This window comes from Capricornis sumatraensis, unplaced genomic scaffold (assembly GCF_032405125.1).
Source record: "Capricornis sumatraensis isolate serow.1 unplaced genomic scaffold, serow.2 scaffold7, whole genome shotgun sequence".
NCBI classification, from domain to species: domain Eukaryota; kingdom Metazoa; phylum Chordata; class Mammalia; order Artiodactyla; family Bovidae; genus Capricornis; species Capricornis sumatraensis.
The window spans coordinates 2,689,901-2,759,390 of record NW_027184618.1 but is presented as its reverse complement, the minus strand read 5'-3'; positions in this window follow the sequence as shown (position 1 = coordinate 2,759,390).

Below are 69,490 nucleotides of genomic sequence, written 5' to 3'. Positions count from 1 at the left end.
ACCTCAGGGACCCGCCCTGGTGGCCTCAGGAAAGGCCAGTCCCTAGGCGAGTTGCTAGGGGGCCTCTCGGGATTCCACTCCCGTTGATACCGGGGCCAAAAACTTTGTGTGGAGTCAGGGCCGGAACCGAGGATTCCTCTCAGGGGCTGACATGGATCTTTGGGTACTTCTGGAGTCTCCCCAGGGGAGTCAGGCCTCGTCTCGAGTGGGGGCATGTACGTGCGCTTTCCTTCCAGGCTGTAGCAGCAATGTCACGCTTCCCGTCGCGTGGATCAAAGGATCTGTGGTTTTCCCTCGAGGCTTTCCCTCGAGGCTTTCCCACAGGGCTGTCCCACGTGCCACCGTGGTGTGAGTCGATCCTCGGCGTGAAAGATGAGCCAGTGCAGGGCAAAGAGGTTCCTCTGGAATGGACTGAGACATCTGGGGGACTCTTGGAATGGTGGTACGACCATGGAGTTCCTCTCGCCTTTCCTGTTGAGAGTGCCTCCTCTTGAGATGCGAAGGGAATGCCGGGAATTCTTTCCCGTTGAAAGCAGGGAAAGGATCCCTCATCTCGAGCTACGAGGGGGAAACGGGGCTCCTCTGGATGTGGGCGGGACCATCGTGCTTCCTCTCTAGTGGAGACGGGTATGGTGGTGAACTTCTTGAGTTGCAGCAAGGCTGTGAAAGACCCTTTCGAAGTTCCAGAGGTTAGGTGTCATTAGTCTCCAGACGCCTCATCGGAAATAGGCCTCATCTCGCCTGAAAGGGAGAACTTCCTGGATTTTCTCGAGTTGCGGCAGGTGTTCTCGAGTTACGACGGGGACCTCAGGGACCCGCCCTGGTGGCCTCAGGAGAAGCCAGTCCCTATGCGAGTTGCTAGGGGGCCTCTCGGGATTCCTCTCCCGTCGATACCGGAGCTAAAAACCTTGTGTGGAGTCAGGGCCGGAACCGAGGATTCCTCTCAGGGGCTGACATGGATCTTTGGGTACTTCTGGAGTCTCCCCAGGGGAGTCAGGCCTCGTCTCGAGTGGGGGCATGCACGTGCACTTTCCTTCCAGGCTGTAGCAGCAATGTCACGCTTCCCGTCGCGTGGATCAAAGGATCTGTGGTTTTCCCTCGAGGCTTTCCCTCGAGGCTTTCCCACAGGGCTGTCCCACGTGCCACCGTGGTGTGAGTCGATCCTCGGCGTGAAAGATGAGCCAGTGCAGGGCAAAGAGGTTCCTCTGGAATGGACTGAGACATCTGGGGGACTCTTGGAATGGTGGTACGACCATGGAGTTCCTCTCGCCTTTCCTGTTGAGAGTGCCTCCTCTTGAGATGCGACGGGAACGCCGGGAATTCTTTCCCGTTGAAACCAGGGAAAGGATCCCTCATCTCGAGCTACGAGGGGGAAACGGGGCTCCTTTGGATGTTGTCGGGACCATCGTGCTTACTCTCGAGTGGAGACGGGTATGGTGGTGAACTTCTTGAGTTGCAGCAAGGGTGTGAAAGACCCTTTCGAAGTTCCAGAGGTTAGGTGTCATTAGTCTCCAGACGCCTCATCGGAAATAGGCCTCATCTCGCCTGGAAGGGAGAACTTCCTGGATTTTCTCGAGTTGCGGCAGGTGTTCTCGAGTTACGACGGGGACCTCAGGGACCGGCCCTGGTGGCCTCAGGAGAGGCCAGTCCCCATGCGAGTTGCTAGGGGGCCTCTCGGGATTCCTCTCCCGTCGATACCGGGGCCAAAAACCTTGTGTGGAGTCAGGGCCGGAACCGAGGATTCCTCTCAGGGGCTGATATGGATCTTTGGATACTTCTGGAGTCTCGCCAGGGGAGACAGGCCTCGTTTCGTGAGGGGGCATGCACGTGCACTTTCCTTCCAGGCTGTAGCAGCAATGTCACGCTTCCCGTCGCGTGGATCAAATGATGTGTGGTTTTCCCTAGAGGCTTTCCCACAGGGCTGTCCCACGTGCCACCGTGGTGTGAGTCGATCCTCGGCGTGAAAGATGAGCCAGTGCAGGGCAAAGAGGTTCCTCTGGAATGGACTGAGACATCTGGGGGACTCTTGGAATGGTGGTACGACCATGGAGTTCCTCTCGCCTTTCCTGTTGAGAGTGCCTCCTCTTGAGATGCGACGGGAACGCCGGGAATTTTTTCCCGTTGAAAGCAGGGAAAGGATCCCTCATCTCGAGCTACGAGGGGGAAACGGGGCTCCTCTGGATGTGGGCGGGACCATCGTGCTTTCTCTCGAGTGGAGACGGGTATGGCGGTGAACTTCTTGAGTTGCAACAAGGGTGTGAAAGACCCTTTCGAAGTTCCAGAGGTTAGGTGTCATTAGTCTCCAGACGCCTCATCGGAAATAGGCCTCATCTCGCCTGGAAGGGAGAACTTCCTGGATTTTCTCGAGTTGCGGCAGGTGTTCTCGAATTACGACGGGGACCTCAGGGACCCGCCCTGGTGGCCTCCGGAGAGGCCAGTCCCCATGCGAGTTGCTAGGGGGCCTCTCGGGATTCCTCTCCCGTCGATACCGGGGCCAAAAACCTTGTGTGGAGTCAGGGCCGGAACCGAGGATTCCTCTCAGGGGCTGACATGGATCTTTGGGTACTTCTGGAGTCTCCCCAGTGGAGTCAGGCCTCGTCTCGAGTGGGGGCATGCACGTGCGCTTTCCTTTCAGGCTGTAGCAGCAATGTCACGCTTCCCGTGGCGTGGATCAAAGGATCTGTGGTTTTCCCTCGAGGCTTTCCCACAGGGCTGTCCCACGTGCCACCGTGGTGTGAGTCGATCCTCGGCGTGAAAGATGAGCCAGTGCAGGGCAAAGAGGTTCCTCTGGAATGGACTGAGACATCTGGGGGACTCTTGGAATGGTGGTACGACCATGGAGTTCCTCTCGCCTTTCCTGTTGAGAGTGCCTCCTCTTGAGATGCGACGGGAACGCCGGGAATTCTTTCCCGTTGAAAGCAGGGAAAGGATCCCTCATCTCGAGCTACGAGGGGGAAACGGGGCTCCTCTGGATGTGGGCGGGACCATCGTGCTTCCTCTCTAGTGGAGACGGGTATGGCGGTGAACTTCTTGAGTTGCAGCAAGGGTGTGAAAAACCCTTTCGAAGTTCCAGAGGTTAGGTGTCATTAGTCTCCAGAGGCCTCATCGGAAATACGCCTCATCTCGCCTGGAAGGGAGAACTTCCTGGATTTTCTCGAGTTGCGGCAGGTGTTCTCGAGTTACGACGGGGACCTCAGGGACCCGCCCTGGTGGCCTCAGGAAAGGCCAGTCCCTAGGCGAGTTGCTAGGGGGCCTCTCGGGATTCCACTCCCGTTGATACCGGGGCCAAAAACTTTGTGTGGAGTCAGGGCCGGAACCGAGGATTCCTCTCAGGGGCTGACATGGATCTTTGGGTACTTCTGGAGTCTCCCCAGGGGAGTCAGGCCTCGTCTCGAGTGGGGGCATGTACGTGCGCTTTCCTTCCAGGCTGTAGCAGCAATGTCACGCTTCCCGTCGCGTGGATCAAAGGATCTGTGGTTTTCCCTCGAGGCTTTCCCTCGAGGCTTTCCCACAGGGCTGTCCCACGTGCCACCGTGGTGTGAGTCGATCCTCGGCGTGAAAGATGAGCCAGTGCAGGGCAAAGAGGTTCCTCTGGAATGGACTGAGACATCTGGGGGACTCTTGGAATGGTGGTACGACCATGGAGTTCCTCTCGCCTTTCCTGTTGAGAGTGCCTCCTCTTGAGATGCGAAGGGAATGCCGGGAATTCTTTCCCGTTGAAAGCAGGGAAAGGATCCCTCATCTCGAGCTACGAGGGGGAAACGGGGCTCCTCTGGATGTGGGCGGGACCATCGTGCTTCCTCTCTAGTGGAGACGGGTATGGTGGTGAACTTCTTGAGTTGCAGCAAGGCTGTGAAAGACCCTTTCGAAGTTCCAGAGGTTAGGTGTCATTAGTCTCCAGACGCCTCATCGGAAATAGGCCTCATCTCGCCTGAAAGGGAGAACTTCCTGGATTTTCTCGAGTTGCGGCAGGTGTTCTCGAGTTACGACGGGGACCTCAGGGACCCGCCCTGGTGGCCTCAGGAGAAGCCAGTCCCTATGCGAGTTGCTAGGGGGCCTCTCGGGATTCCTCTCCCGTCGATACCGGAGCTAAAAACCTTGTGTGGAGTCAGGGCCGGAACCGAGGATTCCTCTCAGGGGCTGACATGGATCTTTGGGTACTTCTGGAGTCTCCCCAGGGGAGTCAGGCCTCGTCTCGAGTGGGGGCATGCACGTGCACTTTCCTTCCAGGCTGTAGCAGCAATGTCACGCTTCCCGTCGCGTGGATCAAAGGATCTGTGGTTTTCCCTCGAGGCTTTCCCTCGAGGCTTTCCCACAGGGCTGTCCCACGTGCCACCGTGGTGTGAGTCGATCCTCGGCGTGAAAGATGAGCCAGTGCAGGGCAAAGAGGTTCCTCTGGAATGGACTGAGACATCTGGGGGACTCTTGGAATGGTGGTACGACCATGGAGTTCCTCTCGCCTTTCCTGTTGAGAGTGCCTCCTCTTGAGATGCGACGGGAACGCCGGGAATTCTTTCCCGTTGAAACCAGGGAAAGGATCCCTCATCTCGAGCTACGAGGGGGAAACGGGGCTCCTTTGGATGTTGTCGGGACCATCGTGCTTACTCTCGAGTGGAGACGGGTATGGTGGTGAACTTCTTGAGTTGCAGCAAGGGTGTGAAAGACCCTTTCGAAGTTCCAGAGGTTAGGTGTCATTAGTCTCCAGACGCCTCATCGGAAATAGGCCTCATCTCGCCTGGAAGGGAGAACTTCCTGGATTTTCTCGAGTTGCGGCAGGTGTTCTCGAGTTACGACGGGGACCTCAGGGACCGGCCCTGGTGGCCTCAGGAGAGGCCAGTCCCCATGCGAGTTGCTAGGGGGCCTCTCGGGATTCCTCTCCCGTCGATACCGGGGCCAAAAACCTTGTGTGGAGTCAGGGCCGGAACCGAGGATTCCTCTCAGGGGCTGATATGGATCTTTGGATACTTCTGGAGTCTCGCCAGGGGAGACAGGCCTCGTTTCGTGAGGGGGCATGCACGTGCACTTTCCTTCCAGGCTGTAGCAGCAATGTCACGCTTCCCGTCGCGTGGATCAAATGATGTGTGGTTTTCCCTAGAGGCTTTCCCACAGGGCTGTCCCACGTGCCACCGTGGTGTGAGTCGATCCTCGGCGTGAAAGATGAGCCAGTGCAGGGCAAAGAGGTTCCTCTGGAATGGACTGAGACATCTGGGGGACTCTTGGAATGGTGGTACGACCATGGAGTTCCTCTCGCCTTTCCTGTTGAGAGTGCCTCCTCTTGAGATGCGACGGGAACGCCGGGAATTTTTTCCCGTTGAAAGCAGGGAAAGGATCCCTCATCTCGAGCTACGAGGGGGAAACGGGGCTCCTCTGGATGTGGGCGGGACCATCGTGCTTTCTCTCGAGTGGAGACGGGTATGGCGGTGAACTTCTTGAGTTGCAACAAGGGTGTGAAAGACCCTTTCGAAGTTCCAGAGGTTAGGTGTCATTAGTCTCCAGACGCCTCATCGGAAATAGGCCTCATCTCGCCTGGAAGGGAGAACTTCCTGGATTTTCTCGAGTTGCGGCAGGTGTTCTCGAATTACGACGGGGACCTCAGGGACCCGCCCTGGTGGCCTCCGGAGAGGCCAGTCCCCATGCGAGTTGCTAGGGGGCCTCTCGGGATTCCTCTCCCGTCGATACCGGGGCCAAAAACCTTGTGTGGAGTCAGGGCCGGAACCGAGGATTCCTCTCAGGGGCTGACATGGATCTTTGGGTACTTCTGGAGTCTCCCCAGTGGAGTCAGGCCTCGTCTCGAGTGGGGGCATGCACGTGCGCTTTCCTTTCAGGCTGTAGCAGCAATGTCACGCTTCCCGTGGCGTGGATCAAAGGATCTGTGGTTTTCCCTCGAGGCTTTCCCACAGGGCTGTCCCACGTGCCACCGTGGTGTGAGTCGATCCTCGGCGTGAAAGATGAGCCAGTGCAGGGCAAAGAGGTTCCTCTGGAATGGACTGAGACATCTGGGGGACTCTTGGAATGGTGGTACGACCATGGAGTTCCTCTCGCCTTTCCTGTTGAGAGTGCCTCCTCTTGAGATGCGACGGGAACGCCGGGAATTCTTTCCCGTTGAAACCAGGGAAAGGATCCCTCATCTCGAGCTACGAGGGGGAAACGGGGCTCCTCTGGATGTGGGCGGGACCATCGTGCTTCCTCTCTAGTGGAGACGGGTATGGCGGTGAACTTCTTGAGTTGCAGCAAGGGTGTGAAAGACCATTTCGAAGTTCCAGAGGTTAGGTGTCATTAGTCTCCAGACGCCTCATCGGAAATAGGCCTCATCTCGCCTGGAAGGGAGAACTTCCTGGATTTTCTCGAGTTGCGGCAGGTGTTCTCGAGTTACGACGGGGACCTCAGGGACCCGCCCTGGTGGCCTCAGGATAGGCCAGTCCCTAGGCGTGTTGCTAGGGGGCCTCTCGGGATTCCTCTCCCGTTGATACTGGGGCGAAAAACCTTGTGTGGAGTCAGGGCCGGAACCGAGGATTCCTCTCAGGGGCTGACATGGATCTTTGGGTACTTCTGGAGTCTCCCCAGGGGAGTCAGGCCTCGTCTCGATTGGGGGCATGCACGTGCACTTTCCTTCCAGGCTGTAGCAGCAATGTCACGCTTCCCGTCGCGTGGATCAAATGATGTGTGGTTTTCCCTAGAGGCTTTCCCACAGGGCTGTCCCACGTGCCACCGTGGTGTGAGTCGATCCTCGGCGTGAAAGATGAGCCAGTGCAGGGCAAAGAGGTTCCTCTGGAATGGACTGAGACATCTGGGGGACTCTTGGAATGGTGGTACGACCATGGAGTTCCTCTCGCCTTTCCTGTTGAGAGTGCCTCCTCTTGAGATGCGACGGGAACGCCGGGAATTTTTTCCCGTTGAAAGCAGGGAAAGGATCCCTCATCTCGAGCTACGAGGGGGAAACGGGGCTCCTCTGGATGTGGGCGGGACCATCGTGCTTTCTCTCGAGTGGAGACGGGTATGGCGGTGAACTTCTTGAGTTGCAACAAGGGTGTGAAAGACCCTTTCGAAGTTCCAGAGGTTAGGTGTCATTAGTCTCCAGACGCCTCATCGGAAATAGGCCTCATCTCGCCTGGAAGGGAGAACTTCCTGGATTTTCTCGAGTTGCAGCAGGTGTTCTCGAGTTACGACGGGGACCTCAGGGACGCGCCTTGTTGGCCTCAGGAGAGGCCAGTCCCTATGCGTGTTGCTAGGGGGCCCCTCGGGATTCCTCTCCCGTCGATACCGGGGCCAAAAACCTTGTGTGGAGTCCGGGCCGGAACCGAGGATTCCTCTCAGGGACTGATATGGATCTTTGGGTACTTCTGGAGTCTCGCCAGGGGAGACAGGCCTCGTCTCGTGTGGGGGCATGCACGTGCACTTTCCTTCGAGGCTGTAGCAGCAATGTCACGCTTCCCGTAGCGTGGATCAAAGGATCTGTGGTTTTCCCTCGAGGCTTTCCCTCGAGGCTTTCCCACAGGGCTGTCCCACGTGACACCGTGGTGTGAGTCGATTCTCGGCGTGAAAAATGAGCCAGTGCAGGGCAAAGAGGTTCCTCTGGAATGGACTGAGACATCTGGGGGACTCTTGGAATGGTGGTACGACCATGGAGTTCCTCTCGCCTTTCCTGTTGAGAGTGCCTCCTCTTGAGATGCGACGGGAACGCCGGGAATTCTTTCCCGTTGAAAGCAGGGAAAGGATCCCTCATCTCGAGCTACGAGGGGGAAACGGGGCTCCTCTGGATGTGGGCGGAACCATCGTGCTTCCTCTCGAGTGGAGACGGGTATGGCGGTGAACTTCTTGAGTTGCAGCAAGGGTGTGAAAGACCCTTTCGAAGTTCCAGAGGTTAGGTGTCATTAGTCTCCAGACGCCTCATCGGAAATAGGCCTCATCTCGCCTGGAAGGGAGAACTTCCTGGATTTTCTCGAGTTGCGGCAGGTGTTGTCGAGTTACGACGGGGACCTCAGGGACCCGCCCTGGTGGCCTCAGGAGAGGCCAGTCCCCATGCGAGTTGCTAAGGTGCCTCTCGGGATTCCTCTCCCGTCGATACCGGGGCCAAAAACCTTGTGTGCAGTCAGGGCCGGAACCGAGGATTCCTCTCAGGGGCAGACATGGATCTTTGGGTACTTCTGGAGTCTCCCCAGGGGAGTCAGGCCTCGTCTCGAGTGGGGGCATGCACGTGCGCTTTCCTTCCAGGCTGTAGCAGCAATGTCACGCTTCCCGTCGCGTGGATCAAAGGATCTGTGGTTTTCCCTCGAGGCTTTCCCACAGGGCTGTCCCACGTGCCACCGTGGTGTGAGTCGATCCTCGGCGTGAAAGATGAGCCAGTGCAGGGCAAAGAGGTTCCTCTGGAATGGACTGAGACATCTGGGGGACTCTTGGAATGGTGGTACGACCATGGAGTTCCTCTCGCCTTTCCTGTTGAGAGTGCCTCCTCTTGAGATGCGACGGGAACGCCGGGAATTCTTTCCCGTTGAAACCAGGGAAAGGATCCCTCATCTCGAGCTACGAGGGGGAAACGGGGCTCCTCTGGATGTGGGCGGGACCATCGTGCTTCCTCCCGAGTGGAGACGGGTATGGCGGTGAACTGCTTGAGTTGCAGCAAGGGTGTGAAAGACCCTTTCGAAGTTCCAGAGGTTTGGTGTCATTAGTCTCCAGAGGCCTCATCGGAAATAGGCCTCATCTCGCCTGGAAGGGAGAACTTCCTGGATTTTCTCGAGTTGCGGCAGGTGTTCTCGAGTTACGACGGGGACCTCAGGGACCCGCCCTGGTGGCCTCCGCAGAGGCCAGTCCCATGCGAGTTGCTAGGGGGCCTCTCGGGATTCCTCTCCCGTCGATACCGGGGCCAAAAACCTTGTGTGGATTCAGGGCCGGAACCGAGGATTCCTCTCAGGGGCTGACATGGATCTTTGGGTACTTCTGGAGTGTCCCCAGTGGAGTCAGGCCTCGTCTCGAGTGGGGGCATGCACGTGCGCTTTCCTTCCAGGCTGTATCAGCAATGTCACGCTTCCCGTCGCGTGGATCAAAGGATCTGTGGTTTTCCCTCGAGGCTTTCCCACAGGGCTGTCCCACGTGCCACCCTGGTGTGAGTCGATCCTCGGCGTGAAAGATGAGCCAGTGCAGGGCAAAGAGGTTCCTCTGGAATGGACTGAGACATCTGGGGGACTCTTGGAATGGTGGTACGACCATGGAGTTCCTCTCGCCTTTCCTGTTGAGAGTGCCTCCTCTTGAGATGCGACGGGAACGCAGGGAATTCTTTCCCGTTGAAAGCATGGAAAGGATCCCTCATCTCGAGCTACGAGGGGGAAACGGGGCTCCTTTGGATGTGGTCGGGACCATCGTGCTTCCTCTCGAGTGGAGACGGGTATGGTGGTGAACTTCTTGAGTTGCAGCAAGGGTGTGAAAGACCCTTTCGAAGTTCCAGAGGTTAGGTGTCATTAGTCTCCAGACGCCTCATCGGAAATAGGCCTCATCTCGCCTGGAAGGGAGAACTTCCTGGATTTTCTCGAGTTGCGGCAGGTGTTCTCGAGTTACGACGGGGACCTCAGGGACCGGCCCTGGTGGCCTCAGGAGAGGCCAGTCCCCATGCGAGTTGCTAGGGGGCCTCTCGGTATTCCTCTTCCGTCGATACCGGGGCCAAAAAGCTTGTGTGGAGTCAGGGCCGGAACCGAGGATTCCTCTCAGGGGCTGACATGGATCTTTGGGTACTTCTGGAGTCTCCCCAGGGGAGTCAGGCCTCGTCTTGAGTGGGGGCATGCACGTGCGCTTTCCTTCCAGGCTGTAGCAGCAATGTCACGCTTCCCGTCGCGTGCATCAAAGGATCTGTGGTTTTCCCTCGAGGCTTTCCCTCGAGGCTTTCCCTCGAGGCTTTCCCACAGGGCTGTCCCACGTGCCACCGTGGTGTGAGTCGATCCTCGGCGTGAAAGATGAGCCAGTGCAGGGCAAAGAGGTTCCTCTGGAATGGACTGAGACATCTGGGGGACTCTTGGAATGGTGGTACGACCATGGAGTTCCTCTCGCCTTTCCTGTTGAGAGTGCCTCCTCTTGAGATGCGACGGGAACGCCGGGAATTCTTTCCCGTTGAAAGCAGGGAAAGGATCCCTCATCTCGAGCTCCGAGGGGGAAACGGGGCTCCTTTGGATGTGGTCGGGACCATCGTGCTTCCTCTCCAGTGGAGACGGGTATGGTGGTGAACTTCTTGAGTTGCAGCAAGGGTGTGAAAGACCCTTTCGAAATTCCAGAGGTTAGGTGTCATTAGTCTCCAGACGCCTCATCGGAAATAGGCCTCATCTCGCCTGGAAGGGAGAACTTCCTGGATTTTCTCGAGTTGCGGCAGGTGTTCTCGAGTTACGACGGGGACCTCAGGGACCGGCCCTGGTGGCCTCAGGAGAGGCGAGTCCCCATGCGAGTTGCTAGGGGGCCTCTCGGGATTCCTCTCCCGTCGATACCGGGGCCAAAAACCTTCTGTGGAGTCAGGGCCGGAACCGAGGATTCCTCTCAGGGGCTGATATGGATCTTTGGATACTTCTGGAGTCTCGCCAGGGGAGACAGGCCTCGTTTCGTGAGGGGGCATGCACGTGCACTTTCTTTCCAGGCTTTAGCAGCAATGTCACGCTTCCCGCGGCGTGGATCAAAGGATCTGTGGTTTTCCCTCGAGGCTTTCCCTCGAGGCTTTCCCACAGGGCTGTCCCACGTGCCACCGTGGTGTGAGTCGATCCTCGGCGTGAAAGATGAGCCAGTGCAGGGCAAAGAGTTTCCTCTGGAATGGACTGAGACATCTGGGGGACTCTTGGAATGGTGGTACGACCATGGAGTTCCTCTCGCCTTTCCTGTTGAGACTGCCTCCTCTTGAGATGCGACGGGAACGCCGGGAATTCTTTCCCGTTGAAAGCAGGGAAAGGATCCCTCATCTCGAGCTACGAGGGGGAAACGGGGCTCCTCTGGATGTGGGCGGGACCATCGTGCTTCCTCTCGAGTGGAGACGGGTATGGCGGTGAACTTCTTGAGTTGCAGCAAGGGTGTGAAAGACCCTTTCGAAGTTCCAGAGGTTTGGTGTCATTAGTCTCCAGACGCCTCATCGGAAATAGGCCTCATCTCGCCTGGAAGGGAGAACTTCCTGGATTTTCTCGAGTTGCGGCAGGTGTTCTCGAGTTACGACGGGGACCTCAGGGACCCGCCCTGTTGGCCTCAGGAGAGGCCAGTCCCCATGCGAGTTGCTAGGGGGCCTCTCGGGATTCCTCTCCCGTCGATACCGGGGCCAAAAACCTTGTGTGGAGTCAGGGCCGGAACCGAGGATTCCTCTCAGGGGCTGACATGGATCTTTGGGTACTTCTGGAGTCTCCCCAGTGGAGTCAGGCCTCGTCTCGAGTGGGGGCATGCACGTGCGCTTTCCTTTCAGGCTGTAGCAGCAATGTCACGCTTCCGGTCACGTGGATCAAATGATCTGTGGTTTTCCCTCGAGGCTTTCCCTCGAGGCTTTCCCACAGGGCTGTCCCACGTGCCACCGTGGTGTGAGTCGATCCTCGGCGTGAAAGATGAGCCAATGCAGGGCAAAGAGGTTCCTCTGGAATGGACTGAGACATCTGGGGGACTCTTGGAATGGTGGTACGACCATGGAGTTCCTCTCGCCTTTCCTGTTGAGAGTGCCTCCTCTTGAGATGCGACGGGAACGCCGGGAATTCTTTCCCGTTGAAAGCAGGGAAAGGATCCCTCATCTCGAGCTACGAGGGGGAAACGGGGCTCTTCTGGATGTGGGCGGGACCATCGTGCTTCCTCTCGAGTGGAGACGGGTATGGCGGTGAACTTCTTGAGTCGCAGCAAGGGTGTGAAAGACCCTTTCGAAGTTCCAAAGGTTAGGTGTCATTAGTCTCCAGACGCCTCATCGGAAATAAGCCTCATCTCGCCTGGAAGGGAGAACTTCCTGGATTTTCTCGAGTTGCGGCAGGTGTTCTCGAGTTACGACGGGGACATCAGGGACCCGCCCTGGTGGCCTCAGGAGAGGCCAGTCCCCATGCGAGTTGCTAGGGGCCCTCTCGGGATTCCTCTCCCGTCGATACCGGGGCCAAAAACCTTGTGTGGAGTCAGGGCCGGAACCGAGGATTCCTCTCAGGGGCTGACATGGATCTTTGGGTACTTCTGGAGTCTCCCCAGTGGAGTCAGGCCTCGTCTCGAGTGGGGGCATGCAAGTGCGCTTTCCTTCCAGGCTGTAGCAGCAATGTCACGCTTCCCGTCGCGTGGATCAAAGGATCTGTGGTTTTCCCTCGAGGCTTTCCCTCGAGGCTTTCCCACAGGGCTATCCCACGTGCCACCGTGGTGTGAGTCGATCCTCGGCATGAAAGATGAGCCAGTGCAGGGCAAAGAGGTTCCTCTGGAATGGACTGAGACATCTGGGGGACTCTTGGAATGGTGGTACGACCATGGAGTTCCTCTCGCCTTTCCTGTTGAGAGTGCCTCCTCTTGAGATGCGACGGGAACGCCGGGAATTCTTTCCCGTTGAAAGCAGGGAAAGGATCCCTCATCTCGAGCTACGAGGGGGAAACGGGGCTCCTCTGGATGTGGGCGGGACCATCGTGCTTCCTCTCGAGTGGAGACGGGTATGGCGGTGAACTTCTTGAGTTGCAGCAAGGGTGTGAAAGACCCTTTCGAAGTTCCAGAGGTTTGGTGTCATTAGTCTCCAGAGGCCTCATCGGAAATAGGCCTCATCTCGCCTGGAAGGGAGAACTTCCTGGATTTTCTCGAGTTGCGGCAGGTGTTCTCGAATTACGACGGGGACCTCAGGGACCCGCCCTGGTGGCCTCCGGAGAGGCCAGTCCCCATGCGAGTTGCTTGGGGGCCTCTCGGGATTCCTCTCCCGTCGATACCGGGGCCAAAAACCTTGTGTGGAGTCAGGGCCGGAACCGAGGATTCCTCTCAGGGGCTGACATGGATCTTTGGGTACTTCTGGAGTCTCCCCAGTGGAGTCAGGCCTCGTCTCGAGTGGGGGCATGCACGTGCGCTTTCCTTTCAGGCTGTAGCAGCAATGTCACGCTTCCCGTCGCGTGGATCAAAGGATCTGTGGTTTTCCCTCGAGGCTTTCCCTCGAGGCTTTCCCACAGGGCTGTCCCACGTGCCACCGTGGTGTGAGTCGATCCTCGGCGTGAAAGATGAGCCAGTGCAGGGCAAAGAGGTTCCTCTGGAATGGACTGAGACATCTGGGGGACTCTTGGAATGGTGGTACGACCATGGAGTTCCTCTCGCCTTTCCTGTTGAGAGTGCCTCCTCTTGAGATGCGACGGGAACGCCGGGAATTCTTTCCCGTTGAAAGCAGGGAAAGGATCCCTCATCTCGAGCTACGAGGGGGAAACGGGGCTCCTCTGGATGTGGGCGGGACCATCGTGCTTCCTCTCGAGTGGAGACGGGTATGGCGGTGAACTTCTTGAGTTGCAGCAAGGGTGTGAAAGACCATTTCGAAGTTCCAGAGGTTAGGTGTCATTAGTCTCCAGACGCCTCATCGGAAATAGGCCTCATCTCGCCTGGAAGGGAGAACTTCCTGGATTTTCTCGAGTTGCGGCAGGTGTTCTCGAGGTACGACGGGGACCTCAGGGACCCGCCCTGGTGGCCTCAGGAGAGGCCAGTCCCTATGCGAGTTGCTAGGGGGCCTCTCGGGATTCCTCTCCCGTCGATACCGGGGCCAAAAACCTTGTGTGGAGTCAGGGCCGAAACCGAGGATTCCTCTCAGGGGCTGACATGGATCTTTGGGTACTTCTGGAGTCTCCCCAGGGGAGTCAGGCCTCGTCTCGATTGGGGGCATGCACGTGCACTTTCCTTCCAGGCTGTAGCAGCAATGTCACGCTTCCCGTCGCGTGGATCAAATGATGTGTGGTTTTCCCTAGAGGCTTTCCCACAGGGCTGTCCCACGTGCCACCGTGGTGTGAGTCGATCCTCGGCGTGAAAGATGAGCCAGTGCAGGGCAAAGAGGTCCCTCTGGAATGGACTGAGACATCTGGGGGACTCTTGGAATGGTGGTACGACCATGGAGTTCCTCTCGCCTTTCCTGTTGAGAGTGCCTCCTCTTGAGATGCGACGGGAACGCCGGGAATTTTTTCCCGTTGAAAGCAGGGAAAGGATCCCTCATCTCGAGCTACGAGGGGGAAACGGGGCTCCTCTGAATGTGGGCGGGACCATCGTGCTTTCTCTCGAGTGGAGACGGGTATGGCGGTGAACTTCTTGAGTTGCAACAAGGGTGTGAAAGACCCTTTCGAAGTTCCAGAGGTTAAGTGTCATTAGTCTCCAGACGCCTCATCGGAAATAGGCCTCATCTCGCCTGGAAGGGAGAACTTCCTTGATTTTCTCGAGTTGCAGCAGGTGTTCTCGAGTTACGACGGGGACCTCAGGGACCCGCCTTGTTGGCCTCAGGAGAGGCCAGTCCCTATGCGTGTTGCTAGGGGGCCCCTCGGGATTCCTCTCCCGTCGATACCGGGGCGAAAAACCTTGTGTGGAGTCAGGGCCGGAACCGAGGATTCCTCTCAGGGACTGATATGGATCTTTGGGTACTTCTGGAGTCTCGCCAGGGGAGACAGGCCTCGTCTCGTGTGGGGGCATGCACGTGCACTTTCCTTCCAGGCTGTAGCAGCAATATCACTCTTCCCGTCGCGTGGATCAAAGGATCTGCGGTTTTCCCTCGAGGCTTTCCCTCGAGGCTTTCCCACAGGGCTGTCCCACGTGACACCGTGGTGTGAGTCGATTCTCGGCGTGAAAAATGAGCCAGTGCAGGGCAAAGAGGTTCCTCTGGAATGGACTGAGACATCTGGGGGACTCTTGGAATGGTGGTACGACCATGGAGTTCCTCTCGCCTTTCCTGTTGAGAGTGCCTCCTCTTGAGATGCGACGGGAACGCCGGGAATTCTTTCCCGTTGAAAGCAGGGAAAGGATCCCTCATCTCGAGCTACGAGGGGGAAACGGGGCTCCTCTGGATGTGGGCGGGACCATCGTGCTTCCTCTCGAGTGGAGTCGGGTATGGCGGTGAACTTCTTGAGTCGCAGCAAGGGTGTGAAAGACCCTTTCGAAGTTCCAGAGGTTAGGTGTCATTAGTCTCCAGAAGCCTCATCGGAAATAGGCCTCATCTCGCCTGGAAGGGAGAATTTCCTGGATTTTCTCGAGTTGCGGCAGGTGTTGTCGAGTTACGACGGGGACCTCAGGGACCCGCCCTGGTGGCCTCAGGAGAGGCCAGTCCCCATGCGAGTTGCTAAGGGGCCTCTCGGGATTCCTCTCCCGTCGATACCGGGGCCAAAAACCTTGTGTGCAGTCAGGGCCGGAACCGAGGATTCCTCTCAGGGGCAGACATGGATCTTTGGGTACTTCTGGAGTCTCTCCAGGGGAGTCAGGCCTCGTCTCGAGTGGGGGCATGCACGTGCGCTTTCCTTCCAGGCTGTAGCAGCAATGTCACGCTTCCCGTGGCGTGGATCAAAGGATCTGTGGTTTTCCCTCTAGGCTTTCCCACAGGGCTGTCCCACGTGCCACCGTGGTGTGAGTCGATCCTCGGCGTGAAAGATGAGCCAGTGCAGGGCAAAGAGGTTCCTCTGGAATGGACTGAGACATCTGGCGGACTCTTGGAATGGTGGTACGACCATGGAGTTCCTCTCGCCTTTCCTGTTGAGAGTGCCTCCTCTTGAGATGCGACGGGAACGCCGGGAATTCTTTCCCGTTGAAACCAGGGAAAGGATCCCTCATCTCGAGCTACGAGGGGGAAACGGGGCTCCTCTGGATGTGGGCGGGACCATCGTGCTTCCTCTCGAGTGGAGACGGGCATGGCGGTGAACTTCTTGAGTCGCAGCAAGGGTGTGAAAGACCCTTTCGAAGTTCCAGAGGTTAGGTGTCATTAGTCTCCAGACGCCTCATCGGAAATAGGCCTCATCTCGCCTGGAAGGGAGAACTTCCTGGATTTTCTCGAGTTGCGGCAGGTGTTCTCGAGTTACGACAGGGACCTCAGGGACCCGCCCTGGTGGCCTCAGGAGAGGCCAGTCCCCATGCGAGTTGCTAGGGGGCCTCTCGGGATTCCTCTCCCGTCGATACCGGGGCCAAAAACCTTGTGTGGAGTCAGGGCCAGAACCGAGGATGCCTCTCAGGGGCTGACATGGATCTTTGGGTACTTCTGGAGTCTCCCCAGGGGAGTCAGGCCTCGTCTCGAGTGGGGGCATGCACGTGCGCTTTCCTTCCAGGCTGTAGCAGCAATGTCACGCTTCCCGTCGCGTGGATCAAAGGATCTGTGGTTTTCCCTCGAGGCTTTCCCTCGAGGCTTTCCCACAGGGCTGTCCCACGTGGCACCGTGGTGTGAGTCGATCCTCGGCGTGAAAGATGAGCCAGTGCAGGGCAAAGAGGTTCCTCTGGAATGGACTGAGACATCTGGGGGACTCTTGGAATGGTGGTACGACCATGGAGTTCCTCTCGCCTTTCCTGTTGAGAGTGCCTCCTCTTGAGATGCGACGGGAACGCCGGGAATTCTTTCCCGTTGAAAGCAGGGAAAGGATCCCTCATCTCGAGCTCCGAGGGGGAAACGGGGCTCCTCTGGATGTGGGCGGGACCATCGTGCTTCCTCTCGAGTGGAGACGGGTATGGCGGTGAACTTCTTGAGTTGCAGCAAGGGTGTGAATGACCCTTTCGAAGTTCCAGAGGTTTGGTGTCATTAGTCTCCAGAGGCCTCATCGGAAATAGGCCTCATCTCGCCTGGAAGGGAGAACTTCCTGGATTTTCTCGAGTTGCGGCAGGTGTTCTCGAGTTACGACGGGGACCTCAGGGACCCGCCCTGGTGGCCTCAGGAGAGGCCAGTCCCCATGCGAGTTGCTAGGGGGTCTCTCGGGATTCCTCTCCCGTCGATACCGGGGCCAAAAAGCTTGTGTGGAGTCAGTGCCTGAACCGAGGATTCCTCTCAGTGGCTGACATGGATCTTTGGGTACTTCTGGAGTCTCCCCAGGGGAGTCAGGCCTCGTCTCGAGTTGGGGCATGCTCGTGCGCTTTCCTTCCAGGCTGTAGCAGCAATGTCACGCTTCCCGTCGCGTGGATCAAAGGATCTGTGGTTTTCCCTCGAGGCTTTCCCTCGAGGCTTTCCCACAGGGCTGTCCCACGTGCCACCGTGGTGTGAGTCGATCCTCGGCGTGAAAGATGAGCCAGTGCAGGGCAAAGAGGTTCCTCTGGAATGGACTGAGACATCTGGGGGACTCTTGGAATGGTGGTACGACCATGGAGTTCCTCTCGCCTTTCCTGTTGAGAGTGCCTCCTCTTGAGATGCGACGGGAACGCAGGGAATTCTTTCCCGTTGAAAGCAGGGAAAGGATCCCTCATCTCGAGCTACGAGGGGGAAACGGGGCTCCTTTGGATGTTGTCGGGACCATCGTGCTTCCTCTCGAGTGGAGACGGGTATGGTGGTGAACTTCTTGAGTTGCAGCAAGGGTGTGAAAGACCCTTTCGAAGTTCCAGAGGTTAGGTGTCATTAGTCTCCAGACGCCTCATCGGAAATAGGCCTCATCTCGCCTGGAAGGGAGAACTTCCTGGATTTTCTCGAGTTGCGGCAGGTGTTCTCGAGTTACGACGGGGACCTCAGGGACCGGCCCTGGTGGCCTCAGGAGAGGCCAGTCCCCATGCGAGTTGCTAGGGTCCCTCTAGGGATTCCTCTCCCGTCGATACCGGGGCCAAAAACCTTGTGTGGAGTCAGGGCCGGAACCGAGGATTCCTCTCAGGGGCTGATATGGATCTTTGGAAACTTCTGGAGTCTCGCCAGGGGAGACAGGCCTCGTTTCGTGAGGGGGCATGCACGTGCACTTTCCTTCCAGGCTGTAGCAGCAATGTCACGCTTCCCGTCGCGTGGATCAAAGGATCTGTGGTTTTCCCTCGAGGCTTTCCCTCGAGGCTTTCCCACAGGGCTGTCCCACGTGCCACCGTGGTGTGATTCGATCCTCGGCGTGAAAGATGAGCCAGTGCAGGGCAAAGAGGTTCCTCTGGAATGGACTGAGACATCTGGGGGACTCTTGGAATGGTGGTACGACCATGGAGTTCCTCTCGCCTTTCCTGTTGAGAGTGCCTCCTCTTGAGATGCGACGGGAACGCCGGGAATTCTTTCCCGTTGAAAGCAGGGAAAGGATCCCTCATCTCGAGCTACGAGGGGGAAACGGGGCTCTTCTGGATGTGGGCGGGACCATCGTGCTTCCTCTCGAGTGGAGACGGGTATGGCGGTGAACTTCTTGAGTCCCAGCAAGGGTGTGAAAGACCCTTTCGAAGTTCCAGAGGTTAGGTCTCATTAGTCTCCAGACGCCTCATCGGAAATAAGCCTCATCTCGCCTGGAAGGGAGAACTTCCTGGATTTTCTCGAGTTGCGGCAGGTGTTCTCGAGTTACGACGGGGACCTCAGGGACCCGCCCTGGTGGCCTCAGGAGAGGCCAGTCCCCATGCGAGTTGCTAGGGGGCCTCTCGGGATTCCTCTCCCGTCGATACCGGGGCCAAAAACCTTGTGTGGAGTCAGGGCCGGAACCGAGGATTCCTCTCAGGGGCTGACATGGATCTTTGGGTACTTCTGGAGTCTCCCCAGTGGAGTCAGGCCTCGTCTCGAGTGGGGGCATGCACGTGCGCTTTCCTTCCAGGCTGTAGCAGCAATGTCACGCTTCCCGTCGCGTGGATCAAAGGATCTGTGGTTTTCCCTCGAGGCTTTCCCTCGAGGCTTTCCCACAGGGCTGTCCCACGTGCCACCGTGGTGTGAGTCGATCCTCGGCGTGAAAGATGAGCCAGTGCAGGGCAAAGAGGTTCCTCTGGAATGGACTGAGACATCTTGGGGACTCTTGGAATGGTGGTACGACCATGGAGTTCCTCTCGCCTTTCCTGTTGAGAGTGCCTCCTCTTGAGATGCGACGGGAACGTCGGGAATTCTTTCCCGTTGAAACCAGGGAAAGGATCCCTCATCTCGAGCTACGAGGGGGAAACGGGGCTCCTCTGGATGTGGGCGGGACCATCGTGCTTCCTCTCTAGTGGAGACGGGTATGGCGGTGAACTTCTTGAGTTGCAGCAAGGGTGTGAAAGACCCTTTCGAAGTTCCAGAGGTTTGGTGTCATTATTCTCCAGAGGCCTCATCGGAAATAGGCCTCATCTCGCCTGGAAGGGAGAACTTCCTGGATTTTCTCGAGTTGCGGCAGGTGTTCTCGAGTTACGACGGGGACCTCAGGGACCCGCCCTGGTGGCCTCCGGAGAGGCCAGTCCCCATGCGAGTTGCTAGGGGGCCTCTCGGGATTCCTCTCCCGTCGATACCGGGGCCAAAAACGTTGTGTGGAGTCAGGGCCGGAACCGAGGATTCCTCTCAGGGGCTGACATGGATCTATGGGTACTTCTGGAGTCTCCCCAGTGGAGTCAGGCCTCGTCTCGAGTGGGGGCATGCACGTGCGCTTTCCTTCCAGGCTGTAGCAGCAATGTCACGCTTCCCGTCGCGTGGATCAAAGGATCTGTGGTTTTCCCTCGAGGCTTTCCCTCGAGGCTTTCCCACAGGGCTGTCCCACGTGCCACCGTGGTGTGAGTCGATCCTCGGCGTGAAAGATGAGCCAGTGCAGGGCAAAGAGGTTCCTCTGGAATGGACTGAGACATCTGGGGGACTCTTGGAATGGTGGTACGACCATGGAGTTCCTCTCGCCTTTCCTGTTGAGACTGCCTCCTCTTGAGATGCGACGGGAACGCCGGGAATTCTTTCCCGTTTAAAGCAGGGAAAGGATCCCTCATCTCGAGCTACGAGGGGGAAACGGGGCTCCTCTGGATGTGGGCGGGACCATCGTGCTTCCTCTCGAGTGGAGACGGGTATGGCGGTGAACTTCTTGAGTCGCAGCAAGGGTGTGAAAGACCCTTTCGAAGTTCCAGAGGTTTGGTGTCATTAGTCTCCAGAGGCCTCATCGGAAATAGGCCTCATCTCGCCTGGAAGGGAGAACTTCCTGGATTTTCTCGAGTTGCGGCAGGTGTTCTCGAGTTACGACGGGGACCTCAGGGACCCGCCCTGGTGGCCTCAGGAGAGGCCAGTCCCCATGCGAGTTGCTAGGGGGTCTCTCGGGATTCCTCTCCCGTCGATACCGGGGCCAAAAAGCTTGTGTGGAGTCAGTGCCGGAACCGAGGATTCCTCTCAGTGGCTGACATCGATCTTTGGGTACTTCTGGAGTCTCCCCAGGGGAGTCAGGCCTCGTCTCGAGTTGGGGCATGCTCGTGCGCTTTCCTTCCAGGCTGTAGCAGCAATGTCACGCTTCCCGTCGCGTGGATCAAAGGATCTGTGGTTTTCCCTCGAGGCTTTCCCTCGAGGCTTTCCCACAGGGCTGTCCCACGTGCCACCGTGGTGTGAGTCGATCCTCGGCGTGAAAGATGAGCCAGTGCAGGGCAAAGAGGTTCCTCTGGAATGGACTGAGACATCTGGGGGACTCTTGGAATGGTGGTACGACCATGGAGTTCCTCTCGCCTTTCCTGTTGAGAGTGCCTCCTCTTGAGATGCGACGGGAACGCAGGGAATTCTTTCCCGTTGAAAGCAGGGAAAGGATCCCTCATCTCGAGCTACGAGGGGGAAACGGGGCTCCTTTGGATGTGGTCGGGACCATCGTGCTTCCTCTCGAGTGGAGACGGGTATGGTGGTGAACTTCTTGAGTTGCAGCAAGGGTGTGAAAGACCCTTTCGAAGTTCCAGAGGTTAGGTGTCATTAGTCTCCAGACGCCTCATCGGAAATAGGCCTCATCTCGCCTGGAAGGGAGAACTTCATGGATTTTCTCGAGTTGCGGCAGGTGTTCTCGAGTTGCGACGGGGACCTCAGGGACCGGCCCTGGTGGCCTCAGGAGAGGCCAGTCCCCATGCGAGTTGCTAGGGGGCCTCTCGGGATTCCTCTCCCGTCGATACCGGGGCCAAAAACCTTGTGTGGAGTCAGGGCCGGAACCGAGGATTCCTCTCAGGGGCTGATATGGATCTTTGGAAACTTCTGGAGTCTCGCCAGGGGAGACAGGCCTCGTTTCGTGAGGGGGCATGCACGTGCACTTTCCTTCCAGGCTGTAGCAGCAATGTCACGCTTCCCTTCGCGTGGATCAAAGGATCTGTGGTTTTCCCTCGAGGCTTTCCCTCGAGGCTTTCCCACAGGGCTGTCCCACGTGCCACCGTGGTGTGAGTCGATCCTCGGCGTGAAAGATGAGCCAGTGCAGGGCAAAGAGGTTCCTCTGGAATGGACTGAGACATCTGGGGGACTCTTGGAATGGTGGTACGACCATGGAGTTCCTCTCGCCTTTCCTGTTGAGAGTGCCTCCTCTTGAGATGCGACGGGAACGCCGGGAATTCTTTCCCGTTGAAAGCAGGGAAAGGATCCCTCATCTCGAGCTACGAGGGGGAAACGGGGCTCTTCTGGATGTGGGCGGGACCATCGTGCTTCCTCTCGAGTGGAGACGGGTATGGCGGTGAACTTCTTGAGTCGCAGCAAGGGTGTGAAAGACCCTTTCGAAGTTCCAGAGGTTAGGTCTCATTAGTCTCCAGACGCCTCATCGGAAATAAGCCTCATCTCGCCTGGAAGGGAGAACTTCCTGGATTTTCTCGAGTTGCGGCAGGTGTTCTCGAGTTACGACGGGGACCTCAGGGACCCGCCCTGGTGGCCTCAGGAGAGGCCAGTCCCCATGCGAGTTGCTAGGGGGCCTCTCGGGATTCCTCTCCCGTCGATACCGGGGCCAAAAACCTTGTGTGGAGTCAGGGCCGGAACCGAGGATTCCTCTCAGGGGCTGACATGGATCTTTGGGTACTTCTGGAGTCTCCCCAGTGGAGTCAGGCCTCGTCTCGAGTGGGGGCATGCACGTGCGCTTTCCTTCCAGGCTGTAGCAGCAATGTCACGCTTCCCGTCGCGTGGATCAAAGGATCTGTGGTTTTCCCTCGAGGCTTTCCCTCGAGGCTTTCCCACAGGGCTGTCCCACGTGCCACCGTGGTGTGAGTCGATCCTCGGCGTGAAAGATGAGCCAGTGCAGGGCAAAGAGGTTCCTCTGGAATGGACTGAGACATCTGGGGGACTCTTGGAATGGTGGTACGACCATGGAGTTCCTCTCGCCTTTCCTGTTGAGAGTGCCTCCTCTTGAGATGCGACGGGAACGCAGGGAATTCTTTCCCGTTGAAAGCAGGGAAAGGATCCCTCATCTCGAGCTACGAGGGGGAAACGGGGCTCCTTTGGATGTGGTCGGGACCATCGTGCTTCCTCTCGAGTGGAGACGGGTATGGCGGTGAACTTCTTGAGTTGCAGCAAGGGTGTGAAAGACCATTTCGAAGTTCCAGAGGTTAGGTGTCATTAGTCTCCAGACGCCTCATCGGAAATAGGCCTCATCTCGCCTGGAAGGGAGAACTTCCTGGATTTTCTCGAGTTGCGGCAGGTGTTCTCGAGGTACGACGGGGACCTCAGGGACCCGCCCTGGTGGCCTCAGGAGAGGCCAGTCCCTATGCGAGTTGCTAGGGGGCCTCTCGGGATTCCTCTCCCGTCGATACCGGGGCCAAAAACCTTGTGTGGAGTCAGGGCCGAAACCGAGGATTCCTCTCAGGGGCTGACATGGATCTTTGGGTACTTCTGGAGTCTCCCCAGGGGAGTCAGGCCTCGTCTCGATTGGGGGCATGCACGTGCACTTTCCTTCCAGGCTGTAGCAGCAATGTCACGCTTCCCGTCGCGTGGATCAAATGATGTGTGGTTTTCCCTAGAGGCTTTCCCACAGGGCTGTCCCACGTGCCACCGTGGTGTGAGTCGATCCTCGGCGTGAAAGATGAGCCAGTGCAGGGCAAAGAGGTCCCTCTGGAATGGACTGAGACATCTGGGGGACTCTTGGAATGGTGGTACGACCATGGAGTTCCTCTCGCCTTTCCTGTTGAGAGTGCCTCCTCTTGAGATGCGACGGGAACGCCGGGAATTTTTTCCCGTTGAAAGCAGGGAAAGGATCCCTCATCTCGAGCTACGAGGGGGAAACGGGGCTCCTCTGAATGTGGGCGGGACCATCGTGCTTTCTCTCGAGTGGAGACGGGTATGGCGGTGAACTTCTTGAGTTGCAACAAGGGTGTGAAAGACCCTTTCGAAGTTCCAGAGGTTAAGTGTCATTAGTCTCCAGACGCCTCATCGGAAATAGGCCTCATCTCGCCTGGAAGGGAGAACTTCCTTGATTTTCTCGAGTTGCAGCAGGTGTTCTCGAGTTACGACGGGGACCTCAGGGACCCGCCTTGTTGGCCTCAGGAGAGGCCAGTCCCTATGCGTGTTGCTAGGGGGCCCCTCGGGATTCCTCTCCCGTCGATACCGGGGCGAAAAACCTTGTGTGGAGTCAGGGCCGGAACCGAGGATTCCTCTCAGGGACTGATATGGATCTTTGGGTACTTCTGGAGTCTCGCCAGGGGAGACAGGCCTCGTCTCGTGTGGGGGCATGCACGTGCACTTTCCTTCCAGGCTGTAGCAGCAATATCACTCTTCCCGTCGCGTGGATCAAAGGATCTGCGGTTTTCCCTCGAGGCTTTCCCTCGAGGCTTTCCCACAGGGCTGTCCCACGTGACACCGTGGTGTGAGTCGATTCTCGGCGTGAAAAATGAGCCAGTGCAGGGCAAAGAGGTTCCTCTGGAATGGACTGAGACATCTGGGGGACTCTTGGAATGGTGGTACGACCATGGAGTTCCTCTCGCCTTTCCTGTTGAGAGTGCCTCCTCTTGAGATGCGACGGGAACGCCGGGAATTCTTTCCCGTTGAAAGCAGGGAAAGGATCCCTCATCTCGAGCTACGAGGGGGAAACGGGGCTCCTCTGGATGTGGGCGGGACCATCGTGCTTCCTCTCGAGTGGAGTCGGGTATGGCGGTGAACTTCTTGAGTCGCAGCAAGGGTGTGAAAGACCCTTTCGAAGTTCCAGAGGTTAGGTGTCATTAGTCTCCAGAAGCCTCATCGGAAATAGGCCTCATCTCGCCTGGAAGGGAGAATTTCCTGGATTTTCTCGAGTTGCGGCAGGTGTTGTCGAGTTACGACGGGGACCTCAGGGACCCGCCCTGGTGGCCTCAGGAGAGGCCAGTCCCCATGCGAGTTGCTAAGGGGCCTCTCGGGATTCCTCTCCCGTCGATACCGGGGCCAAAAACCTTGTGTGCAGTCAGGGCCGGAACCGAGGATTCCTCTCAGGGGCAGACATGGATCTTTGGGTACTTCTGGAGTCTCTCCAGGGGAGTCAGGCCTCGTCTCGAGTGGGGGCATGCACGTGCGCTTTCCTTCCAGGCTGTAGCAGCAATGTCACGCTTCCCGTGGCGTGGATCAAAGGATCTGTGGTTTTCCCTCTAGGCTTTCCCACAGGGCTGTCCCACGTGCCACCGTGGTGTGAGTCGATCCTCGGCGTGAAAGATGAGCCAGTGCAGGGCAAAGAGGTTCCTCTGGAATGGACTGAGACATCTGGCGGACTCTTGGAATGGTGGTACGACCATGGAGTTCCTCTCGCCTTTCCTGTTGAGAGTGCCTCCTCTTGAGATGCGACGGGAACGCCGGGAATTCTTTCCCGTTGAAACCAGGGAAAGGATCCCTCATCTCGAGCTACGAGGGGGAAACGGGGCTCCTCTGGATGTGGGCGGGACCATCGTGCTTCCTCTCGAGTGGAGACGGGCATGGCGGTGAACTTCTTGAGTCGCAGCAAGGGTGTGAAAGACCCTTTCGAAGTTCCAGAGGTTAGGTGTCATTAGTCTCCAGACGCCTCATCGGAAATAGGCCTCATCTCGCCTGGAAGGGAGAACTTCCTGGATTTTCTCGAGTTGCGGCAGGTGTTCTCGAGTTACGACAGGGACCTCAGGGACCCGCCCTGGTGGCCTCAGGAGAGGCCAGTCCCCATGCGAGTTGCTAGGGGGCCTCTCGGGATTCCTCTCCCGTCGATACCGGGGCCAAAAACCTTGTGTGGAGTCAGGGCCAGAACCGAGGATGCCTCTCAGGGGCTGACATGGATCTTTGGGTACTTCTGGAGTCTCCCCAGGGGAGTCAGGCCTCGTCTCGAGTGGGGGCATGCACGTGCGCTTTCCTTCCAGGCTGTAGCAGCAATGTCACGCTTCCCGTCGCGTGGATCAAAGGATCTGTGGTTTTCCCTCGAGGCTTTCCCTCGAGGCTTTCCCACAGGGCTGTCCCACGTGGCACCGTGGTGTGAGTCGATCCTCGGCGTGAAAGATGAGCCAGTGCAGGGCAAAGAGGTTCCTCTGGAATGGACTGAGACATCTGGGGGACTCTTGGAATGGTGGTACGACCATGGAGTTCCTCTCGCCTTTCCTGTTGAGAGTGCCTCCTCTTGAGATGCGACGGGAACGCCGGGAATTCTTTCCCGTTGAAAGCAGGGAAAGGATCCCTCATCTCGAGCTCCGAGGGGGAAACGGGGCTCCTCTGGATGTGGGCGGGACCATCGTGCTTCCTCTCGAGTGGAGACGGGTATGGCGGTGAACTTCTTGAGTTGCAGCAAGGGTGTGAATGACCCTTTCGAAGTTCCAGAGGTTTGGTGTCATTAGTCTCCAGAGGCCTCATCGGAAATAGGCCTCATCTCGCCTGGAAGGGAGAACTTCCTGGATTTTCTCGAGTTGCGGCAGGTGTTCTCGAGTTACGACGGGGACCTCAGGGACCCGCCCTGGTGGCCTCAGGAGAGGCCAGTCCCCATGCGAGTTGCTAGGGGGTCTCTCGGGATTCCTCTCCCGTCGATACCGGGGCCAAAAAGCTTGTGTGGAGTCAGTGCCTGAACCGAGGATTCCTCTCAGTGGCTGACATGGATCTTTGGGTACTTCTGGAGTCTCCCCAGGGGAGTCAGGCCTCGTCTCGAGTTGGGGCATGCTCGTGCGCTTTCCTTCCAGGCTGTAGCAGCAATGTCACGCTTCCCGTCGCGTGGATCAAAGGATCTGTGGTTTTCCCTCGAGGCTTTCCCTCGAGGCTTTCCCACAGGGCTGTCCCACGTGCCACCGTGGTGTGAGTCGATCCTCGGCGTGAAAGATGAGCCAGTGCAGGGCAAAGAGGTTCCTCTGGAATGGACTGAGACATCTGGGGGACTCTTGGAATGGTGGTACGACCATGGAGTTCCTCTCGCCTTTCCTGTTGAGAGTGCCTCCTCTTGAGATGCGACGGGAACGCAGGGAATTCTTTCCCGTTGAAAGCAGGGAAAGGATCCCTCATCTCGAGCTACGAGGGGGAAACGGGGCTCCTTTGGATGTTGTCGGGACCATCGTGCTTCCTCTCGAGTGGAGACGGGTATGGTGGTGAACTTCTTGAGTTGCAGCAAGGGTGTGAAAGACCCTTTCGAAGTTCCAGAGGTTAGGTGTCATTAGTCTCCAGACGCCTCATCGGAAATAGGCCTCATCTCGCCTGGAAGGGAGAACTTCCTGGATTTTCTCGAGTTGCGGCAGGTGTTCTCGAGTTACGACGGGGACCTCAGGGACCGGCCCTGGTGGCCTCAGGAGAGGCCAGTCCCCATGCGAGTTGCTAGGGTCCCTCTAGGGATTCCTCTCCCGTCGATACCGGGGCCAAAAACCTTGTGTGGAGTCAGGGCCGGAACCGAGGATTCCTCTCAGGGGCTGATATGGATCTTTGGAAACTTCTGGAGTCTCGCCAGGGGAGACAGGCCTCGTTTCGTGAGGGGGCATGCACGTGCACTTTCCTTCCAGGCTGTAGCAGCAATGTCACGCTTCCCGTCGCGTGGATCAAAGGATCTGTGGTTTTCCCTCGAGGCTTTCCCTCGAGGCTTTCCCACAGGGCTGTCCCACGTGCCACCGTGGTGTGATTCGATCCTCGGCGTGAAAGATGAGCCAGTGCAGGGCAAAGAGGTTCCTCTGGAATGGACTGAGACATCTGGGGGACTCTTGGAATGGTGGTACGACCATGGAGTTCCTCTCGCCTTTCCTGTTGAGAGTGCCTCCTCTTGAGATGCGACGGGAACGCCGGGAATTCTTTCCCGTTGAAAGCAGGGAAAGGATCCCTCATCTCGAGCTACGAGGGGGAAACGGGGCTCTTCTGGATGTGGGCGGGACCATCGTGCTTCCTCTCGAGTGGAGACGGGTATGGCGGTGAACTTCTTGAGTCCCAGCAAGGGTGTGAAAGACCCTTTCGAAGTTCCAGAGGTTAGGTCTCATTAGTCTCCAGACGCCTCATCGGAAATAAGCCTCATCTCGCCTGGAAGGGAGAACTTCCTGGATTTTCTCGAGTTGCGGCAGGTGTTCTCGAGTTACGACGGGGACCTCAGGGACCCGCCCTGGTGGCCTCAGGAGAGGCCAGTCCCCATGCGAGTTGCTAGGGGGCCTCTCGGGATTCCTCTCCCGTCGATACCGGGGCCAAAAACCTTGTGTGGAGTCAGGGCCGGAACCGAGGATTCCTCTCAGGGGCTGACATGGATCTTTGGGTACTTCTGGAGTCTCCCCAGTGGAGTCAGGCCTCGTCTCGAGTGGGGGCATGCACGTGCGCTTTCCTTCCAGGCTGTAGCAGCAATGTCACGCTTCCCGTCGCGTGGATCAAAGGATCTGTGGTTTTCCCTCGAGGCTTTCCCTCGAGGCTTTCCCACAGGGCTGTCCCACGTGCCACCGTGGTGTGAGTCGATCCTCGGCGTGAAAGATGAGCCAGTGCAGGGCAAAGAGGTTCCTCTGGAATGGACTGAGACATCTTGGGGACTCTTGGAATGGTGGTACGACCATGGAGTTCCTCTCGCCTTTCCTGTTGAGAGTGCCTCCTCTTGAGATGCGACGGGAACGTCGGGAATTCTTTCCCGTTGAAACCAGGGAAAGGATCCCTCATCTCGAGCTACGAGGGGGAAACGGGGCTCCTCTGGATGTGGGCGGGACCATCGTGCTTCCTCTCTAGTGGAGACGGGTATGGCGGTGAACTTCTTGAGTTGCAGCAAGGGTGTGAAAGACCCTTTCGAAGTTCCAGAGGTTTGGTGTCATTATTCTCCAGAGGCCTCATCGGAAATAGGCCTCATCTCGCCTGGAAGGGAGAACTTCCTGGATTTTCTCGAGTTGCGGCAGGTGTTCTCGAGTTACGACGGGGACCTCAGGGACCCGCCCTGGTGGCCTCCGGAGAGGCCAGTCCCCATGCGAGTTGCTAGGGGGCCTCTCGGGATTCCTCTCCCGTCGATACCGGGGCCAAAAACGTTGTGTGGAGTCAGGGCCGGAACCGAGGATTCCTCTCAGGGGCTGACATGGATCTATGGGTACTTCTGGAGTCTCCCCAGTGGAGTCAGGCCTCGTCTCGAGTGGGGGCATGCACGTGCGCTTTCCTTCCAGGCTGTAGCAGCAATGTCACGCTTCCCGTCGCGTGGATCAAAGGATCTGTGGTTTTCCCTCGAGGCTTTCCCTCGAGGCTTTCCCACAGGGCTGTCCCACGTGCCACCGTGGTGTGAGTCGATCCTCGGCGTGAAAGATGAGCCAGTGCAGGGCAAAGAGGTTCCTCTGGAATGGACTGAGACATCTGGGGGACTCTTGGAATGGTGGTACGACCATGGAGTTCCTCTCGCCTTTCCTGTTGAGACTGCCTCCTCTTGAGATGCGACGGGAACGCCGGGAATTCTTTCCCGTTTAAAGCAGGGAAAGGATCCCTCATCTCGAGCTACGAGGGGGAAACGGGGCTCCTCTGGATGTGGGCGGGACCATCGTGCTTCCTCTCGAGTGGAGACGGGTATGGCGGTGAACTTCTTGAGTCGCAGCAAGGGTGTGAAAGACCCTTTCGAAGTTCCAGAGGTTTGGTGTCATTAGTCTCCAGAGGCCTCATCGGAAATAGGCCTCATCTCGCCTGGAAGGGAGAACTTCCTGGATTTTCTCGAGTTGCGGCAGGTGTTCTCGAGTTACGACGGGGACCTCAGGGACCCGCCCTGGTGGCCTCAGGAGAGGCCAGTCCCCATGCGAGTTGCTAGGGGGTCTCTCGGGATTCCTCTCCCGTCGATACCGGGGCCAAAAAGCTTGTGTGGAGTCAGTGCCGGAACCGAGGATTCCTCTCAGTGGCTGACATCGATCTTTGGGTACTTCTGGAGTCTCCCCAGGGGAGTCAGGCCTCGTCTCGAGTTGGGGCATGCTCGTGCGCTTTCCTTCCAGGCTGTAGCAGCAATGTCACGCTTCCCGTCGCGTGGATCAAAGGATCTGTGGTTTTCCCTCGAGGCTTTCCCTCGAGGCTTTCCCACAGGGCTGTCCCACGTGCCACCGTGGTGTGAGTCGATCCTCGGCGTGAAAGATGAGCCAGTGCAGGGCAAAGAGGTTCCTCTGGAATGGACTGAGACATCTGGGGGACTCTTGGAATGGTGGTACGACCATGGAGTTCCTCTCGCCTTTCCTGTTGAGAGTGCCTCCTCTTGAGATGCGACGGGAACGCAGGGAATTCTTTCCCGTTGAAAGCAGGGAAAGGATCCCTCATCTCGAGCTACGAGGGGGAAACGGGGCTCCTTTGGATGTGGTCGGGACCATCGTGCTTCCTCTCGAGTGGAGACGGGTATGGTGGTGAACTTCTTGAGTTGCAGCAAGGGTGTGAAAGACCCTTTCGAAGTTCCAGAGGTTAGGTGTCATTAGTCTCCAGACGCCTCATCGGAAATAGGCCTCATCTCGCCTGGAAGGGAGAACTTCATGGATTTTCTCGAGTTGCGGCAGGTGTTCTCGAGTTGCGACGGGGACCTCAGGGACCGGCCCTGGTGGCCTCAGGAGAGGCCAGTCCCCATGCGAGTTGCTAGGGGGCCTCTCGGGATTCCTCTCCCGTCGATACCGGGGCCAAAAACCTTGTGTGGAGTCAGGGCCGGAACCGAGGATTCCTCTCAGGGGCTGATATGGATCTTTGGAAACTTCTGGAGTCTCGCCAGGGGAGACAGGCCTCGTTTCGTGAGGGGGCATGCACGTGCACTTTCCTTCCAGGCTGTAGCAGCAATGTCACGCTTCCCTTCGCGTGGATCAAAGGATCTGTGGTTTTCCCTCGAGGCTTTCCCTCGAGGCTTTCCCACAGGGCTGTCCCACGTGCCACCGTGGTGTGAGTCGATCCTCGGCGTGAAAGATGAGCCAGTGCAGGGCAAAGAGGTTCCTCTGGAATGGACTGAGACATCTGGGGGACTCTTGGAATGGTGGTACGACCATGGAGTTCCTCTCGCCTTTCCTGTTGAGAGTGCCTCCTCTTGAGATGCGACGGGAACGCCGGGAATTCTTTCCCGTTGAAAGCAGGGAAAGGATCCCTCATCTCGAGCTACGAGGGGGAAACGGGGCTCTTCTGGATGTGGGCGGGACCATCGTGCTTCCTCTCGAGTGGAGACGGGTATGGCGGTGAACTTCTTGAGTCGCAGCAAGGGTGTGAAAGACCCTTTCGAAGTTCCAGAGGTTAGGTCTCATTAGTCTCCAGACGCCTCATCGGAAATAAGCCTCATCTCGCCTGGAAGGGAGAACTTCCTGGATTTTCTCGAGTTGCGGCAGGTGTTCTCGAGTTACGACGGGGACCTCAGGGACCCGCCCTGGTGGCCTCAGGAGAGGCCAGTCCCCATGCGAGTTGCTAGGGGGCCTCTCGGGATTCCTCTCCCGTCGATACCGGGGCCAAAAACCTTGTGTGGAGTCAGGGCCGGAACCGAGGATTCCTCTCAGGGGCTGACATGGATCTTTGGGTACTTCTGGAGTCTCCCCAGTGGAGTCAGGCCTCGTCTCGAGTGGGGGCATGCACGTGCGCTTTCCTTCCAGGCTGTAGCAGCAATGTCACGCTTCCCGTCGCGTGGATCAAAGGATCTGTGGTTTTCCCTCGAGGCTTTCCCTCGAGGCTTTCCCACAGGGCTGTCCCACGTGCCACCGTGGTGTGAGTCGATCCTCGGCGTGAAAGATGAGCCAGTGCAGGGCAAAGAGGTTCCTCTGGAATGGACTGAGACATCTGGGGGACTCTTGGAATGGTGGTACGACCATGGAGTTCCTCTCGCCTTTCCTGTTGAGAGTGCCTCCTCTTGAGATGCGACGGGAACGCAGGGAATTCTTTCCCGTTGAAAGCAGGGAAAGGATCCCTCATCTCGAGCTACGAGGGGGAAACGGGGCTCCTTTGGATGTGGTCGGGACCATCGTGCTTCCTCTCGAGTGGAGACGGGTATGGTGGTGAACTTCTTGAGTTGCAGCAAGGGTGTGAAAGACCCTTTCGAAGTTCCAGAGGTTAGGTGTCATTAGTCTCCAGACGCCTCATCGGAAATAGGCCTCATCTCGCCTGGAAGGGAGAACTTCCTGGATTTTCTCGAGTTGCGGCAGGTGTTCTCGAGTTGCGACGGGGACCTCAGGGACCGGCCCTGGTGGCCTCAGGAGAGGCCAGTCCCCATGCGAGTTGCTAGGGGGCCTCTCGGGATTCCTCTCCCGTCGATACCGGGGCCAAAAACCTTGTGTGGAGTCAGGGCCGGAACCGAGGATTCCTCTCAGGGGCTGATATGGATCTTTGGAAACTTCTGGAGTCTCGCCAGGGGAGACAGGCCTCGTTTCGTGAGGGGGCATGCACGTGCACTTTCCTTCCAGGCTGTAGCAGCAATGTCACGCTTCCCGTCGCGTGGATCAAAGGATCTGTGGTTTTCCCTCGAGGCTTTCCCTCGAGGCTTTCCCACAGGGCTGTCCCACGTGCCACCGTGGTGTGAGTCGATCCTCGGCGTGAAAGATGAGCCAGTGCAGGGCAAAGAGGTTCCTCTGGAATGGACTGAGACATCTGGGGGACTCTTGGAATGGTGGTACGACCATGGAGTTCCTCTCGCCTTTCCTGTTGAGAGTGCCTCCTCTTGAGATGCGACGGGAACGCCGGGAATTCTTTCCCGTTGAAAGCAGGGAAAGGATCCCTCATCTCGAGCTACGAGGGGGAAACGGGGCTCTTCTGGATGTGGGCGGGACCATCGTGCTTCCTCTCGAGTGGAGACGGGTATGGCGGTGAACTTCTTGAGTCGCAGCAAGGGTGTGAAAGACCCTTTCGAAGTTCCAGAGGTTAGGTCTCATTAGTCTCCAGACGCCTCATCGGAAATAAGCCTCATCTCGCCTGGAAGGGAGAACTTCCTGGATTTTCTCGAGTTGCGGCAGGTGTTCTCGAGTTACGACGGGGACCTCAGGGACCCGCCCTGGTGGCCTCAGGAGAGGCCAGTCCCCATGCGAGTTGCTAGGGGGCCTCTCGGGATTCCTCTCCCGTCGATACCGGGGCCAAAAACCTTGTGTGGAGTCAGGGCCGGAACCGAGGATTCCTCTCAGGGGCTGACATGGATCTTTGGGTACTTCTGGAGTCTCCCCAGTGGAGTCAGGCCTCGTCTCGAGTGGGGGCATGCACGTGCGCTTTCCTTCCAGGCTGTAGCAGCAATGTCACGCTTCCCGTCGCGTGGATCAAAGGATCTGTGGTTTTCCCTCGAGGCTTTCCCTCGAGGCTTTCCCACAGGGCTGTCCCACGTGCCACCGTGGTGTGAGTCGATCCTCGGCGTGAAAGATGAGCCAGTGCAGGGCAAAGAGGTTCCTCTGGAATGGACTGAGACATCTGGGGGACTCTTGGAATGGTGGTACGACCATGGAGTTCCTCTCGCCTTTCCTGTTGAGAGTGCCTCCTCTTGAGATGCGACGGGAACGCAGGGAATTCTTTCCCGTTGAAAGCAGGGAAAGGATCCCTCATCTCGAGCTACGAGGGGGAAACGGGGCTCCTTTGGATGTGGTCGGGACCATCGTGCTTCCTCTCGAGTGGAGACGGGTATGGTGGTGAACTTCTTGAGTTGCAGCAAGGGTGTGAAAGACCCTTTCGAAGTTCCAGAGGTTAGGTGTCATTAGTCTCCAGACGCCTCATCGGAAATAGGCCTCATCTCGCCTGGAAGGGAGAACTTCCTGGATTTTCTCGAGTTGCGGCAGGTGTTCTCGAGTTACGACGGGGACCTCAGGGACCGGCCCTGGTGGCCTCAGGAGAGGCCAGTCCCCATGCGAGTTGCTAGGGGGCCTCTCGGGATTCCTCTCCCGTCGATACCGGGGCCAAAAACCTTGTGTGGAGTCAGGGCCGGAACCGAGGATTCCTCTCAGGGGCTGATATGGATCTTTGGATACTTCTGGAGTCTCGCCAGGGGAGACAGGCCTCGTTTCGTGAGGGGGCATGCACGTGCACTTTCCTTCCAGGCTGTAGCAGCAATGTCACGCTTCCCGTCGCGTGGATCAAAGGATCTGTGGTTTTCCCTCGAGGCTTTCGCTCGAGGCTTTCCCACAGGGCTGTCCCACGTGCCACCGTGGTGTGAGTCGATCCTCGGCGTGAAAGATGAGCCAGTGCAGGGCAAAGAGGTTTCTCTGGAATGGACTGAGACATCTGGGGGACTCTTGGAATGGTGGTACGACCATGGAGTTCCTCTCGCCTTTCCTGTTGAGAGTGCCTCCTCTTGAGATGCGACGGGAACGCCGGGAATTCTTTCCCGTTGAAAGCAGGGAAAGGATCCCTCATCTCGAGCTCCGAGGGGGAAACGGGGCTCCTCTGGATGTGGGCAGGACCATCGTGCTTCCTCTCGAGTGGAGACGGGTATGGCGGTGAACTTCTTGAGTTGCAGCAAGGGTGTGAAAGACCCTTTCGAAGTTCCAGAGGTTTGGTGTCATTAGTCTCCAGAGGCCTCATCGGAAATAGGCCTCATCTCGCCTGGAAGGGAGAACTTCCTGGATTTTCTCGAGTTGCGGCAGGTGTTCTCGAGTTACGACGGGGACATCAGGGACCCGCCCTGGTGGCCTCAGGAGAGGCCAGTCCCCATGCGAGTTGCTAGGGGGTCTCTCGGGATTCCTCTCCCGTCGATACCGGGGCCAAAAAGCTTGTGTGGAGTCAGGGCCGGAACCGAGGATTCCTCTCAGGGGCTGACATGGATCTTTGGGTACTTCTGGAGTCTCCCCAGGGGAGTCAGGCCTCGTCTCGAGTGGGGGCATGCTCGTGCGCTTTCCTTCCAGGCTGTAGCAGCAATGTCACGCTTCCCGTCGCGTGGATCAAAGGATCTGTGGTTTTCCCTCGAGGCTTTCCCTCGAGGCTTTCCCACAGGGCTGTCCCACGTGCCACCGAGTTGTGAGTCGATCCTCGGCGTGAAAGATGAGCCAGTGCAGGGCAAAGAGGTTCCTCTGGAATGGACTGAGACATCTGGGGGACTCTTGGAATGGTGGTACGACCATGGAGTTCCTCTCGCCTTTCCTGTTGAGAGTGCCTCCTCTTGAGATGCGACGGGAACGCCGGGAATTCTTTCCCGTTGAAAGCAGGGAAAGGATCCCTCATCTCGAGCTACGAGGGGGAAACGGGGCTCCTCTGGATGTGGGCGGGACCATCGTGCTTCCTCTCGAGTGGAGAAGGGTATGGCGGTGAACTTCTTGAGTTGCAGCAAGGGTGTGAAAGACCCTTTCGAAGTTCCAGAGGTTTGGTGTCATTAGTCTCCAGAGGCCTCATCGGAAATAGGCCTCATCTCGCCTGGAAGGGAGAACTTCCTGGATTTTCTCGAGTTGCGGCAGGTGTTCTCGAGTTACGACGGGGACCTCAGGGACCGGCCCTGGTGGCCTCAGGAGAGGCCAGTCCCCATGCGAGTTGCTAGGGGCCCTCTCGGGATTCCTCTCCCGTCGATACCGGGGCCAAAAACCTTGTGTGGAGTCAGGGCCGGAACCGAGGACTCCTCTCAGGGGCTGATATGGATCTTTGGATACTTCTGGAGTCTCGCCAGGGGAGACAGGCCTCGTTTCGTGAGGGGGCATGCACGTGCACTTTCCTTCCAGGCTGTAGCAGCAATGTCACGCTTCCCGTCGCGTGGATCAAAGGATCTGTGGTTTTCCCTCGAGGCTTTCCCTCGAGGCTTTCCCACAGGGCTGTCCCACGTGCCACCGTGGTGTGAGTCGATCCTCGGCGTGAAAGATGAGCCAGTGCAGGGCAAAGAGGTTCCTCTGGAATGGACTGAGACATCTGGGGGACTCTTGGAATGGTGGTACGACCATGGAGTTCCTCTCGCCTTTCCTGTTGAGAGTGCCTCCTCTTGAGATGCGACGGGAACGCCGGAATTCTTTCCCGTTGAAAGCAGGGAAAGGATCCCTCATCTCGAGCTACGAGGGGGAAACGGGGCTCTTCTGGATGTGGGCGGGACCATCGTGCTTCCTCTCGAGTGGAGACGGGTATGGCGGTGAACTTCTTGAGTCGCAGCAAGGGTGTGAAAGACCCTTTCGAAGTTCCAGAGGTTAGGTCTCATTAGTCTCCAGACGCCTCATCGGAAATAAGCCTCGTCTCGCCTGGAAGGGAGAACTTCCTGGATTTTCTCGAGTTGCGGCAGGTGTTCTCGAGTTACGACGGGGACCTCAGGGACCCGCCCTGGTGGCCTCAGGAGAGGCCAGTCCCCATGCGAGTTGCTAGGGGGCCTCTCGGGATTCCTCTCCCGTCGATCCCGGGGCCAAAAACCTTGTGTGGAGTCAGGGCCGGAACCGAGGATTCCTCTCAGGGGCTGACATGGATCTTTGGGTACTTCTGGAGTCTCCCCAGTGGAGTCAGGCCTCGTCTCGAGTGGGGGCATGCACGTGCACTTTCCTTCCAGGCTGTAGCAGCAATGTCACGCTTCCCGTCGCGTGGATCAAAGGATCTGTGGTTTTCCCTCGAGGCTTTCCCTCGAGGCTTTCCCACAGGGCTGTCCCACGTGCCACCGTGGTGTGAGTCGATCCTCGGCGTGAAAGATGAGCCAGTGCAGGGCAAAGAGGTTCCTCTGGAATGGACTGAGACATCTGGGGGACTCTTGGAATGGTGGTACGACCATGGAGTTCCTCTCGCCTTTCCTGTTGAGAGTGCCTCCTCTTGAGATGCGACGGGAACGCAGGGAATTCTTTCCCGTTGAAAGCAGGGAAAGGATCCCTCATCTCGAGCTACGAGGGGGAAACGGGGCTCCTTTGGATGTGGTCGGGACCATCGTGCTTCCTCTCGAGTGGAGACGGGTATGGTGGTGAACTTCTTGAGTTGCAGCAAGGGTGTGAAAGACCCTTTCGAAGTTCCAGAGGTTAGGTGTCATTAGTCTCCAGACGCCTCATCGGAAATAGGCCTCATCTCGCCTGGAAGGGAGAACTTCCTGGATTTTCTCGAGTTGCGGCAGGTGTTCTCGAGTTACGACGGGGACCTCAGGGACCGGCCCTGGTGGCCTCAGGAGAGGCCAGTCCCCATGCGAGTTGCTAGGGGGCCTCTCGGGATTCCTCTCCCGTCGATACCGGGGCCAAAAACCTTGTGTGGAGTCAGGGCCGGAACCGAGGATTCCTCTCAGGGGCTAATATGGATCTTTGGATACTTCTGGAGTCTCGCCAGGGGAGACAGGCCTCGTTTCGTGAGGGGGCATGCACGTGCACTTTCCTTCCAGGCTGTAGCAGCAATGTCACGCTTAACGTCGCGTGGATCAAAGGATCTGTGGTTTTCCCTCGAGGCTTTCCCTCGAGGCTTTCCCACAGGGCTGTCCCACGTGCCACCGTGGTGTGAGTCGATCCTCGGCGTGAAAGATGAGCCAGTGCAGGGCAAAGAGGTTTCTCTGGAATGGACTGAGACATCTGGGGGACTCTTGGAATGGTGGTACGACCATGGAGTTCCTCTCGCCTTTCCTGTTGAGAGTGCCTCCTCTTGAGATGCGACTGGAATGCCGGGAATTCTTTCCCGTTGAAAGCAGGGAAAGGATCCCTCATCTCGAGCTACGAGGGGGAAACGGGGCTCCTCTGGATGTGGGCGGGACCATCGTGCTTCCTCTCGAGTGGAGACGGGTATGGCGGTGAACTTCTTGAGTTGCAGCAAGGGTGTGAAAGACCCTTTCGAAGTTCCAGATGTTTGGTGTCATTAGTCTCCAGAGGCCTCATCGGAAATAGGCCTCATCTCGCCTGGAAGGGAGAACTTCCTGGATTTTCTCGAGTTGCGGCAGGTGTTCTCGAGTTACGACGGGGACCTCAGGGACCCGCCCTGGTGGCCTCAGGAGAGGCCAGTCCCCATGCGAGTTGCTATGGGGTCTCTCGGGATTCCTCTCCCGTCGATACCGGGGCCAAAAAGCTTGTGTGGAGTCAGGGCCGGAACCGAGGATTCCTCTCAGGGGCTGACATGGATCTTTGGGTACTTCTGGAGTCTCCCCAGGGGAGTCAGGCCTCGTCTCGAGTGGGGGCATGCTCGTGCGCTTTCCTTCCAGGCTGTAGCAGCAATGTCACGCTTCCCGTGGCGTGGATCAAAGGATCTGTGGTTTTCCCTCGAGGCTTTCCCACAGGGCTGTCCCACGTGCCACCGTGGTGTGAGTCGATCCTCGGCGTGAAAGATGAGCCAGTGCAGGGCAAAGAGGTTCCTCTGGAATGGACTGAGACATCTGGCGGACTCTTGGAATGGTGGTACGACCATGGAGTTCCTCTCGCCTTTCCTGTTGAGAGTGCCTCCTCTTGAGATGCGACGGGAACGCCGGGAATTCTTTCCCGTTGAAACCAGGGAAAGGATCCCTCATCTCGAGCTACGAGGGGGAAACGGGGCTCCTCTGGATGTGGGCGGGACCATCGTGCTTCCTCTCTAGTGGAGACGGGTATGGCGGTGAACTGCTTGAGTTGCAGCAAGGGTGTGAAAGACCCTTTCGAAGTTCCAGAGGTTAGGTGTCATTATTCTCCAGAGGCCTCATCGGAAATAGGCCTCATCTCGCCTGGAAGGGAGAACTTCCTGGATTTTCTCGAGTTGCGGCAGGTGTTCTCGAGTTACGACGGGGACCTCAGGGACCCGCCCTGGTGGCCTCCGGAGAGGCCAGTCCCCATGCGAGTTGCTAGGGGGCCTCTCGGGATTCCTCTCCCGTCGATACCGGGGCCAAAAACCTTGTGTGGAGTCAGGGCCGGAACCGAGGATTCCTCTCAGGGGCTGACATGTATCTATGGGTACTTCTGGAGTCTCCCCAGTGGAGTCAGGCCTCGTCTCGAGTGGGGGCATGCACGTGCGCTTTCCTTCCAGGCTGTAGCAGCAATGTCACGCTTCCCGTCGCGTGGATCAAAGGATCTGTGGTTTTCCCTCGAGGCTTTCCCTCGAGGCTTTCCCACAGGGCTGTCCCATGTGCCACCGTGGTGTGAGTCGATCCTCGGCGTGAAAGATGAGCCAGTGCAGGGCAAAGAGGTTCCTCTGGAATGGACTGAGACATCTGGGGGACTCTTGGAATGGTGGTACGACCATGGAGTTCCTCTCGCCTTTCCTGTTGAGACTGCCTCCTCTTGAGATGCGACGGGAACGCCGGGAATTCTTTCCCGTTTAAAGCAGGGAAAGGATCCCTCATCTCGAGCTACGAGGGGGAAACGGGGCTCCTCTGGATGTGGGCGGGACCATCGTGCTTCCTCTCGAGTGGAGACGGGTATGGCGGTGAACTTCTTGAGTCGCAGCAAGGGTGTGAAAGACCCTTTCGAAGTTCCAGAGGTTAGGTGTCATTAGTCTCCAGACGCCTCATCGGAAATAGGCCTCATCTCGCCTGGAAGGGAGAACTTCCTGGATTTTCTCGAGTTGCGGCAGGTGTTCTCGAGTTACGACAGGGACCTCAGGGACCCGCCCTGGTGGCCTCAGGAGAGGCCAGTCCCCATGCGAGTTGCTAGGGGGCCTCTCGGGATTCCTCTCCCGTCGATACCGGGGCCAAAAACCTTGTGTGGAGTCAGGGCCGGAACCGAGGATGCCTCTCAGGGGCTGACATGGATCTTTGGGTACTTCTGGAGTCTCCCCAGGGGAGTCAGGCCTCGTCTCGAGTGGGGGCATGCACGTGCGCTTTCCTTCCAGGCTGTAGCAGCAATGTCACGCTTCCCGTCGCGTGGATCAAAGGATCTGTGGTTTTCCCTCGAGGCTTTCCCTCGAGGCTTTCCCACAGGGCTGTCCCACGTGGCACCGTGGTGTGAGTCGATCCTCGGCGTGAAAGATGAGCCAGTGCAGGGCAAAGAGGTTCCTCTGGAATGGACTGAGACATCTGGGGGACTCTTGGAATGGTGGTACGACCATGGAGTTCCTCTCGCCTTTCCTGTTGAGAGTGCCTCCTCTTGAGATGCGACGGGAACTCCGGGAATTCTTTCCCGTTGAAAGCAGGGAAAGGATCCCTCATCTCGTGCTCCGAGGGGGAAACGGGGTTCCTCTGGATGTGGGCGGGACCATCGTGATTCCTCTCGAGTGGAGACGGGTATGGCGGTGAACTTCTTGAGTTGCAGCAAGGGTGTGAAAGACCCTTTCGAAGTTCCAGAGGTTTGGTGTCATTAGTCTCCAGAGGCCTCATCGGAAATAGGCCTCATCTCGCCTGGAAGGGAGAACTTCCTGGATTAACTCGAGTTGCGGCAGGTGTTCTCGAGTTACGACGGGGACCTCAGGGACCCGCCCTGGTGGCCTCAGGAGAGGCCAGTCCCCATGCGAGTTGCTAGGGGGTCTCTCGGGATTCCTCTCCCGTCGATACCGGGGCCAAAAAGCTTGTGTGGAGTCAGGGCCGGAACCGAGGATTCCTCTCAGGGGCTGACATGGATCTTTGGGTACTTCTGGAGTCTCCCCAGGGGAGTCAGGCCTCGTCCAGAGTGGGGGCATGCTCGTGCACTTTCCTTCCAGGCTGTAGCAGCAATGTCACGCTTCCCGTCGCGTGGATCAAAGGATCTGTGGTTTTCCCTCGAGGCTTTCCCTCGAGGCTTTCCCACAGGGCTGTCCCACGTGCCACCGTGGTGTGAGTCGATCCTCGGCGTGAAAGATGAGCCAGTGCAGGGCAAAGAGGTTCCTCTGGAATGGACTGAGACATCTGGCGGACTCTTGGAATGGTGGTACGACCATGGAGTTCCTCTCGCCTTTCCTGTTGAGAGTGCCTCCTCTTGAGATGCGACGGGAACGCCGGGAATTCTTTCCCGTTGAAACCAGGGAAAGGATCCCTCATCTCGAGCTACGAGGGGGAAACGGGGCTCCTCTGGATGTGGGCGGGACCATCGTGCTTCCTCTCTAGTGGAGACGGGTATGGCGGTGAACTGCTTGAGTTGCAGCAAGGGTGTGAAAGACCCTTTCGAAGTTCCAGAGGTTAGGTGTCATTATTCTCCAGAGGCCTCATCGGAAATAGGCCTCATCTCGCCTGGAAGGGAGAACTTCCTGGATTTTCTCGAGTTGCGGCAGGTGTTCTCGAGTTACGACGGGGACCTCAGGGACCCGCCCTGGTGGACTCCGGAGAGGCCAGTCCCCATGCGAGTTGCTAGGGGGCCTCTCGGGATTCCTCTCCCGTCGATACCGGGGCCAAAAACCTTGTGTGGAGTCAGGGCCGGAACCGAGGATTCCTCTCAGGGGCTGACATGTATCTATGGGTACTTCTGGAGTCTCCCCAGTGGAGTCAGGCCTCGTCTCGAGTGGGGGCATGCACGTGCGCTTTCCTTCCAGGCTGTAGCAGCAATGTCACGCTTCCCGTCGCGTGGATCAAAGGATCTGTGGTTTTCCCTCGAGGCTTTCCCTCGAGGCTTTCCCACAGGGCTGTCCCATGTGCCACCGTGGTGTGAGTCGATCCTCGGCGTGAAAGATGAGCCAGTGCAGGGCAAAGAGGTTCCTCTGGAATGGACTGAGACATCTGGGGGACTCTTGGAATGGTGGTACGACCATGGAGTTCCTCTCGCCTTTCCTGTTGAGACTGCCTCCTCTTGAGATGCGACGGGAACGCCGGGAATTCTTTCCCGTTTAAAGCAGGGAAAGGATCCCTCATCTCGAGCTACGAGGGGGAAACGGGGCTCCTCTGGATGTGGGCGGGACCATCGTGCTTCCTCTCGAGTGGAGACGGGTATGGCGGTGAACTTCTTGAGTCGCAGCAAGGGTGTGAAAGACCCTTTCGAAGTTCCAGAGGTTAGGTGTCATTAGTCTCCAGACGCCTCATCGGAAATAGGCCTCATCTCGCCTGGAAGGGAGAACTTCCTGGATTTTCTCGAGTTGCGGCAGGTGTTCTCGAGTTACGACAGGGACCTCAGGGACCCGCCCTGGTGGCCTCAGGAGAGGCCAGTCCCCATGCGAGTTGCTAGGGGGCCTCTCGGGATTCCTCTCCCGTCGATACCGGGGCCAAAAACCTTGTGTGGAGTCAGGGCCGGAACCGAGGATGCCTCTCAGGGGCTGACATGGATCTTTGGGTACTTCTGGAGTCTCCCCAGGGGAGTCAGGCCTCGTCTCGAGTGGGGGCATGCACGTGCGCTTTCCTTCCAGGCTGTAGCAGCAATGTCACGCTTCCCGTCGCGTGGATCAAAGGATCTGTGGTTTTCCCTCGAGGCTTTCCCTCGAGGCTTTCCCACAGGGCTGTCCCACGTGGCACCGTGGTGTGAGTCGATCCTCGGCGTGAAAGATGAGCCAGTGCAGGGCAAAGAGGTTCCTCTGGAATGGACTGAGACATCTGGGGGACTCTTGGAATGGTGGTACGACCATGGAGTTCCTCTCGCCTTTCCTGTTGAGAGTGCCTCCTCTTGAGATGCGACGGGAACTCCGGGAATTCTTTCCCGTTGAAAGCAGGGAAAGGATCCCTCATCTCGAGCTCCGAGGGGGAAACGGGGCTCCTCTGGATGTGGGCGGGACCATCGTGATTCCTCTCGAGTGGAGACGGGTATGGCGGTGAACTTCTTGAGTTGCAGCAAGGGTGTGAAAGACCCTTTCGAAGTTCCAGAGGTTTGGTGTCATTAGTCTCCAGAGGCCTCATCGGAAATAGGCCTCATCTCGCCTGGAAGGGAGAACTTCCTGGATTAACTCGAGTTGCGGCAGGTGTTCTCGAGTTACGACGGGGACCTCAGGGACCCGCCCTGGTGGCCTCAGGAGAGGCCAGTCCCCATGCGAGTTGCTAGGGGGTCTCTCGGGATTCCTCTCCCGTCGATACCGGGGCCAAAAAGCTTGTGTGGAGTCAGGGCCGGAACCGAGGATTCCTCTCAGGGGCTGACATGGATCTTTGGGTACTTCTGGAGTCTCCCCAGGGGAGTCAGGCCTCGTCCAGAGTGGGGGCATGCTCGTGCACTTTCCTTCCAGGCTGTAGCAGCAATGTCACGCTTCCCGTCGCGTGGATCAAAGGATCTGTGGTTTTCCCTCGAGGCTTTCCCTCGAGGCTTTCCCACAGGGCTGTCCCACGTGCCACCGTGTTGTGAGTCGATCCTCGGCGTGAAAGATGAGCCAGTACAGGGCAAAGAGGTTCCTCTGGAATGGACTGAGACATCTGGGGGACTCTTGGAATGGTGGTACGACCATGGAGTTCCTCTCGCCTTTCCTGTTGAGAGTGCCTCCTCTTGAGATGCGACGGGAACGCCGGGAATTCTTTCCCGTTGAAAGCAGGGAAAGGATCCCTCATCTCGAGCTACGAGGGGGAAACGGGGCTCCTCTGGATGTGGGCGGGACCATCGTGTTTCCTCTCGAGTGGAGACGGGTATGGCGGTGAACTTCTTGAGTTGCAGCAAGGGTGTGAAAGACCCTTTCGAAGTTCCAGAGGTTTGGTGTCATTAGTCTCCAGAGGCCTCATCGGAAATAGGCCTCATCTCGCCTGGAAGGGAGAACTTCCTGGATTTTCTCGAGTTGCGGCAGGTGTTCTCGAGTTACGACGGGGACCTCAGGGACCCGCCCTGGTGGCCTCAGGAGAGGCCAGTCCCCATGCGAGTTGCTAGGGGGCCTCTCGGGATTCCTCTCCCGTCGATACCGGGGCCAAAAACCTTGTGTGGAGTCAGGGCCGGAACCGAGGATTCCTCTCAGGGGCTGACATGGATCTTTGGGTACTTCTGGAGTCTCCCCAGGGGAGTCAGGCCTCGTCTCGAGTAGGGGCATGCACGTGCGCTTTCCTTCCAGGCTGTAGCAGCAATGTCACACTTCCCGTCGCGTGGATCAAAGGATCTGTGGTTTTCCCTCGAGGCTTTCCCTCGAGGCTTTCCCACAGGGCTGTCCCACGTGCCACCGTGGTGTGAGTCGATCCTCGGCGTGAAAGATGAGCCAGTGCAGGGCAAAGAGGTTCCTCTGGAATGGACTGAGACATCTGGGGGACTCTTGGAATGGTGGTACGACCATGGAGTTCCTCTCGCCTTTCCTGTTGAGAGTGCCTCCTCTTGAGATGCGACGGGAACGCAGGGAATTCTTTCCCGTTGAAAGCAGGGAAAGGATCCCTCATCTCGAGCTACGAGGGGGAAACGGGGCTCCTTTGGATGTGGTCGGGACCATCGTGCTTCCTCTCGAGTGGAGACGGGTATGGTGGTGAACTTCTTGAGTTGCAGCAAGGGTGTGAAAGACCCTTTCGAAGTTCCAGAGGTTAGGTGTCATTAGTCTCCAGACGCCTCATCGGAAATAGGCCTCATCTCGCCTGGAAGGGAGAACTTCCTGGATTTTCTCGAGTTGCGGCAGGTGTTCTCGAGTTACGACGGGGACCTCAGGGACCGGCCCTGGTGGCCTCAGGAGAGGCCAGTCCCCATGCGAGTTGCTAGGGGCCCTCTCGGGATTCCTCTCCCGTCGATACCGGGGCCAAAAACCTTGTGTGGAGTCAGGGCCGGAACCGAGGATTCCTATCAGGGGCTGATATGGATCTTTGGATACTTCTGGAGTCTCGCCAGGGGAGACAGGCCTCGTTTCGTGAGGGGGCATGCATGTGCACTTTCCTTCCAGGCTGTAGCAGCAATGTCACGCTTCCCGTCGCGTGGATCAAAGGATCTGTGGTTTTCCCTCAAGGCTTTCCCTCGAGGCTTTCCCACAGGGCTGTCCCACGTGCCACCGTGGTGTGAGTCGATCCTCGGCGTGAAAGATGAGCCAGTGCAGGGCAAAGAGGTTCCTCTGGAATGGACTGAGACATCTGGCGGACTCTTGGAATGGTGGTACGACCATGGAGTTCCTCTCGCCTTTCCTGTTGAGAGTGCCTCCTCTTGAGATGCGACGGGAACGCCGGGAATTCTTTCCCGTTGAAACCAGGGAAAGGATCCCTCATCTCGAGCTACGAGGGGGAAACGGGGCTCCTCTGGATGTGGGCGGGACCATCGTGCTTCCTCTCTAGTGGAGACGGGTATGGCGGTGAACTGCTTGAGTTGCAGCAAGGGTGTGAAAGACCCTTTCGAAGTTCCAGAGGTTAGGTGTCATTATTCTCCAGAGGCCTCATCGGAAATAGGCCTCATCTCGCCTGGAAGGGAGAACTTCCTGGATTTTCTCGAGTTGCGGCAGGTGTTCTCGAGTTACGACGGGGACCTCAGGGACCCGCCCTGGTGGACTCCGGAGAGGCCAGTCCCCATGCGAGTTGCTAGGGGGCCTCTCGGGATTCCTCTCCCGTCGATACCGGGGCCAAAAACCTTGTGTGGAGTCAGGGCCGGAACCGAGGATTCCTCTCAGGGGCTGACATGTATCTATGGGTACTTCTGGAGTCTCCCCAGTGGAGTCAGGCCTCGTCTCGAGTGGGGGCATGCACGTGCGCTTTCCTTCCAGGCTGTAGCAGCAATGTCACGCTTCCCGTCGCGTGGATCAAAGGATCTGTGGTTTTCCCTCGAGGCTTTCCCTCGAGGCTTTCCCACAGGGCTGTCCCATGTGCCACCGTGGTGTGAGTCGATCCTCGGCGTGAAAGATGAGCCAGTGCAGGGCAAAGAGGTTCCTCTGGAATGGACTGAGACATCTGGGGGACTCTTGGAATGGTGGTACGACCATGGAGTTCCTCTCGCCTTTCCTGTTGAGACTGCCTCCTCTTGAGATGCGACGGGAACGCCGGGAATTCTTTCCCGTTTAAAGCAGGGAAAGGATCCCTCATCTCGAGCTACGAGGGGGAAACGGGGCTCCTCTGGATGTGGGCGGGACCATCGTGCTTCCTCTCGAGTGGAGACGGGTATGGCGGTGAACTTCTTGAGTCGCAGCAAGGGTGTGAAAGACCCTTTCGAAGTTCCAGAGGTTAGGTGTCATTAGTCTCCAGACGCCTCATCGGAAATAGGCCTCATCTCGCCTGGAAGGGAGAACTTCCTGGATTTTCTCGAGTTGCGGCAGGTGTTCTCGAGTTACGACAGGGACCTCAGGGACCCGCCCTGGTGGCCTCAGGAGAGGCCAGTCCCCATGCGAGTTGCTAGGGGGCCTCTCGGGATTCCTCTCCCGTCGATACCGGGGCCAAAAACCTTGTGTGGAGTCAGGGCCGGAACCGAGGATGCCTCTCAGGGGCTGACATGGATCTTTGGGTACTTCTGGAGTCTCCCCAGGGGAGTCAGGCCTCGTCTCGAGTGGGGGCATGCACGTGCGCTTTCCTTCCAGGCTGTAGCAGCAATGTCACGCTTCCCGTCGCGTGGATCAAAGGATCTGTGGTTTTCCCTCGAGGCTTTCCCTCGAGGCTTTCCCACAGGGCTGTCCCACGTGGCACCGTGGTGTGAGTCGATCCTCGGCGTGAAAGATGAGCCAGTGCAGGGCAAAGAGGTTCCTCTGGAATGGACTGAGACATCTGGGGGACTCTTGGAATGGTGGTACGACCATGGAGTTCCTCTCGCCTTTCCTGTTGAGAGTGCCTCCTCTTGAGATGCGACGGGAACTCCGGGAATTCTTTCCCGTTGAAAGCAGGGAAAGGATCCCTCATCTCGAGCTCCGAGGGGGAAACGGGGCTCCTCTGGATGTGGGCGGGACCATCGTGATTCCTCTCGAGTGGAGACGGGTATGGCGGTGAACTTCTTGAGTTGCAGCAAGGGTGTGAAAGACCCTTTCGAAGTTCCAGAGGTTTGGTGTCATTAGTCTCCAGAGGCCTCATCGGAAATAGGCCTCATCTCGCCTGGAAGGGAGAACTTCCTGGATTAACTCGAGTTGCGGCAGGTGTTCTCGAGTTACGACGGGGACCTCAGGGACCCGCCCTGGTGGCCTCAGGAGAGGCCAGTCCCCATGCGAGTTGCTAGGGGGTCTCTCGGGATTCCTCTCCCGTCGATACCGGGGCCAAAAAGCTTGTGTGGAGTCAGGGCCGGAACCGAGGATTCCTCTCAGGGGCTGACATGGATCTTTGGGTACTTCTGGAGTCTCCCCAGGGGAGTCAGGCCTCGTCCAGAGTGGGGGCATGCTCGTGCACTTTCCTTCCAGGCTGTAGCAGCAATGTCACGCTTCCCGTCGCGTGGATCAAAGGATCTGTGGTTTTCCCTCGAGGCTTTCCCTCGAGGCTTTCCCACAGGGCTGTCCCACGTGCCACCGTGTTGTGAGTCGATCCTCGGCGTGAAAGATGAGCCAGTACAGGGCAAAGAGGTTCCTCTGGAATGGACTGAGACATCTGGGGGACTCTTGGAATGGTGGTACGACCATGGAGTTCCTCTCGCCTTTCCTGTTGAGAGTGCCTCCTCTTGAGATGCGACGGGAACGCCGGGAATTCTTTCCCGTTGAAAGCAGGGAAAGGATCCCTCATCTCGAGCTACGAGGGGGAAACGGGGCTCCTCTGGATGTGGGCGGGACCATCGTGTTTCCTCTCGAGTGGAGACGGGTATGGCGGTGAACTTCTTGAGTTGCAGCAAGGGTGTGAAAGACCCTTTCGAAGTTCCAGAGGTTTGGTGTCATTAGTCTCCAGAGGCCTCATCGGAAATAGGCCTCATCTCGCCTGGAAGGGAGAACTTCCTGGATTTTCTCGAGTTGCGGCAGGTGTTCTCGAGTTACGACGGGGACCTCAGGGACCCGCCCTGGTGGCCTCAGGAGAGGCCAGTCCCCATGCGAGTTGCTAGGGGGCCTCTCGGGATTCCTCTCCCGTCGATACCGGGGCCAAAAACCTTGTGTGGAGTCAGGGCCGGAACCGAGGATTCCTCTCAGGGGCTGACATGGATCTTTGGGTACTTCTGGAGTCTCCCCAGGGGAGTCAGGCCTCGTCTCGAGTAGGGGCATGCACGTGCGCTTTCCTTCCAGGCTGTAGCAGCAATGTCACACTTCCCGTCGCGTGGATCAAAGGATCTGTGGTTTTCCCTCGAGGCTTTCCCTCGAGGCTTTCCCACAGGGCTGTCCCACGTGCCACCGTGGTGTGAGTCGATCCTCGGCGTGAAAGATGAGCCAGTGCAGGGCAAAGAGGTTCCTCTGGAATGGACTGAGACATCTGGGGGACTCTTGGAATGGTGGTACGACCATGGAGTTCCTCTCGCCTTTCCTGTTGAGAGTGCCTCCTCTTGAGATGCGACGGGAACGCAGGGAATTCTTTCCCGTTGAAAGCAGGGAAAGGATCCCTCATCTCGAGCTACGAGGGGGAAACGGGGCTCCTTTGGATGTGGTCGGGACCATCGTGCTTCCTCTCGAGTGGAGACGGGTATGGTGGTGAACTTCTTGAGTTGCAGCAAGGGTGTGAAAGACCCTTTCGAAGTTCCAGAGGTTAGGTGTCATTAGTCTCCAGACGCCTCATCGGAAATAGGCCTCATCTCGCCTGGAAGGGAGAACTTCCTGGATTTTCTCGAGTTGCGGCAGGTGTTCTCGAGTTACGACGGGGACCTCAGGGACCGGCCCTGGTGGCCTCAGGAGAGGCCAGTCCCCATGCGAGTTGCTAGGGGCCCTCTCGGGATTCCTCTCCCGTCGATACCGGGGCCAAAAACCTTGTGTGGAGTCAGGGCCGGAACCGAGGATTCCTATCAGGGGCTGATATGGATCTTTGGATACTTCTGGAGTCTCGCCAGGGGAGACAGGCCTCGTTTCGTGAGGGGGCATGCATGTGCACTTTCCTTCCAGGCTGTAGCAGCAATGTCACGCTTCCCGTCGCGTGGATCAAAGGATCTGTGGTTTTCCCTCAAGGCTTTCCCTCGAGGCTTTCCCACAGGGCTGTCCCACGTGCCACCGTGGTGTGAGTCGATCCTCGGCGTGAAAGATGAGCCAGTGCAGGGCAAAGAGGTTCCTCTGGAATGGACTGAGACATCTGGGGGACTCTTGGAATGGTGGTACGACCATGGAGTTCCTCTCGCCTTTCCTGTTGAGAGTGCCTCCTCTTGAGATGCGACGGGAACGCCGGGAATTCTTTCCCGTTGAAAGCAGGGAAAGGATCCCTCATCTCGAGCTACGAGGGGGAAACGGGGCTCTTCTGGATGTGGGCGGGACCATCGTGCTTCCTCTCGAGTGGAGACGGGTATGGCGGTGAACTTCTTGAGTCGCAGCAAGGGTGTGAAAGACCCTTTCGAAGTTCCAGAGGTTAGGTGTCATTAGTCTCCTGACGCCTCATCGGAAATAAGCCTCATCTCGCCTGGAAGGGAGAACTTCCTGGATTTTCTCGAGTTGCGGCAGGTGTTCTTGAGTTACGACGGGGACCTCAGGGACCGGCCCTGGTGGCCTCAGGAGAGGCCAGTCCCCATGCGAGTTGCTAGGGGGCCTCTCGGGATTGCTCTCCCGTCGATACCGGGGCCAAAAACCTTGTGTGGAGTCAGGGCCGGAACCGAGGATTCCTCTCAGGGGCTGACATGGATCTTTGGATACTTCTGGAGTCTCCCCAGGGGAGTCAGGCCTCGTCTCGAGTGGGGGCATGCTCGTGCGCTTTCCTTCCAGGCTGTAGCAGCAATGTCACGCTTCCCGTCGCGTGGATCAAAGGATCTGTGGTTTTCCCTCGAGGCTTTCCCTCGAGGCTTTCCCACAGGGCTGTCCCACGTGCCACCGTGTTTTGAGTCGATCCTCGGCGTGAAAGATGAGCCAGTGCAGGGCAAAGAGGTTCCTCTGGAATGGACTGAGACATCTGGGGGACTCTTGGAATGGTGGTACGACCATGGAGTTCCTCTCGCCTTTCCTGTTGAGAGTGCCTCCTCTTGAGATGCGACGGGAACGCCGGGAATTCTTTCCCGTTGAAAGCAGGGAAAGGATCCCTCATCTCGAGCTACGAGGGGGAAACGGGGCTCCTCTGGATGTGGGCGGGACCATCGTGCTTCCTCTCGAGTGGAGACGGGTATGGCGGTGAACTTCTTGAGTTGCAGCAAGGGTGTGAAAGACCCTTTCGAAGTTCCAGAGGTTAGGTGTCATTAGTCTCCAGAGGCCTCATCGGAAATAGGCCTCATCTCGCCTGGAAGGGAGAACTTCCTGGATTTTCTCGAGTTGCGGCAGGTGTTCTCGAGTTACGACGGGGACCTCAGGGACCCGCCCTGGTGGCCTCAGGAGAGGCCAGTCCCCATGCGAGTTGCTAGGGGGCCTCTCGGGATTCCTCTCCCGTCGATACCGGGGCCAAAAACCTTGTGTGGAGTCAGGGCCGGAACCGAGGATTCCTCTCAGGGGCTGATATGGATCTTTGGATACTTCTGGAGTCTCGCCAGGGGAGACAGGCCTCGTTTCGTGAGGGGGCATGCACGTGCACTTTCCTTCCAGGCTGTAGCAGCAATGTCACGCTTCCCGTCGCGTGGATCAAAGGATCTGTGGTTTTCCCTCGAGGCTTTGCCTCGAGGCTTTCCCACAGGGCTGTCCCACGTGCCACCGTGGTGTGAGTCGATCCTCGGCGTGAAAGATGAGCCAGTGCAGGGCAAAGAGGTTCCTCTGGAATGGACTGAGACATCTGGGGGACTCTTGGAATGGTGGTACGACCATGGAGTTCCTCTCGCCTTTCCTGTTGAGAGTGCCTCCTCTTGAGATGCGACTGGAACGCCGGGAATTCTTTCCCGTTGAAACCAGGGAAAGGATCCCTCATCTCGAGCTACGAGGGGGAAACGGGGCTCTTCTGGATGTGGGCGGGACCATCGTGCTTCCTCTCGAGTGGAGACGGGTATGGCGGTGAACTTCTTGAGTTGCAGCAAGGGTGTGAAAGACCCTTTCGAAGTTCCAGAGGTTTGGTGTCATTAGTCTCCAGAGGCCTCATCGGAAATAGCCCTCATCTCGCCTGGAAGGGAGAACTTCCTGGATTTTCTCGAGTTGCGGCAGGTGTTCTCGAGTTACGACGGGGACCACAGGGACCCGCCCTGGTGGCCTCAGGAGAGGCCAGTCCCTAGGCGAGTTGCTAGGGGGCCTCTCGGGATTCCTCTCCCGTCGATACCGGGGCCAAAAACCTTGTGTGGAGTCAGGGCCGGAACCGAGGATTCCTCTCAGGGGCTTACATGGATCTTTGGGTACTTCTGGAGTCTCCCCAGGGGAGTCAGGCCTCGTCTCGAGTGGGGGCATGCACGTTCGCTTTCCTTCCAGGCTGTAGCAGCAATGTCACGCTTCCCGTCGCGTGGATCAAAGGATCTGTGGTTTTCCCTCGAGGCTTTCCCTCGAGGCTTTCCCACAGGGCTGTCCCACGTGCCACCGTGGTGTGAGTCGATCCTCGGCGTGAAAGATGAGCCAGTGCAGGGCAAAGAGGCTCCTCTGGAATGGCCTGAGACATCTGGGGGACTCTTGGAATGGTGGTACGACCATGGAGTTCCTCTCGCCTTTCCTGTTGAGAGTGCCTCCTCTTGAGATGCGACGGGAACGCCGGGAATTCTTTCCCGTTGAAAGCAGGGAATGGATCCCTCATCTCGAGCTCCGAGGGGGAAACGGGGCTCCTCTGGATGTGGGCGGGACCATCGTGCTTCCTCTCAAGTGGAGACGGGTATGGTGGTGAACTTCTTGAGTTGCAGCAAGGGTGTGAAAGACCCTTTCGATGTTCCACGGTTTAGGTGTCATTAGTCTCCAGACGCCTCATCGGAAATAGGCCTCATCTCGCCTGGAAGGGAGAACTTCCTGGATTTTCTCGAGTTGCGGCAGGTGTTCTCGAGTTACGACGGGACCTCTGGGACCCGCCCTGGTGGCCTCAGGAGAGGCCAGTCCCCATGCGAGTTGCTAGGAGGCCTCTCGGGATTCCTCTCCGGTCGATACCGGGGCCAAAAACCTTGTGTGGAGTCAGGGCCGGAACCGAGGATTCCTCTCAGGGGCTGACATGGATCTTTGGGTACTTCTGGAGTCTCCCCAGGGGAGTCAGGCCTCGTCTCGAGTGGGGGCATGCACGTGCGCTTTCCTTCCAGGTTGTAGCAGCAATGTCACGCTTCCCGTCGCGTGGATCAAAGGATCTGTGGTTTTCCCTCGAGGCTTTCCGTCGAGGCTTTCCCACAGGGCTGTCCCACGTGCCACCGTGGTGTGAGTCGATCCTCGGCGTGATAGATGAGCCAGTGCAGGGCAAAGAGGCTCCTCTGGAATGGACTGAGACATCTGGGGGACTCTTGGAATGGTGGTACGACCATGGAGTTCCTCTCGCCTTTCCTGTTGAGAGTGCCTCCTCTTGAGATGCGACGGGAACGCCGGGAATTCTTTCCCGTTGAAAGCAGGGAAAGGATCCCTCATCTCGAGCTCCGAGGGGGAAACGGGGCTCCTCTGGATGTGGGCGGGACCATCGTGCTTCCTCTCGAGTGGAGACGGGTATGGAGGTGAACTTCATGAGTTGCATCAAGGGTGTGAAAGACCCTTTCGAAGTTCCAGAGGTTTGTTGTCATTTGTCTCCAGACGCCTCATCGGAAATAGGCCTCATCTCGCCTGGAAGGGAGAACTTCCTGGATTTTCTCGAGTTGCGGCAGGTGTTCTCGAGTTACGACGGGGACCTCAGGGACCCGCCCTGGTGGCCTCAGGAGAGGCCAGTCCCCATGCGAGTTACTAGGGGGCCTCTCGGGATTCCTCTCCGGTCGATACCGGGGCAAAAAACCTTGTGTGGAGTCAGGGCCGGAAACGAGGATTCCTCTCAGGGGCTGACATGGATCTTTGGGTACTTCTGGAGTCTCCCCAGGGGAGTCAGGCCTCGTCTCGAGTGGGGGCATGCACGTGCGCTTTCCTTCCAGGCTGTAGCAGCAATGTCACGCTTCCCGTCCCGTGGATCAAAGGATCTGTGGTTTTCCCTCGAGGCTTTCGCTCGAGGCTTTCCCACAGGGCTGTCCAACGTGCCATGGTGGTGTGAGTCGATCCTCGGCGTGAAAGATGAGCCAGTGCAGGGCAAAGAGGTTCCTCTGGAATGGACTGAGACATCTGGGGGACTCTTGGAATGATGGTACGACCATGGAGTTCCTCTCGCCTTTCCTGTTGAGAGTGCCTCCTCTTGAGATGCGACGGGAACGCCGGGAATTCTTTCCCGTTGAAAGCAGGGAAAGGATCCCTCATCTCGAGCTACGAGGGGGAAACTGGGCTCCTCTGGATGTGGGCGGGACCATGGTGCTTCCTCTCGAGTGGAGACGGGTATGGCGGTGAACTTCTTGAGTTGCAGCAAGGATGTGAAAGACCCTTTCGAAGTTCCAGAGGTTAGGTGTCATTAGTCTCCAGAGGCCTCATCGGAAATAGGCCTCATCTCGCCTGGAAGGGAGAACTTCCTGGATTTTCTCGAGTTGCGGCAGGTGTTCTCGAGTTACGACGGGGACCTCAGGGACCCGCCCTGGTGGCCTCAGGAGAGGCCAGTCCCCATGCGAGTTGCTAGGGGGCCTCTCGGGATTCCTCTCCCGTAGATACCGGGGCCAAAAACCTTGTGTGGAATCAGGGCCGGAACCGAGGATTCCTCTCAGGGGCTGACATGTATCTTTGGGTACTTGTGGAGTCTCCCCAAGGGAGTCAGGCCTCGTCTCGAGTGGGGGCATGCACGTGCGCTTTCCTTCCAGGCTGTAGCAGCAATGTCACGCTTCCCGTGGCGTGGATCAAAGGATCTGTGGTTTTCCCTCGAGGCTTTCCCTCGAAGCTTTCCCACAGGGCTGTCCCACGTTCCACCGTTGTGTGTGTCGATCCTCGGCGTGAAAGATGAGCCAGTGCAGGGCAAAGAGGTTCCTCTGGAATGGATTGAGACATCTGGGGGACTCTTGGAATGGTGGTACGACCATGAAGTTCCTCTCGCCTTTCCTGTTGAGAGTGCCTCCTCTTGAGATGCGACGGGAACGCCGGGAATTCTTTCCCGTTGAAAGCAGGGAAAGGATCCCTCATCTCGAGCTCCGAGGGGGAAACGGGGCTCCTCTGGATGTGGGCGGGACCATCGTGCTTCCTCTCGAGTGGAGACGGTATGGCGGTGAACTTCTTGAGTTGCAGCAAGGGTGTGAAAGACCCTTTCGAAGTTCCAGAGGTTAGGTGTCATTAGTCTCCAGAGGCCTCATCGGAAATAGGCCTCATCTCGCCTGGAAGGGAGAACTTCCTGGATTTTCTCGAGTTGCGGCAGGTGTTCTCGAGTTACGACGGGGACCTCAGGGACCCGCCCTGGTGGCCTCAGGAGAGGCCAGTCCCCATGCGAGTTGCTAGGGGGCCTCTCGGGATTCCTCTCCCGTCGATACCGGGGCCAAAAACCTTGTGTGGAGTCAGGGCCGGAACCAAGGATTCCTCTCAGGGGCTGACATGGATCTTTGGGTACTTCTGGAGTCTCCCCAGGGGAGTCAGGCCTCGTCTCGAGTGGGGGCATGCACGTGCGCTTTCCTTCCAGGCTGTAGCACCAATGGCACGCTTCCCGTAGCGTGGATCAAAGGATCTGTGTTTTTCCCTCGAGGCTTTCCCTCGAGGCTTTCCCTCAGGGCTGTCCCACGTGCCACCGTGGTGTGAGTCGATCCTCGGCGTGAATGATCAGCCAGTGCAGGGCAAAGAGGTTCCTCTGGAATGGACTGAGACATCTGGGGGACTCTTGGAATGGTGGTACGACCATGGAGTTCCTCTCGCCTTTCCTGTTGAGAGTGCCTCCTCTTGAGATGCGACGGGAACGCCGGGAATACTTTCCCGTTGAAAGCAGGGAAAGGATCCCTCATCTCGAGCTACGAGGGGGAAACTGGGCTCCTCTGGATGTGGGCGGGATGATCGTGCTTCCTCTCGAGTGGACACGGGTATGGCGCTGAACTTCTTGAGTTGCAGCAAGGGTGTGAAAGACCCTTTCGAAGTTCCAGAGGTTAGGTGTCATTAGTCTCCAGAGGCCTCATCGGAAATAGGCCTCATCTCGCCTGGAAGGGAGAACTTCCTGGATTTTCTCGAGTTGCGGCAGGTGTTCTCGAGTTACGACGGGGACCTCAGGGACCCGCCCTGGTGGCCTCAGGAGAGGCCAGTCCCCATGCGAGTTGCTAGGGGGCCTCTCGGGATTCCTCTCCCGTAGATACCGGGGCCAAAAACCTTGTGTGGAGTCAGGGCCGGAACCGAGGATTCCTCAAAGGGGCTGACATGGATCTTTGGGTACTTGTGGAGTCTCCCCAGGGGAGTCAGGCCTCGTCTCGAGTGGGGTCATGCACGTGCGCTTTCCTTCCAGGCTGTAGCAGCAATGTCACGCTTCCCGTGGCGTGGATCAAAGGATCTGTGGTTTTCCCTCGAGGCTTTCGCTCGAGGCTTTCCCACAGGGCTGTCCCAAGTGCCACGGTTGTGTGAGTCGATCCTCGGCGTGAAAGATGAGCCAGTGCAGGGCAAAGAGGTTCCTCTGGAATGGACTGACACATCTGGGGGACTCTTGGAATGATGGTACGACCATGGAGTTCCTCTCGCCTTTCCTGTTGAGAGTGCCTCCTCTTGAGATGCGACGGGAACGCCGGGAATTCTTTCCCGTTGAAAGCAGGGAAAGGATCCCTCATCTCGAGCTACGAGGGGGAAACTGGGCTCCTCTGGATGTGGGCGGGACCATCGTGCTTCCTCTCGAGTGGAGACGGGTATGGCGGTGAACTTCTTGAGTTGCAGCAAGGATGTGAAAGACCCTTTCGAAGTTCCAGAGGTTAGGTGTCATTAGTCTCCAGAGGCCTCATCGGAAATAGGCCTCATCTCGCCTGGAAGGGAGAACTTCCTGGATTTTCTCGAGTTGCGGCAGGTGTTCTCGAGTTACGACGGGGACCTCAGGGACCCGCCCTGGTGGCCTCAGGAGAGGCCAGTCCCCATGCGAGTTGCTAGGGGGCCTCTCGGGATTCCTCTCCCGTAGATACCGGGGCCAAAAACCTTGTGTGGAGTCAGGGCCGGAACCGAGGATTCCTCTCAGGGGCTGACATGGATCTTTGGGTACTTGTGGAGTCTCCCCAGGGGAGTCAGGCCTCGTCTCGAGTGGGGGCATGCACGTGCGCTTTCCTTCCAGGCTGTAGCAGCAATGTCACGCTTCCCGTGGCGTGGATCAAAGGATCTGTGGTTTTCCCTCGAGGCTTTCCCTCGAGGCTTTCCCACAGGGCTGTCCCACGTGCCACCGTTGTGTGTGTCGATCCTCGGCGTGAAAGATGAGCCAGTGCAGGGCAAAGAGGTTCCTCTGGAATGGACTGAGACATCTGGGGGACTCTTGGAATGGTGGTACGACCATGGAGTTCCTCTCGCCTTTCCTGTTGAGAGGGCCTCCTCTTGAGATGCGACGGGAACGCCGGGAATTCTTTCCCGTTGAAAGCAGGGAAAGGATCCCTCATCTCGAGCTCCGAGGGGGAAACGGGGCTCCTCTGGATGTGGGCGGGACCATCGTGCTTCCTCTCGAGTGGAGACGGTATGGCGGTGAACTTCTTGAGTTGCAGCAAGGGTGTGAAAGACCCTTTCGAATTTCCAGAGGTTAGGTGTCATTAGTCTCCAAACGCCTCATCGGAAATAGGCCTCATCTCGCCTGGAAGGGAGAACTTCCTGGATTTTCTCGAGTTGCGGCAGGTGTTCTCGAGTTACGACGGGGACCTCAGGGACCCGCCCTGGTGGCCTCAGGAGAGGCCAGTCCCCATGCGAGTTGCTAGGGGGCCTCTCGGGATTCCTCTCCCGTAGATACCGGGGCCAAAAACCTTGTGTGGAGTCAGGGCCGGAACCGAGGATTCCTCTCAGGGGCTGACATGGATCTTTGGGTACTTCTGGAGTCTCCCCAGGGGAGTCAGGCCTCGTCTCGAGTGGGGGCATGCACGTGCGCTTTCCTTCCAGGCTGTAGCAGCAATGTCACGCTTCCCGTGGCGTGGATCAAAGTATCTGCGGTTTTCCCTCGAGGCTTTCGCTCGAGGCTTTCCCACAGGGCTGTCCCACGTGCCACGGTGGTGTGAGTCGATCCTCGGCGTGAAAGATGAGCCAGTGCAGGGCAAAGAGGTTCCTCTGGAATGGACTGAGACATCTGGGGGACTCTTGGAATGATGGTACGACCATGGAGTTCCTCTCGCCTTTCCTGTTGAGAGTGCCTCCTCTTGAGATGCGACGGGAACGCCGGGAATTCTTTCCCGTTGAAAGCAGGGAAAGGATCCCTCATCTCGAGCTACGAGGGGGAAACTGGGCTCCTCTGGATGTGGGCGGGACCATCGTGCTTCCTCTCGAGTGGAGACGGGTATGGCGGTGAACTTCTTGAGTTGCAGCAAGGATGTGAAAGACCCTTTCGAAGTTCCAGAGGTTAGGTGTCATTAGTCTCCAGAGGCCTAATCGGAAATAGGCCTCATCTCGCCTGGAAGGGAGAACTTCCTGGATTTTCTCGAGTTGCGGCTGGTGTTCTCGAGTTACGACGGGGACCTCAGGGACCCGCCCTGGTGGCCTCAGGAGAGGCCAGTCCCCATGCGAGTTGCTAGGGGGCCTCTCGGGATTCCTCTCCCGTCGATACCGGGGCCAAAAACCTTGTGTGGAGTCAGGGCCGGAACCGAGGATTCCTCTCAGGGGCTGACATGGATCTTTGGGTACTTGTGGAGACTCCCCAGCGGAGTCAGGCCTCGTCTCGTGTGGGGGCATGCACGTGCGCTTTCCTTCCAGGCTGTAGCAGCAATGTCACGCTTCCCGTCGCGTGGATCAAAGGATCTGTGGTTTTCCCTCGAGGCTTTCCCACAGGGCTGTCCCACGTGCCACCGTGGTGTGAGTCGATCCTCGGCGTGAAAGATGAGCCAGTGCAGGGCAAAGAGCTTCCTCTGGAAAGGACTGAGACATCTGGGGGACTCTTGGAATGGTGGTACGACCATGGAGTTCCTCTCGCCTTTCCTGTTGAGAGTGCCTCCTCTTGAGATGCGACGGGAACGCCGGGAATTCTTTCCCGTTGAAAGCAGGGAAAGGATCCCTCATCTCGAGCTACGAGGGGGAAACGGGGCTCCTCTGGATGTGGGCGGGACCATCGTGCTTCCTCTCGAGTGGAGACGGGTATGGCTGTGAACTTCTTGAGTTGCAGCATGGGTGTGAAAGACCCTTTTGAAGTCCCAGAGATTAGCTGTCATTAGGCTCCAGACGCCTCATCGGAAATAGGCCTCATCTCGCCTGGAACGGAGAACTTCCTGGATTTTCTCGAGTTGCGGCAGGTGTTCTCGAGTTACGACGGGGACGTCAGGGACAAGCCCTGGTGGCCGCAGGAAACTCCAGTCCCCATGGGAGTTGCTAGGGTGCCTCTCGGGATTCCTCTCCAGTCTATACCGGGGCCAAAAACCTTGTGTGGAGTCAGGGCCGGCACGGAGGATTCCTCTAAGGGGCTGACATGAATCTTTGGGTCTTTCTGGAGTCTCCCCAGGGGAGTCAGGCCTCGTCTCGAGTGGGGGCATGCACGTGCGCTTTCCTTCCAGGCTGTAGCAGCAATATCACGCTTCCCGTCGCGTGGATCAAAGGATCTGTGGTTTTACCTCTAGGCTTTCCCTCGAGGCTATTTCACAGGGCTGTCCCACGTGCCACCGTGGTGTGAGTCGATCTTCGGTATGAAAGATGAGCCAGTGCAGGGCAAAGAGGTTCCTCTGGAATGGACTGAAACATCTGGGGGACTCTTGGAATGGTGGTACGACCATGGAGTTCCTCTCGTCTTTCCTGTTGAGACTGCCTCCTCTTGAGATGCGACGGGAACGCCGAAAATACTTTCCCGTTGATAGCAGGGAAAGGATCCTTCATCTCGAGCTGCGAGGGGCAAACGGGGCTCCTCTGGATGTGGGCGGGACCATCATGTTTCCTCTCGAGTGGAGACGGTTATGGCGGTGAACTTCTTGAGTTGCAGCAAGGGTGTGAAAGACTCTTTCGAAGTTCCAGAGGTTCCGTGTCATTAGTCTCCAGACGCCTCATCGGAAATAGGCCTCATCTCGCCTGGAAGGGAGAACTTCCTGAAGTTTCTCGAGTTGCGGCAGGTGTTCTCGAGTTACGACGGGGACATCAGGGACCCGCCCTGGTGGCCTCAGGAAAGGCCAGTCCCCATGCGAGTTGCTCGGGGGCCTCTCAGGATTCCTCTCCTGTCGATACCGGGGCCAAAAAACTTCTGTGGAGTCAGGGCCGGAACCGAGGATTCCTCTCAGGGGCTGACATGGATCTTTGGGTACTTCTGGAGTCTCCACAGAGGAGTCAGGCCTTGTCTCGAGTGGGGGCATGCACGTGCGCTTTCCTTCCAGGCTGTAGCAGCAATGTCTCGGTTCCCGTCGCATGGATCAAAGGATCTGTGGTTTTCCCTCGAGGCTTTCCCACAGGGCTGTCCCACGTGCCACCGTGGTGTGAGTCGATTCTCGGCGTGAAAGATGAGACAGTGCAGGGCAAAGAGGTTCCTCTGGATTGGACTGAGACATCTGGGGGACTCTTGGAATGGTGGTACGACCATGGAGTTCCTCTCGCCTTTCCTGTTGAGAGTGCCTCCTCTTGAGATGCGACGGGAACGCCGGGAATTCTTTCCCGTTGAAAACAGGGAAAGGATCCCTCATCTCGAGCTACGAGGGGGAAACTGGGCTCCTCTGGATGTGGGCGGGACCATCGTGCTTCCTCTCGAGTGGAGACGGATATGGCGGTGAAATTCTTGAGTTGCAGCAAGGGTGTGAAAGACCCTTTCGAAGTTCCAGAGGTTAGGTGTCATTAGTCTCCAGACGCCTCATCGGAAATAGGCCTCACTTCGCCTGGAAAGGAGAACTTCCTGGATTTTCTCGAGTTGCGGCAGGTGTTCTCGATTTACGACGGGGACCTCAGGGACCCGCCCTGGTGGCCTCAGGTACGGCCAGTCCCCATGCTAGCTGCTAGGGGGCCTCTCGGGATTCCTCTCCCGTCGATACCGGGGCCAAAAACCTTGTGTGGAGTCAGGGCCGGAACCGAGGATTCCTCTCAGGGGCTGACATGGATCTTTGGGTACTTCTGGAGTCTCCCCAGGGGAGTCAGGACTCGTCTCGAGTGGGGGCATGCACGTGAGCTTTCCTTCCAGGCTGTAGCAGCAATGTCATGCTTCCCGTCGCGTGGATCAAAGGATCTGTGGTTTTCCCTCGAGCCTTTCCCTCGAGGCTTTCCCACAGGGCTGTCCCACGTGCCACCGTGGTGTGAGTCGATCCTCGGCGTGACAGATGAGCAAGTGCAGGGCAAAGAATTTCCTCTGGAATGGACTGAGAAATCTCGGGGACTCTTGGAATGGTGGTACGACCATGGAGTTCCTCTCATCTTTCCTGTTGAGAGTGCCTCCACTTGAGATGCGACGGGAACGCCGGGAATTCTATCCCGTTGATAGCAGGGAAAGGATCCCTCATCTCGAGCTACGAGGGGGAAACGGGGCTCCTCTGGATGTGGGCGGGACCATCGTGTTTAATCTCGAGTGGAGACGGGTATGGCGGTGAACTTCTTGAGTTGCAGCAAGGGTGTGAAAGACCCTTTCGAAGTTCCAGAGGTTCGGTGTCATTAGTCTCCAGACGCCTCATCGGAAATAGGCCTCATCTCGCCTGGAAGGGAGAACTTCCTGGATTTTCTCGAGTTGCGGCAGGTGTTCTCGAGTTACGACGGGGACCTCAGGCACCCGCCCTGGTGGCCTCAGGAGAGGCCAGTCCCCATGCGAGTTGCTAGGGGGCCTCTCGGGATTCCTCTCCCGTCGATACCGGGGCCAAAAACCTTGTGTGGAGTCAGGGCCGGAACCGAGGATTCCTCTCAGGGGCTGACATGGATCTTTGGGTACTTGTGGAGTCTCCCCAGGGGAGTCAGGCCTCGTCTCGAGTGGGGGCATGCACGTGCGCTTTCCTTCCAGGCTGTAGCAGCAATGTCACGCTTCCCGTCGCGTGGATCAAAGGATCTGTGATTTTCCCTCGAGGCTTTCCCTCGAGGCTTTCCCACAGGGCTGTCCCACGTGCCACCGTGGTGTGAGTCGATCCTCGGCGTGAAAGATGAGCCAGTGCAGGGCAAAGAGGCTCCTCTGGAATGGACTGAGACATCTGGGGGACTCTTGGAATGGTGGTACGACCATGGAGTTCCTCTCGCCTTTCCTGTTGAGAGTGCCTCCTCTTGAGATGCGACGGGAACGCCGGGAATTCTTTCCCGTTGAAAGCAGGGAATGGATCCCTCATCTCGAGCTACGAGGGGGAAACGGGGCTCCTCTGGATGTGGGCGGGACCATCTTGCTTCCTCTCGAGTGGAGACGGGTATGGCGGTGAACTTCTTGAGTTGCAGCAAGGGTGTGAAAGACCCTTTCGAAGATCCAGAGGTTAGGTGTCATTATTCTCCAGAGGCCTCATCGGAAATAGGCCTCATCTCGCCTGGAAGGGAGAAGTTCCTGGATTTTCTCGAGTTGCGGCAGGTGTTCTCGAGTTACGACGGGGACCTCAGGGACCCGCCGTGGTGGCCTCAGGAGAGGCCAGTCCCCATGCGAGTTGCAAGGGGGCCTCTCGGGATTCCTCTCCCGTCGATACCGGGGCCAAAAACCTTGTGTGGAGTCAGGGCCGGAACCGAGGATTCCTCTCAGGGGCTGACATGGATCTTTGGGTACTTGTGGAGTCTCCCCAGGGGAGTCAGGCCTCGTCTCGAGTGGGGGCATGCACGTGCGCTTTCCTTCCAGGCTGTAGCAGCAATGTCACGCTTCCCGTCGCGTGGATCAAAGGATCTGTGGTTTTCCCTCGAGGCTTTCCCTCGAGGCTTTCCCACAGGGCTGTCCCACGTGCCACCGTGGTGTGAGTCGATCCTCGGCGTGAAAGATGAGCCAGTGCAGGGCAAAGAGGCTCCTCTGGAATGGACTGAGACATCTGGGGGACTCTTGGCATGGTGGTACGACCATGAAGTTCCTCTCGCCTTTCCTGTTGAGAGTGCCTCCTCTTGAGATGCGACGGGAACGCCGGGAATTCTTTCCCGTTGAAAGCAGGGAAAGGATCCCTCATCTCGAGCTCCGAGGGGGAAACGGGGCTCCTCTGGATGTGGGCGGGACCATCGTGCTTCCTCTCGAGTGGAGACGGGTATGGAGGTGAACTTCTTGAGTTGCATCAAGGGTGTGAAAGACCCTTTCGAAGTTCCAGAGGTTTGTTGTCATTTGTCTCCAGACGCCTCATCGGAAATAGGCCTCAATCGCCTGGAAGGGAGAACTTCCTGGATTTTCTCGAGTTGCGGCAGGTGTTCTCGGGTTACGACGGGGACCTCAGGGACCCGCCCTGGTGGCCTCAGGAGAGGCCAGTCCCCATGCGAGATGCTAGGGGGCCTCGCGAGATTCCTCTCCCGTCGATACCGGTGCAAAAACCTTGTGTGGAGTCAGGGCCGGAACCGAGGATTCCTCTCAGGGGCTGACATGGATCTTTGGGTACTTGTGGAGTCTCCCCAGGGGAGTCAGGCCTCGTCTCGAGTGGGGGCATGCACGTGCGCTTTCCTTCCAGGCTGTAGCAGCAATGTCACGCTTCCCGTCGCGTGGATCAAAGGATCTGTGGTTTTCCCTCGAGGCATTCCTTCGAGGCTTTCCCACAGGGCTGTCCCACGTGCCACCGTGGTGTGAGTCGATCCTCGGCGTGAAAGATGAGCCAGTGCAGGGCAAAGAGGCTCCTCTGGAATGGACTGAGACATCTGGGGGACTCTTGGAATGGTGGTACGACCTTGGAGTTCATCTCGCCTTTCCTGTTGAGAGTGCCTCCTCTTGAGATGCGACGGGAACGCCGGGAATTCTTTCCCGTTGAAAGCAGGGAAAGGATCCCTCATCTCGAGCTACGAGGGGGAAACAGGGCTCCTCTGGATGTGGGCGGGACCATCGTGCTTCCTCTCGAGTGGAGACGGGTACGGCGGTGAACTTATTGAGTTGCAGCAAGGGTGTGAAAGACCCTTTCGAAGTTCAAGAGGTTAGGTGTCATTTGTCTCCAGAGGCCTCATCGGAAATAGGCCTCATCTCGCCTGGAAGGGAGAACTTCCTAGATTTTCTCGAGTTGTGGCAGGTGTTCTCGAGTTACGACGGGGACCTCAGGGACCCGCCCTGTTGGCCTCAGGAGAGGCCAGTCCCCATGCGAGTTGCTAGGGGGCCTCTCGGGATTCCTCTCCCGTCGATACCGGGGCCAAAAACCTTGTGTGGAGTCAGGGCCGGAACCGAGGATTCCTCTCAGGGGCTGACATGGATCTTTGGGTACTTCTGGAGTCTCCCCAGGGGAGTCAGGCCTCGTCTCGAGTGGGGGCATGCACGTGCGCTTTCCTTCCAGGCTGTAGCAGCAATGTCACGCTTCCCGTCGCGTGGATCAAAGGATCTGTGGTTTTCCCTCGAGGCTTTCCCTCGAGGCTTTCCCACAGGGCTGTCCCACATGCAACCGTGGTGTGAGTCGATCCTCGGCGTGAAAGATGAGCCAGTGCAGGGCAAAGAGGCTCCTCTGGAATGGACTGAGACATCTGGGGGACTCTTGGAATGGTGGTACGACCAGGGAGTTCCTCTCGCCTTTCCTGTTGAGAGTGCCTCCTCTTGAGATGCGACGGGAACGCCGGGAATTCTTTCCCGTTGAAAGCAGGGAATGGATCCCTCATCTCGAGCTCCAAGGGGGAAACGGGTCTCCTCTGGATGTGGGCGGGACCATCGTGCTTCCTCTCGAGTGGAGACGGGTATGGCGGTGAACTTCTTGAGTTGCAGCAAGGGTGTGAAAGACCCTTTCGAAGTTCCAGAGTTTAGGTGTCATTAGTCTCCAGACGCCTCATCGGAAATAGGCCTCATCTCGCCTGGAAGGGAGAACTTCCTGGATTTTCTCGAGTTGCGGCAGGTGTTCTCGAGTTACGACGGGGACCTCAGGGACCCGCCCTGGTGGCCTCAGGAGAGGCCAGTCCCCATGCGAGTTGCTAGGGGGCCTCTCGGTATTCCTCTCCCGTCGATACCAGGGCCAAAAACCTTGTGTGGAGTCAGGTCCGGAACCGAGGATTCCTCTCAGGGGCTGACATGGATCTTTGGGTACTTCTGGAGTCTCCCCAGGGGAGTCAGGCCTCGTCTCGAGTGGGGGCATGCACGTGCGCTTTCCTTCCAGGCTGTAGCAGCAATGTCACGCTTCCCGTCGCGTGGATCAAAGGATCTGTGGTTTTCCCTCGAGGCTTTCCCTCGAGGCTTTCCCACAGGGCTGTCCCACGTGCCACCGTGGTGTGAGTCGATCCTCGGCGTGAAAGATGAGCCAGTGCAGGGCAAAGAGGCTCCTCTGGAATGGACTGTGACATCTGGGGGACTCTTGGAATGGTGGTACGACCATGGAGTTCCTCTCGCCTTTCCTGTTGAGAGTGCCTCCTCTTGAGATGCGACGGGAACGCCGGGAATTCTTTCCCGTTGAAAGCAGGGAATGGATCCCTCATCTCGAGCTCCGAGGGGGAAACGGGTCTCCTCTGGATGTGGGCGGGACCATCGTGCTTCCTCTCGAGTGGAGACGGGTATGGCGGTGAACTTCTTGAGTTGCAGCAAGGGTGTGAAAGACCCTTTCGAAGTTCCAGAGTTTAGGTGTCATTAGTCTCCAGACGCCTCATCGGAAATAGGCCTCATCTCGCCTGGAAGGGAGAACTTACTGGATTTTCTCGAGTTGCGGCAGGTGTTCTCGAGTTACGACGGGGACCTCAGGGACCCGCCCTGGTTGCCTCAGGAGAGGCCAGTCCCCATGCGAGTTGCTAGGGGGCCTCTCGGGATTCCTCTCCCGTCGATACCGGGGCCAAAAACCTTGTGTGGAGTCAGGGCCGGAACCGAGGATTCCTCTCAGGGGCTGACATGGATCTTTGGGTACTTCTGGAGTCTCCCCAGGGGAGTCAGGCCTCGTCTCGAGTGGGGGCATGCACGTGCGCTTTCCTTCCAGGCTGTAGCAGCAATGTCACGCTTCCCGTCGCGTGGATCAAAGGATCTGTGGTTTTCCCTCGAGGCTTTCGCTCGAGGCTTTCCCACAGGGCTGTCCCACGTGCCACCGTGGTGTGAGTCGATCCTCCGCGTGAAAGATGAGCCAGTGCAGGGCAAAGAGGCTCCTCTGGAATGGACTGAGACATCTGGGGGACTCTTGGAATGGTGGTACGACCATGGAGTTCCTCTCGCCTTTCCTGTTGAGAGTGCCTCCTCTTGAGATGCGACGGGAACGCCGGGAATTCTTTCCCGTTGACAGTAGGGAATGGATCCCTCATCTCGAGCTACGAGGGGGAAACGGGGCTCCTCTGGATGTGGGCGGGACCATCGTGCTTCCTCTCGAGTGGAGACGGGTATGGCGGTGAACTTCTTGAGTTGCAGCAAGGGTGTGAAAGACCCCTTCGAAGTTCCAGAGGTTAGGTGTCATTTGTCTCCAGAGGCCTCATCGGAAATAGGCCTCATCTCGCCTGGAAGGGAGAACTTCCTGGATTTTCTCGAGTTGCGGCAGGTGTTCTCGAGTTACGACGGGGACCTCAGGGACCCGCCCTGGTGGCCTCAGGAGAGGCCAGTCCCCATGCGAGTTGCTAGGGGGCCTCTCGGGATTCCTCTCCCGTCGATGCCGGGGCCAAAAACCTTGTGTGGAGTCAGGGCCGGAACCGAGGATTCCTCTCAGGGGCTGACATGGATCTTTGGGTACTTCTGGAGTCTCCCCAGGGGAGTCAGGCCTCGTCTCGAGTGGGGGCATGCACGTGCGCTTTCCTTCCAGGCTGTAGCAGCAATGTCACGCTTCCCGTCGCGTGGATCAAAGGATCTGTGGTTTTCCCTCGAGGCTTTGCCTCGAGGCTTTCCCACAGGGCTGTCCCACGTACCACCGTGGTGTGAGTCGATCCTCGGCGTGAAAGATGAGCCAGTGCAGGGCAAAGAGGCTCCTCTGGAATGGACTGAGACATCTGGGGGACTCTTGGAATGGTGGTACGACCATGGAGTTCCTCTCATCTTTCCTGTTGAGAGTGCCTCCTCTTGAGATGCGACGGGAACGCCGGGAATTCTTTCCCGTTGATAGCAGGGAAAGGATCCCTCATCTCGAGCTACGAGGGGCAAACGGGGCTCCTCTGGATGTGGGCGGGACCATCGTGTTTCCTCTCGAGTGGAGACGGGTATGGCGGTGAACTTCTTGAGTTGCAGCAAGGGTGTGAAAGACCCTTTCGAAGTTCTAGAGGTTCGGTGTCATTAGTCTCCAGACGTCTCATCGGAAATAGGCCTCATCTCGCCTGGAAGGGAGAACTTCCTGGATTTTCTCGAGTTGCGGCAGGTGTTCTCGAGTTACGACGGGGACCTCAGGGACCCGCCCTGGTGTCCTCAGGAAAGGCCAGTCCCCATGCGAGTTGCTCGGGTGCCTCTCGGGATTCCTCTCCCGTCGATACCGGGGCCAAAAACTTTGTGTGGAGTCAGGGCCGGAACCGAGGATTCCTCTCAGGGGATGACATGGATCTTTGGGTACTTCTGGAGTCTCCCCAGGGGAGTCAGGCCTCGTCTCGAGTGGGGGCATGCACGTGCGCTTTCCTTCCAGGCTGTAGCAGCAATGTCACGATTCCCGTCGCGTGGATCAAAGGATCTGTGGTTTTCCCTCGAGGCTTTCCCACTGGGCTGTCCCACGTGCCACCGTGGTGTGAGTCGATCCTCGGCGTGAAAGATGAGCCAGTGCAGGGCAAAGAGGTTCCTCTGGAATGGACTGAGAAATCTCGGGGACTCTTGGAATGGTGGTACGACCATGGAGTTCCTCTCGTCTTTCCTGTTGAGAGTGCCTCCTCTTGAGATGCGACGGGAACGCCGAAAATACTTTCCCGTTGATAGCAGGGAAAGGATCCCTCATCTCGAGCTCCGAGGGGCAAACGGGCCTCCTCTGGATGTGGGCGGGACCATCATGTTTCCTCTCGAGTGGAGACGGTTATGGCGGTGAACTACTTGAGTTGCAGCAAGGGTGTGAAAGACCCTTTCGAAGTTCCAGAGGTTCCGTGTCATTAGTCTCCAGACGCCTCATCGTAAATAGGCCTCATCTCGCCTGGAAGGGAGAACTTCCTGGATTTTCTCGAGTTGCGGCAGGTGTTCTCGAGTTATGACGGGAACCTCAGGGACCCGCCCTGGTGGCCTCAGGAAAGGTCAGTCCCCTTGCGAGTTCCTAGGGGGCCTCTCGGGATTCCTCTCCCGTCGATACCGGGGCCAAAATACTTGTGTGGAGTCAGGGCCGGAACCGAGGATTCCTCTCAGGGGCTGACATGGATCTTTGGGTACTTCTGGAGTCTCCCCAGGGGAGTCAGGCCTCGTCTCGAGTGGGGGCATGCTCGTGCGCTTTCCTTACAGGCTGTAGCAGCAATGTCATGGTTCCCGTCGCGTGGATCAAAGGATCTGTGGTTTTCCCTCGAAGCTTTCCCACAGGGCTGTTCCACGTGCCACCGTGGTGTGAGTCGATCCTCGGCGTGAAAGATGAGCCAGTGCAGGGCAAAGAGGTTCCGCTGGAATGGACTGAGACATCTGGGGGACTCTTGGAATGGTGGTACGACCATGGAGTTCCTCTCGCCTTTCCTGTTGAGAGTTCCTCCTCTTGAGATGCGACGGGAACGCCGGGAATTCTTTCCCGTTGAAAGCAGGGAAAGGATCCCTCACCTCGAGCTACGAGGGGGAAACGGGGCTCCTCTGGATGTGGGCGGGACCATCGTGCTTCCTCTCGAGTGGAGACGGGTATGGCGGTGAACTTCTTGAGTTGCAGCAAGGGTGTGAAAGACACTTTTGAAGTCCAAGAGATTAGCTGTCATTAGACTCCAGACGCCTCATCGGAAATAGGCCTCATCTCGCCTGGAAGGGAGAACTTCCTGGATTTTCTCGAGTTGCGGCAGGTGTTCTTGAGTTACGACGGGGACCTCAGGGACCCGCCGTGGTGGCCACAGGAGAGGCCAGTCCCCATGCGAGTGGCTAGGGGGCCTCACCGGATTCCTCTCACGTCGATACCGGGGCCAAAAACCTTGTGTGGAGTCAGGTCCGAAACCGAAGATTCCTCTCAGGGGCTGACATGGATCTTTGGGTACTTCTGGAGTCTCCCCAGGGGAGTCAGGCCTCGTCTCGAGTGGGGGCATGCACATGCGCATTCCTTCCAGGCTGTAGCAGCAATGTCACGCTTCCCGGCTCGTGGATCGAAGGATCTGTGGTTTTCCCTCGAGGCTTTCCCTCGAGGCTTTCCCACAGGGCTGTCCCAAGTGCCACCGTGGTGTGAGTCAATCCTCGGCGTGAAAGATGAGCCAGTGCAGGGCAAAGAGTTTCCTCTGGAATGGACTGAGAAATCTCGGGGACTCTTGGAATGGTGGTACGACCATGGAGTTCCTCTCATCTTTCCTGTTGAGAGTGCCTCCTCTTGAGATGCGACGGGAACGCCGGGAATTCTTTCCCGTTGATAGCAGGGAAAGGATCCCTCATCTCGAGCTACGAGGGGGAAACGGGGCTCCTCTGGATGTGGGCGGGACCATCGTGTTTCCTCTCGAGTGGAGACGGGTATGGCGGTGAACTTCTTGAGTTGCAGCAAGGGTGTGAAAGACCCTTTCGAAGTTCCAGAGGTTCGGTGTCATTAGTCTCCAGACGTCTCATCGGAAATAGGCCTCATCTCGCCTGGAAGGGAGAACTTCCTGGATTTTCTCGAGTTGCGGCAGGTGTTCTCGAGTTACGACGGGGACCTCAGGGACCCGCCCTGGTGGCCTCAGGAAAGGCCAGTCCCCATGCGAGTTGCTCGGGGGCCTCTCGGGATTCCTCTCCCGTCGATATGGGGGCCAAAAACTTTGTGTGGAGTCAGGGCCGGAACCGAGGATTCCTCTCAGGGGCTGACATGGATCTTTGGGTACTTCTGGAGTCTCCCCAGGGGAGTCAGGCCTCGTCTCGAGTGGGGGCATGCACGTGCGCTTTCCTTCCAGGCTGTAGCAGCAATGTCACGCTTCCCGTCGCGTGGATCAAAGGATCTGTGGTTTACCCTCGAGGCTTTCCCACAGGGCTGTCCCACGTGCCACCGTGGTGTGAGTCGATCCTCGGCGTGAAAGATGAGCCAGTGCAGGGCAAAGAGGTTCCTCTGGAATGGACTGAGACATCTGGGGGACTCTTGGAATGGTGGTACGGCCATGGAGTTCCTCTCGTCTTTCCTGTTGAGAGTGCCTCCTCTTGAGATGCGACGGGAACGCCGAAAATACTTTCCCGTTGATAGCAGGGAAAGGATCCCTCATCTCGAGCTACGAGGGGCAAACGGGGCTACTCTGGATGTGGGCGGGACCATCATGTTTCCTCTCGAGTGGAGACGGATATTGCGGTGAACTTCTTGAGTTGCAGCAAGGGTGTGAAAGACCCTTTCGAAGTTCCAGAGGTTCCGTGTCATTAGTCTCCAGACGCCTGATCGGAAATAAGCCTCATCTCGCCTGGAAGGGAGAACTTCCTGGATTTTCTCGAGTTGCGGCAGGTGTTCTCGAGTTACGACGGGGACCTCAGGGACCCGCCCTGGTGTCCTCAGGAAAGGCCAGTCCCCATGCGAGTTGCTCGGGGGCCTCTCGGGATTCCTCTCCCGTCGATACCGGGGCCAAAATCCTTCTGTGGAGTCAGGGCCGGAACCGAGGATTCCTCTCAGGGGCTGACATGGGTCTTTGGGTACTTCTGGAGTCTCCCCAGGGGGGTCAGGCCTCGTCTCGAGTGTGGGCATGCACGTGCGCCTTCCTTCCAGGCTGTAGCAGCAATGTCACGCTTCCCGTCGCGTGGATCAAAGGATCTGTGGTTTTCCCTCGAGGCTTTCCCTCGAGGCTTTCCCACAGGGCTGTCCCACGTGCCACCGTTGTGTGAGTCGATCCTCGGCGTCAAAGATGAGCCAGTGCAGGGCAAACAGGTTCCTCTGGAATGGACTGAGACATCTGGGGGACTCTTGGAATGGTGGTACGACCATGGAGTTCCTCTCGCCTTTCCTGTTGAGAGTGCCTCCTCTTGAGATGCGACAGGAACGCCGGGAATTCTTTCCCGTTGAAAGAAGGGAAAGGATCCCTCATCTCGAGCTACGAGGGGGAAACGGGGCTCCTCTGGATGTGGGCGGGACCATCGTGCTTCCTTTCGAGTAGAGACGGGTATGGCGGTGAAATTCTTGAGTTGCAGCAAGGGTGTGAAAGACCCTTTCGAAGTTCCAGAGTTTAGGTGTCATTAGTCTCCAGACGCCTCATCGGAAATAGGCCTCATTTCGCCTGGAAAGGAGAACTTCCTGGATTTTCTCGAGTTGCGGCAGGTGTTCTCGATTTACGACGGGGACCTCAGAGACCCGCCCTGGTGGCCTCAGGAACGGCCAGTCCCCATGGTAGTTGCTAGGGTGCCTCTCGGGATTCCTCTCCCGTCGATACAGGGGCCAAAAACCTTGTGTGGAGTCAGGGCCGGAACCGAGGATTCCTCTCAGGGGCTGACATGGATCTTTGTGTACTTCTGGAGTCTCCCCAGGGGAGTCAGGACTCGTCTCGAGTGGGGGCATGCACGTGCGCTTTCCTTCCAGGCTGTAGCAGCAATGTCACGCTTCCCGGCTCGTGGATCAAAGGATCTGTGGTTTTCCCTCGAGGCTTTCCCTCGAGGCTTTCCCACAGGGCTGACCCACGTGCCACCGTGGTGTGAGTCAATCCTCGGCGTGAAAGATGAGCCAGTGCAGGGCAAAGAGTTTCCTCTGGAATGGACTGAGAAATCTCGGGGACTCTTGGAATGGTGGTTCGACCATGGAGTTCCTCTCATCTTTCCTATTGAGAGTGCCTCCTCTTGAGATGCGACGGGAACGCCGGGAATTCTTTCCCGTTGATAGCAGGGAAAGGATCCCTCATCTCGAGCTA